This window comes from Hyperoodon ampullatus, assembly GCF_949752795.1.
Source record: "Hyperoodon ampullatus genome assembly, chromosome: 2".
NCBI lineage: Eukaryota > Metazoa > Chordata > Mammalia > Artiodactyla > Ziphiidae > Hyperoodon > Hyperoodon ampullatus.
Window position 1 is genome coordinate 133,174,758 of NC_136915.1, and position 72,089 is coordinate 133,246,846.

Sequence of the window (72,089 nt, forward strand, 5' to 3'; positions counted from 1 at the left end):
TTCCACTTGTATGAGGTACCTAGTGTAGGCAAACTCAGAGACGCCGGAAGTAGAAATTACCAAGGTCAGGAGGCAGGAGTCAGGTGGATTATGATTTAATGGGTACAGAGGTTACGTTGAAATGATGAAAAAGATTAAGATGTAGATTGTGTTGATGGGTACACAGCATTGTGAAAGTAAGAAATGCTAGTGAACTGTATACTTAAAAATTATGAAAAGCATAAATATGTATATTTCATCACAATAAAATAAGTCAAAAATCCAACAGAATGGACGATGAATGAAGGAGCAACATATTTGATTAGAAGGAAGCTGAAATAGTCTTGTAACATTTCAAGAAGAAGGGGGACTTGGAGGGACTTTGAAATGGGCAGAGGGGCCGTGGGACTCTATACTGAAACATAGTGCAATGTTAGTGTTTAAGCTTTTTCAGACTGACACTTTCAAATTGATTAGGTTCCCTACAGCTAGAAAGCTAAAGGTTGTCTTCCTCATTTCTGAAATGTTCCTCCCCTTTGCCTTCCTCCACCCACCTGGGAGGTTTGTCCAACAGAACCTCAGTCCACACACATTAACCACCTGCATCCATACACTCCCACCCTGTGTCCACATTAACGAGGCTCTCTGAGTAATTCCTGAGCATCATCACCAGTGTCTTGACACTTACTCTGTGTCCTCCTAGAGCCCCCTGAGGACCGGTTGGAGGAACTGCCCTATGTGAGGGCAGTTGAAGAGGCTCCTTCTACCTCCAGGGGAAGCTCCCCTTATTTATCAGAGATTGAAAGTTTGCTTCATTTCTTTCTTTTCCAATTGATTTCAGATATGAAGATCTACAATGTTCAAGACAGCTGATGTATACCATTTTGCTTGGTTGGATGAATGCTGATTGAAGGTCTTTCCCAACAGATAACTCATTCAAAAGGCCATTTAAAAAATGGCAACATCGGGCCTCCCTGGTGGCGCAGTGGTTGAGAGTCCGCCTGCCGATGCAGGGGATACGGGTTCGTGCCCCGGTCTGGGAGGATCCCATATGCCGCGGAGCGGCTGGGCCCGTGAGCCATGGCCGCTGAGCCTGCGCATCCGGAGCCTGTGCTCCGCAACGGGAGAGGCCACAACAGTGAGAGGCCCGCGTACCGCAAAAAAAAAAAAAAAAAAAAAAAAATGGCAACATCAGTTAGAAACTGTATAGTCAGACACACTTTCCTGAGCAGAAAATTTCCCTCCTTGAAATAGACTTTTGTATTTGCCCCTCAAAGTGGACCTGAGAGATCTTCCAGGCAAAGCTCCAGCCTTTCCCACAGCTGTCTTCTCTGGTTTCTTTTGGGGCCATTGACTCAACAACAGTTTCCCATTTGGTTTTCTGAGGACAAAAAAAAGAGATGAAATACCTGTGTCCACAGAGCACAGGATGCTGAGATCCTTACACTGTTTTCTCTAATCACAGGTGGATTGGACAGCAAACAAAAACGGTATGTATTCAGAGTTCACCCCTGTGCTGAGGAACAATCTAGATGATGAAGAAGGTGGGACTCTCTTGCTGGCTTTGCTTGGAGAGACACCCTGATTCAGGGTCCCTACAGGGATGAGGGCTGGAGCTGTAGAGCTAGAGAGTGATTTCCCAGTAAAGAGCCATGCCCAAGTTCCATTGTCCTGGAAGTAACTGCATCATTTAGATGATGTGGGTTTGTGTGTATCAGGGTTGGGGTGGGGTCCATGTGTGAGCCTATGTGGTGTGATTGTGAACCTGCATGCGTGAGCGTGTGTGTGTTTCCTGAGGAGATATTTCCCTCTTACACAACACAATTCACCTGTCAACAAAGCTCATCACCACTGCACACTGTACACTACCTTGTTCTTCCCTCAACACAGCTGTTGCCCAGATTTGGTTAATATTCCTTTTCCTCAGAAGGAGATGGTGCAGAGATAAATGTTCTAAGCTCTTGACCTCCGAAGTGGAAAAGCCAAACTGAGAACCCAGGGGTGGGTCCCAATGTGGGTGCTCTGGATCCCTGACCTGCACTTACCACTCAGCCAAGGGATCCTCAGTCATGGAGCAAGGGAGTCCCTGCATCCGTATCCTTGGCTGGAAGTCCTAGCATCTCCAAAGGTCCAGACCTTGCCCATCAGGTGGCCTTAGTGGTCACAGAATCCAGGGCAGCTATGGGTGGACTTATCAGTTGACTTTGGCACAGTCATTAATGTGAAATTCACCTCAGGACCTGCATTCTCCTGGTCAGCTCACAGATTCTGAGAGGTGTGAGACCCCATGTATACAGTACAGGTCATATCTGTCAGTGCTGGTGTCATTGCTTAAACAAGGCCAAAAGCAGATAAGAATCAGGGAGCTATTTTATTGTATTGGATAACATTACCATAAGCCTTAGCATTGGTCAAATCCTGTAGCCCACACCCAAGGACTCAAAGTGGAACCTGACTGTTAGACTGTACACTTCTCCTGCACAGCTGGGTTAGAGACAGGCTGTGCTCAGTCTTTGCTCCCTCTTCATAACGAAGTGTCCCACTTATGGAACAGCTCCCTAGAGTATGGACAGCCCCTGACTCAGTGGGCATACGTACATTGTATAGAAAACAAAGACTGGGAGAAAAATATGATACGATTGATAGTGGCTGTATCTAAATGGTAGGATTTCAGTTTTGTCAAATCTTGTGTATTTGATTTTCTTTAAGACAAGTGATTAGTGAATAAATATAGCATATTTTGTCTAGGATTGAATTCACTCCTTTCATAGAGGTTGCTGTTAATCAAGTATAAAATATTATATAATAGAGGACATGACAAATGCAGTAGCTGGCATTGAGGATGCTGGGGAAAGAGTGATCTGAGAAAAATCAAGAGACAGTGGCAATTTAGCAGAAGCTCAAAAGAGGCAGGATGGGTCATGGGTCTGTGTCATTGAAACAGAGCATGCATTTTAGTGTTTACCATTTTTTAGATCGACCCTTCCCTTCTGATTAGGCTCCCCTTAGCTAGAAAGCCAAAGCTCTGTTTTCATTTCCTTCCTCTTGTCCTTTGCCTTCCTTCATCCCCCAAAGAGGATGGCCCAACACCAGCTCAGCCCACACTTACTAACCTCCCACATCCATACACACCACCCCATGTCCTCATCGAGAAGAAAGCCCTTGAGTAATTCCTGAGCAGCATCACCAGTGTCCTGACAGTTACTGTGTTTCCCTCCAGCGCTCCCTGAGGATGTGGCGGATGATCTGCACGGTGATAGGACAGAAGAAAAGCTTCCGTGGATCCCCAAGGTAAGCTGGATTTTTTCTGTTCTGAGATAGAAATATTGCTTTATTTCTCTTTCAATAGAATTAAGTTATGAATATTTGAGGGTATTCCTTCTAGATACATACAATTCCCTTGGTTGGGAGAATGTGGAGTGAGGGTCTATTACCAACTCATGGTGCCTGATTCCACAGGACATTACAATTGACAGCATCCATTACAGCCTGTAGAGTATGGAGCTCTCTCTCCTGCAGCGATTTTTCCTCTAGGAAAAGAATTCTGTAATTTCCAACCTAAATGGACTTGGAAGTTCCATCCTCCCAGCAAAGTTCTTGCCTTTCAGCCTGAGTAGGTTTGCTCTGATAACCCTTGCTGGGTTCCCTGGACCACTGTTTCTTATGAGGTTTTCTACTGTCAGCAAATGAACAAAAGACCTGAGCATCACTGTGATCTTATCCTCATAGTGTTTTCTCTTCTGTAATTGCAGGTGGCCTTCCCAGAACGTGAAAACGGTATGTATTCTGGAATCAGTCACTTGGGGAGGAAGAACTTTGAAGATGAGAAAGTGGGATATTCTTGCTGGTTTTAGTGTAGAGGGCAAACTGATTCCAAATTTGTGCTGGGAATGAGAGTAGGGGTCCTTGTGATAGAAAGTGATTTACAAGTAATGTGACCAATTACTATAGTCCCAGGAAGAAGCTGTATTACGGTTAGGTGGTGTAGGTTTGTGTGCATGAGACTGGGTGTGTCTGTATGTGACATGAGTGGTATGATTCTGTGTGTGTATGTGAACTTTTTGTGTTGTGTTTCCCTTGATGTATGTTCCCCTAAACAACACTGTTACTGGTGCCAACTTTCTAGAAAATATTTTCATCACCACTGCATCATGAATGGGTATGGATATAAAAGTAAATAAACTGTACACTTTCAGTGTGTGCATTGATTTTATACCAAGTGAGCCTCATTTAACCTGGAAAACAAATCCTATCACCACCCAGGCAAATGTTTACTGGATTCTTTTTTTTTTTCTTTTGGCTGTGTTGTGTCTTCGTTGCACTGCGCGGGCTTCTCATTTCGGTCGCTTCTGTTGTTCCAGAGCACGGGCTCTAGGTGCATGGGGTTCAATAGTTGTGGCATGTGGGCTTAGTAGTTGTGACTAGCGGGCTCTAGAGCACAGGCTTAGTAGTTGTGGTGCACGGACGTAGTTGCTCCATGGCTGGATTCTTAGTGAACAAAACTGGGTTTCAGAATCCCTACTACTGGTTCAATTACAACTTCATTTAATAAGAAATCTCATCTCTTAGTAGGTCTCATAGCATTCTGAATGGTTATGATACATCTCTCTGCCACTTCCCTCATTCTAAGTGTTTCCTATTAGAGCCTCGGGATGAGTCCTCCCCCCTTACCTGAAGCACCTAGTGCTAGGCAGACCTCCTTCTTTTTGCAGGGAGCCCATGCTTGTACCCACATGCCACAGCCAGTTCTGGAGGAGCCCGAGAAAGAAAGGGCGTCCAGGAGTAGATGGAGGAAATTCACTCCACCTTTCTCCTTTGAGGCTAATATTCACTATCGGATTCTGTGCTAAGGAAACGAAATGTCCTTCTCCTGTGGAAAGTCTGTCTTCCATCACTTGTGCCGGCCCTGTTTCTATGAGCTGGGCAAGAAACATTGCATACAGTGAAGACAGAACCAAGAGATCTACCCCAGGGATTGTGCTCAGGGTGGGCACTCGCCCCCTTCCCAGGAGGTCGGAGAGGAGGTTGTGCTTTGCCAGGTGGGATAGAGAAACCAAGCAGTGTGACAAGAGCATCTCCACTCATGTTGCTGTGCAAACTGCCAGATGAAGTAGGTTCTTGGTATTTTCTGAAGGCTTTTGCAAGCAAACCAGTCTGGGAGTAAAGTCAATTAAAACATGGAAAGTTATATTTAAAAATTTTTTTCCATAGTGAGTCCTTTGAGAAATACATACTTTAATAGAATATGATTGCCTTATATGTGTCAATATTTTCCCCACCAAAGAAAAAACTGAAAATGCTTGATTGTAAAATGTCACTTGTTTACCCAAGAGACTGTGTATGAGTAAAGTTGTTCTAGAAATCCTGAATCCCTAGGTCGTAGTTTCCTGATGGTGCTGAGGGGAACCCTGGTGTGCGATTCAGTGCCTGCTACTCACAGGCAGGCTGTTAAGAACTCAGAGACCGGCGCAGTGGACCCCACGTGTGAGGACAGGATTGGAGCCTCGGGCTAGACTTGAAGAGGGAAATGCTTTAGAGAAGTGGAAGGAGATAGAGGAAGGGCACCTGTGCCAAGGGGAGTCAGGGGTGATTCGTTTAGGGATCAAGGAAATGTGTACACCTGAGCACAGCCTGGGCCACACTTAGGATGCTATTGGCACTTCTGGTTGAATGGGGAATAGAAAGGACATCCCCCTCTTGCTGGAGTGAACTCTGGAGAAATATCTTCTTTAAAGCCTGGGGAGAGGAGCTTCTCTCTCATTATCTCCTGATACGTGTGTACATTCAAGACCCTTCCTGCTTTCTTCTTTCCCTCTGTTGACTCCCTTTCCTTATTTTTCTTCTTTTTTCCCCTTTTTCCACTTTGTATTTATTTTACATATGTACATTTTATTGTTGTAAAAGTACACATACAATGAAATCCAACGTCTTAACAAGTTTTGAAATGTCCAGTCAGTCCTGTTGACTACATGCACCTTGTTGTACAGCATGTGTCTAGAACTGTTCCATTTTGCAAATAACACATGCTAACAATTGAACAGAGACTTCCCTTATCAACCTCCTGCCAGCTCTTGGAACCACCCTTCTACTCTCTGCGTCTCGGAGTTTTCTTTTAGTTTTTGACCTTCTGTGACTGTCTTATTTCACTCTTACAAATGTCCTCCAAGTTCTTTCATGTTGCTGCAAATGGCAGGATTTCCTTCTTTTTCAAAGACTGAATGACATTCCACTGTATGTATATACCACATTTTCTTTATTTAATTCATCTTCCCATGGACATTAGGCAGTTTTCCTATGTTGTGTATTGTGTATAATGCTGCATTGGACATGAGATTATAGATATCTCTTGGACATTCTTGTTTTATCTCCTTTGTATATAAACCTAAATGAGTGATTGCTGGATTTTATTATAGTTGTCTTAATAATTTTGAGGGGACCTCCATTCTATTTTCCATAATGGCTACACCATTTTACATTACTCCGGGTACAAAACAGGGTACAGAAGTTCCACTTCTTCACATCTTTGCCAGCATCCATTAATTTTCTTTCTTTCTTTTTCTTTTTTTTTTTTTTTTTTTGCGGTACACGGGCCTCTCATTGTTGTGGGCTCTCCCGTTGCGGAGCACAGGCTCCAAACGCACAGGCTCAGCGGCCATGGCTAATGGGCCCAGCCACTCAGTGGCATGTGGGATCCTCCCAGACCGGGGCACGAACACGTGTCCCCTGCATCGGCAGGCGGACTCTCAACCACTGTGCCACCAGGGAAGCCCTAATTGTCTTTTTATAATACACATCCTAACAGGTGTGAGTGATATCTCCTTGTGGCTTGATATCCATTTCCCTGATGCTTAGCGATGTTGAGCAAATTTTCATATGTAGATTGACCACTTGTATGTCTTTATGGAGAAATGTCTAGTGAAGCTTTTTACCCATTTTTAAACTCAGTTATTTGCCCGCCTTTTTTCTGAAATTGACTTGTAGTAGTTTCTTATATATTCTGGATATTGGTCCCTTATTCAGATACAAGGTTTACACATATTTCCTCCCATCCTATAGGTTGCCTTTTCATTCTGTTGATTATTGAAGAGATTATCATTTCTTCACTTGGTAATCTTAGAAGCTTGGCCAAGATCTGTTGGCCATATATATGTGTGTTTATTTGGGGTCTCTCTATTATATTTCATTGGTCTATCTCACTGTCTTGATGCCAGTAGCAGACTGTGTTGACTACTGTGGCATTGTTATGTGTTTTGAGTTCAGGAAGTGTTAATCTCCATCATTGCTCTTTGCTCTCAAGATTGTTTTATCTACTTGTGGGGGTTCCATATGTATTTTAGGATTCTGTCCACTTTTATAATAATGACATGGAATTTTGTGGGTTGTTGCGATATATGTGTACATCACTTTATATAGTATAGAAATGCCAACAGTATTTAATAATCCAGTCTATGAACATGGTATGTCATTCCCTTTACTTGTCTCTTCTTTAATTTCTTTCCGCAATATCCTGTAGTTTTCAGTATACAAATTTTTCACCTCCTACGGGGCCTTTTCCACTGCCTTCCTCAGGTCTTCTAGAGTCAGGGGTGAGAAGGATGGACTCATGGAGAGAGTGAAATCCCTCCCTCCCCTCTGCACCTACTCTCTGATTATGTCTAATACAGGTGTACTGGGCCATGCCCTTCACCTCTGTCTACAAGTGGGCCCCTTGCTGGGAATTCCTCTTGGATCTGAGTGTTGACTGTACTATTTCAGTGTCCACAAGGACTCTCCCAATGCCTGGCGTGGGTCCAAGAGCCCAAGATATACCTACATACTAATGATCAGATCAGGCCATCAAATTTTCTGCAGTAAAGAACAACCAGGGGAAGGGTGGCTGGTTGCCTCTTTCTCATCTTTGGATTTCTTAGAGCTGAGCTTTCCAGTGTGGTAGCCACTAACCAAATGTGTCTATTTATAATTAATTTAGTTCAAACAATAATTAACTCATTCTATTAAAAAGTGCAAAAAACACACAATTGCTTGGTCACACTAGCCATGTTTCAAATGTGTCTGTAACATCTGGAATTTCAGGTTGGTAAGGTTGACCGTGAAAGCTATAAATGGGTCTATAGAAGTGAGGGGTCGAAAGGTGATTTTCTCAGCATCTCTCCCTCATTTGAAATTTTCAACGGTGATCAATATGTTATTGAAGGACTCTGTCTGCACAGAGCACAGGGGAGGTCTGAGAACCTGGAGGGAAGACCAGGGGGATGCTGTGTGAGCCAGCAAGTCGAGTAGGAGAAATAGGTGGGTCAACTTGTATAATAACTTTATGCTCATGGTTGTGTTTGTACAGAATGCATCGTGGAGAGCATACATAACAGGGATGCTGATGACGATTCACGTAGGGAACAACTCTCAGGTAGGATCTAAAGCGAGACAATTCCTAGAACACTTGGGTTCCGCCCGGTTCTTTAGAAACTAAGGAAGGTGAATATGAAATCAGGAAGAAGAAGGAAATATGTGTAGAATTCTGATTTGTTCTTTCCAAATTAATGATATAATAGAGTTATTGTGTCCATGTCCTTTGACTGTACTGTGCTTATAGTCATCTTTTCTTGCTTTGCCATTCAGAAATTTTCTTTCTCACAAGACTACTCTTTCATTGCTTTTTCACTGCCAAACATGAAAGGTTCGTTTCTGTTTGGTATCTGGAGGGTATTTTGCACCAGGGATTTTGGTTTCCTTTTTACATTCACGTATGATTGCCATATCCTAGTGGGAACAAAAGTCTCATAGTCCATTGACACTGGAGAACAAGTCCTTATATTTAGTGTCAGGTGGTGGATGAGACTTGAACTCTCTCCCTCTATACTTTCAGGACTTGTAGCTTCATCTTACTTTTGTCCTCACTGTTGATTCCTCATGGAAAATGCGCTCCCTGAGGTGGATGAGTCACAGAACACATGCTTTGGGATCACTGCATGTGCTCAGTCTCCTCATTTCATCCTCAGCACCTCCCAATTCTGATGTGCTGAGATGCTTCCAACTGAGAGGGCTCCACGTCCAACTGCCCCTTAAGACCCTTCATGGCCGGAAGGAATTCTAGAGGGCTGTGTGAAGGGGCTGCTAGGCTTCTTCACACACTGGCTCTCACAGCCCTGCTAACCTGGTCTCCTGGAATTGACCAGGCCCAGGACAGAGACTCAGGGCAGCAGGACCCAGGGTCACTCCTCTTCTTACAGCCCACTGCTCCATCCGGCCAGCCCTGCCCCTGCTCCCCACTCTCCAGTCCTGCCTACCCTCTGACCTTTCCTCAAGCCTGCCTTGGTCTTATCCTTCCCAATTCTTCCAATGCTGGGGTAAACCCTGGCAGGTGCTGTGTGTTTATGAGGCTTCCTCTGCTGTAGAGTTTTGTTTCAGTATTCCAGACTAAGGGAATTGCGACAAGTTACTTTTAACTCTAATATTGCTTTCATCCACTCTAAGGGGCTAAGAGACTTACAGAGTTGTTTTGAAGTACCTAAGGTTAGCTCAGGCACAGGACACTTACTTGTTTTGTGAAGTTGGTTGTATATCTAGGCTACTTTGGAGAATGCTGCAATGAATCTAAGTTCATCTCATTGTGATACTGATTTAATTTCCTTTGGATATATACCCAGAACTGTGATTGCTGAATCATATGATATTTCTGTTTATAATTTTAAAAGGAACCCCCATACTGTTTTTCATAATAGCGGCACCATTTTACATTCCCACCAGCAGTGTACAATGTTTCCAATTCCCCACATCTTGGCCTTGACCTGCGGGCTCTAGAGCACAGGCTTAGTAGTTGTGGTGCACGGACTTAGTTGCTCCATGGCTGGATTCTTAGTGAACAAAACTGGGTTTCAGAATCCCTACTACTGGTTCAATTACAACTTCATTTAATAAGAAATCTCATCTCTTAGTAGGTCTCATAGCATTCTGAATGGTTATGATACATCTCTCTGCCACTTCCCTTATTCTAACTGTTTCCAATTAGAGCATCGGGATGAGACTTCCCCCCTTACCTGAAGCACCTAGTGCTGGCAGGCCTCCTTCTTTTTGCAGGGAGCCCATGCTTGTACCCACATGCCACACCCAGTTCTGAAGGAGTCCGAGAAAGAAGGATCCTCCAGGAGTAGATGGAGGAAATTCACTCCACCTTTCTCTTTTGAGGCTAGTATTCACTATCAGATTCTGTGCTAAGGAAACGAAATGTCCTTCTCCTGTGGAAAGTCTGTCTTCCATCACTTGTGCCGGCCCTGTTTCTGTGTGCTGGGCAAGAAACACTGCATACAGTGAAGACAGAACCAAGAGATCTACCCCAGGGATTTCGCTCAGGGTGGGCACGGGCTCCCTTCACAGGAGGGCAGAGAGGAGTTTGTGCTTTGCAAGGTGGGACAGAGAAACCAAGCAGTGTGACAAGAGTATCTCCACTCATGTTGCTGTGCAAACTGCCCGATGAAGTAGGTTCTTGGTATTTTCTGAAGGCTTTTGCAAGCAAACAAGTCTGGGAGTAAAGTCAATTAAAACATGGAAAGTTATACTTAAAAATTTTTTTTCGATAGTGAGTCCTTTGAGAAATACATACTTTAATAGAATATGATTGCCTTATATGTGTCAATATTTTCCCCACCAAAGAAAAAACTGAAAATGTTTTATTGACAAATGTCACTTGTTTACCCAAGAGACTGTGTATGAGTAAAGTTGTTCTAGAAATCCTGAATCCCTAGGTCGTAGTTTCCTGATGGTGCTGAGGGGAACCCTGGTGTGCGATTCAGTGCCTGCTACTCACAGGGAGGCTCTTAAGAACTCAGAGACCCGCCCAGTGGACCCCACGTGTGAGGACAGGATTGGAGCTTCGGGCTGGACTTGAAGAGGGAAATGCTTTAGAGAAGTGGAAGGAGATAGAGGAAGGGCACCAGAGCCATGGGGAGTCAGGGGTGGTTGGTTTAGAGATCAAGGAAAAGTGTCCACGTGAGCACAGCCTGGGCCACACCTAGGATGCTATTGGCACTTCTGGTTGAATGGGGAAGAGAAAGGACATCCCCCTCTTGCTGGAGTGAACTCTGGAGAGATGTCTTCTTTAAAGCCTGGGGAGAGGAGCTTCTCTCCCATTATCTCCTGATACCTGTGTACATTCGAGACCCTTCCTGCTTTCTTCTTTCCCTCTGTTGACTCCCTTTCCTTATTTTTCCTCTTTTTTCCCCTTTTTCCACTTTGTATTTATTTTACATATGTATATTTTATTGTTGTAAAAGTACACATACGATGAAATCCAACGTCTTAACAAGTTTTGCAATGTCCAGTCAGTCCTGTTGACTACATGCACCTTGTTGTACAGCATGTGTCTAGAACTGTTCCATTTTGAAATAACACATTCTAACCATTGAACAGAGACTTCCCATGTCAACCTCCTGCCAGCTCTTGGAACAACCCTTCTACTCTCTGCTTCTCGGAGTTTTCTTTCAGTTTTTGACCTTCGGTGACTGGCTTATTTCACTCTTACAAATGTCCTCCGAGTTCTTTCATGTTGCTGCAAATGGCAGGATTTCCTTCTTTTTCAAAGACTGAATGACATTCCACTGTATGTATACACCACATTTTCTTTATTAATTCATCTTCCCATGGACACTAGGCAGTTTTCCTATGTTGTGTATTGTGTATAATGTTGCCATGGACATGAGATTGTAGATATCTCTTGGACATTCTTGTTTTATCTCCTTTGTATATAAACCTAAATGAGTGACTGCTGGATTTTATGATAGTTCTCTTAATAAATTTTGGGGACATCCATTCTGTTTTCCATAATGGCTACAACATTTTACATTGCTACAGGGTACAAAACAGGGTACAGATGTTCCACTTCTTCACATCTTTGCCAGCATCCATTAATTTTCTTTCTTTCTTTTTCTTTTTTTTTTTTTTTTGCAGTACACGGGCCTCTCATTGTTGTGGGCTCTCCTGTTGTGAAGCACAGGCTCCAAACGCACAGGCTCGGCGGCCATGGCTCATGGGCCCAGCCGCTCAGCGGCATATGGGACCCTCCCAGACCGGGGCACGAACACGTGTCCCCTGCATCGGCAGGCGGACTCTCAACCACTGTGCCACCAGGGAAGCCCTAATTGTCTTTTTATAATACACATCCTAACAGGTGTGAGTGATATCTCCTTGTGGCTTGATTTCCATTTCCCTGATGCTTAGCGATGGTGAGCAAATTTTCATGTGTAGATTGACCACTTGTATGTCTTTATGGAGAAATGTCTAGTGAAGCTTTTTACCCATTTTGAAACTCAGTTATTTGCCCGCTGTTTTTCTGAAATTGACTTGTAGTAGTTTCTTATATATTCTGGATATTGGTCTCTTATTCAGATACAAGGTTTACACATATTTCCTCCCATCCTATAGGTTGCCTTTTCATTCTGTTGATTGTTGAAGAGACTATCCTTTCTTCACTTGGTAATCTTAGAACCTTGGCAAAGATCAGTTGGCCATATATATGTGCGTTTATTTGAGGTCTCTCTATTAATTTCATTGGTCTATCTCACTGTCTTGATTCCAGTAGCAGACTGTTTTGACTACTGTGGCATTGTTATGTGTTTTGAGTTCAGGAAGTGTTAATCTCCATCATTGCTCTTTGCTCTCAAGATTGTTTTATCTACTTGTGGGTGTTCCATATGTATTTTAGGTTTCTGTCCACTTCTATAATAATGACATGGAATTTTGTGGGTTGTTGCGATATATGTGTACATCCCTTTATGTAGTATAGAAATGCCAACAGTATTTAATAATGCAGTCTATGAACATGGTATGTCATTCCAATTACTTGTCTCTTCTGTAATTTCTTTCCGCAATGTCCTGTAGTTTTCAGTATACAAATTTTTCACCTCCTACGGGGCCTTATCCACTGCCTTCCCCAGGTCTTCTAGAGTCAGGGGTGAGAAGGATGGACTCATGGAGAGAGTGAAATCCCTCCCTCCCCTCTGCACCTACTCTCTGATTATGTCTAATACAGGTGTACTGGGCCATGCCCTTCACCTCTGTCTACAAGTGGGCCCCTTGCTGGTAATTCCTCTTGGATCTGAGTGTTGACTGTACTATTTCAGTGTCCACAAGGACTCTCCCAATGCCTGGCGTGGGTCCAAGAGCCCAAGATATACCTATATTCGAATGATCAGATCAGACCATCAAATTTTCTGCAGTAAAGAACAACCATGGGAAGGGTGGCTGGTTGCCTCCTTCTCATTTTCGATTTCTTGTAGTTGAGCTTTCCAGGGTCGTTGCCACTAACCAAATGTGTCTATTTATAACTAATTTATTTCAAACAATAATTAACTCATTCTATTAAAAAATGCAAAAAACACACAATTGCTTGGTCACACTAGCCATATTTCAAGTGTGTCTGTAACATCTGGAATTTCAGGTTGGTAAGGTTGACGGTGAAAGCTATAAATGGGTCTATAGAAATGAGGGGTCGAAAGGTGATTTTCTCAGCATCTCTCCCTCATTTGAAAATTTCAACTGTGATCAATATGTTATTGAAGGACTCTGTCTGCACAGAGCACAGGGGAGGTCTGAGAACCTGGAGGGAAGACCAGGGTGATGCTGTGTGAGCCAGCAAGTCGAGTAGGAGAAATGGGTGGGTCAACTTGTATAATAACTTTATGCTCATGGTTGTGTTTCTACAGAATGCATTTTGGAGAGCATATATAGCAGTGATGCTGATGACAATTCACGTAGGGAACAACTCTCAGGTAGGATCTAAAGCAAGGCAATTCCTAGAAAACTTGGGTTTCACCCACTTCTTTAAAAACTAAGGAAGGTGAATATGAAATCAGGAAGAAGAAGGAAATATGTCTAGAATTCTGATTTGCTCTTTCCAAATTTTAATGATATATTAGACTTATTGTGTCCATGTCCTTTGTCTGTACTGTGCTTATAGTCATCTTTTCTTGCTTTGCCATTCAGAAATTTTCTTTCTCACAAGACTACTCTTTCATTGCTTTTTCACTGCCAAACATGAAAGGTTCGTTTCTGTTTGGTATCTGGAGGGTATTTTGCACCAAGGATTTTGGTTTCCTTTTTACATTCACGTATGATGGCCATATCCTATTGGGAACAAAACTCTCATAGTCATTTGACACTGGAGAACAAGTTCTTATAGTGAGTGTCAGGTGGTGGATGAGACTTGAACTCTCTCCCTCTACACTTTCAGGACTTGTAGCTTCACCTTACTTTTGTCCTCACTGTTTATTCCTCAAGGAAACTGCACTCCCAGAGGTGGATGAGTCACAGAACACATGCTTTGGGATCACTGCATGTGCTCAGTCTCCTCATTTCAGCCTCAGCACCTCCCAAGGCTGATGTGCTGACATGCTTCCATTTGAGAGGGCTCCACGTCCTGCTGCCCCTAAAGACCCTTCATGGCCTGCAGGAATTCTAGAGGACTGTGTGAAGGGGCTGCTGGGGTCGCTTCACACACTGGCTCTCACAGCCCTGCTAACCTGGTCTCCTGGAATTGACCAGGCCCAGGACAGAGACTCAGTGCAGCAGGACCCAGGGTCACTGCTCTTCTTACAACCCTCTGCTCCTTCCAGAAAGCCCTGCCCCTGCTCCCCACACTCCAGTCCTGCCTACCCTCTGACCTTTCCTCAGGCCTGCCTTGGTCTTATCCTTCCCAGTTCTTCCAAGGCTGGGGTAAACCCATGGCAGGTGCTGTGTGTTTATGAGGATTCCTCTGCTGTAGAATTTTGTTTCAGTATTCCAGATAAGGGAATTGGGACAAATTACTTTTAACTCTAATATTTCTTTCATCCTCTCTAAGGGGCTAAGAGACTTATGGAGTTGTTTTGAAGTACCTAAGTTTAGCTCAGGCATAGGACACTTACTTGTTTTGTGAAGTTGGTTGCATATCTAGGCTATTGTGGAAAATGCTGCAATGAACCTAAGTTCATCTCATTGTGATACTGATTTAATTTCCTTTGGATATATACCCAGAACTGTGATTGTTGAATCATATGATAATTCTGTTTATAATTTTATAAGGAACCCCCATACTCTTTTTCCTAATAGGTGTACCATTTTACATTCCCACCAGCAGTGTACAAAGTTTCAAATTCCCCACATCTTTGACTTAAACTGTTAATGTTTTTCTTTATAATACACAGCCTAACAGGTATGAGGTGTTGATTTGCATTGCCCTGATGATTAGTGAGGTTGAGAACCTTTTCCTATATTTGTTAGCCATTTGTATGTCTTTTTCAGGAAATGTCTTATTTAAGTCTTTGCACATTTCTGAACCCAGTTATTTATCCTTTTTAATTTCTTACCTTATTTTGCATTTGAGTTGTAGTGTTTTTCTTAGATGTTTTGGACATTAGCTCCTTTTCTGATATATGTTTGTAATCTTTCTGTAATTATATTTTCATGCTATTGACTGTTGAAAAATCTATACTTTCCCTATTTGTTGTCTTAGAAGGTTGGTGAATTTCATTTGGCCATGTATCTATGAGTTCTCTTGGGGTTTATTTATTCTGGTGTTTAGGCCTATGTATCTGTTTTTATGTCAGTACCATACAGTTTTGAGTCCTGTGGCTTTGTAATGTGTTTTGAAGTCAGGAAGTGAGAAGCCTCCATCTATGTTCTTTGTTCTCAGGATTGTTTTGTCTGTTTGGAGTCCTTAGTGGTTCCATATGTATTTTAGGATCTTTTTTTTTTCTATTTATTTGAAAATGACATTGGGATTTTGATAGGTATTACAATGAATTTATACTTACCTTTGCGTAGTGTAGAAATGTCAACAATAATAATTCTCCAGTCTATGAATATGATATGTCATTTCAATTCTTTGTTCCTTGTTAAATTCTTTCAGCAGTGGTTTGTAGTTTACGGTGTACAGGCCATTTACCTTCTGAGGGCATATTGTCTCTTCCTTCCCTGGATTTTTCAGAGGCAGTGGTGAGAAGGATGGCCTCATGAAGTGAGTGAATGTCCCTCCCTCCCTTCTGCACCTGCTCACTGATTATGTCTAGCACAAGTGCACTGGGCCATGCTCATTACCTCTCCCCTCAAGTGGAACACCTGTCGGGAATTCCTCTAGGATCTGGGTGTTGACATTACTGTTTCAGTGTCCCCAAGGTCTCATGAGTGCCTGGCAAATGTGCATGAGTCTAGTAAACCCCTACAAATGAATCATCAAATCTGGCCAGCAAACTGCCCTGCAGATGGTGTTGGGCTGCACCTCTCACCCCTGCAAGCCCTGTACTTCCTCAGCCTCAGGGCTATAGAAAGAGCCCGGAGTCAGGGACAGAGACATTCATGGTTTAATAGATGGGAGATCTTTCACGTCAGAAGCAAAGTGGTCCTGGAGAGACATCCCACTCTAGATAGCCGATGGCAGGCAGAAGGCAGCAGCAGCAGTAGCAGCATTCTTCACTCTGGGCGGAATAGGGAGGCTACCAGTTAAAGGGGGAATTGACAGCAGATGGGCTCATCAGTTACCAGGGAAACCAGCAGAGGGACACATACCTCTTACCACCTTGGGCTAAGTACCTTCACGGGGCAGAGGTTTTCCTTTGGTAAACCATAACCAAACAGCCATCTTGAATGGGTAGACCATACAGAAGGGAATAACCAGGGGAGTGGTGGTAACATCCTCCATATACTTTATATATATATATATATATATATATATATATATATATATGGAGAGAGAGAGAGAGAGAGAGAGGGATGTGTATTACAGTGTGGTAGCCACTAGCTAGATGTGCCTGTTATAATTTATTTAATTCAATCAATGATTAACTCAATGTATTAAAATAAAACAAAAACAAAATAAAATATCCAATTACTCAGTCACATTAGTCACATTTTAAGTGTATCCATAAGTCTTGTAAATTCATTTTCGTCTTTCTACAGAATCGACTTTGGATAGCATTTTTGGCCATGATGAGGAAGAGGATACAGGTAGGAACAACACTTAGGTAGGATCTAATGGCAGAGGGTTCCTGGAACTTTAGGGTTATATCTCCTGCTTTGGAGACTGAGGAAGTTGGATATGAAATCAGAAAGAAGAATAAAATATGTGTAGAGTTCTGACTTGTTTTTTTCGTATTTTAATGATATAATAGAGAGAAACTGTGTCCTTAGACATGAGTGTGCTCTATAATCACCTTTTCTTGATTTGCTCATCAAAAATGATCTTTTCCCCATGAGCTGATCTTTCTTGTGCTTGTCACTGCCTAATATGGAAGTTTGTTTTCTGGTTAGCAAATCTAAGGTATTGTGCACAGGAGAGTTTGTTTTCTTTTGCATATTGACCTATGATGGACAGAACCTGTGGGTCAAAACTCTCATGGGCCCTTTAAACTTGAGACCAAGTTCTTCTAGAAAGGGTGAGGTGGTGGATGAGAAGTGAACTGTCTCCGTCTGCACTTTCAGGACTTGTGGCTTCACCTCATGTTTTGTCCTCACTGTTTGTTCCTCTTGTAAAGGACAGCCCCAGAGATGGATGAGTCACAGAACACGTCCTCTGGGATCACTGCATTTGCTCAGTCTCCTTGAGCTCATCTCAGCCTCTGCAGTTCCCCAAGGCTGATGTGCTGACATGCTTCCATTTGAGAGGGGTCCACGTTCAGCTGCCCCTAGAGACCCTCCATGGGCGGCAGAAATTCTAGAGGGCTGTGTGAAGGGGCTGCTGGGCTTCTTCACACACTTGCTTTCACAGCCCTGCTAACCTGGTCTCCTGGGGTTGACCAGGCCCAGGACAGAGACTCAGGGCAGCAGGACCCAGGGTCACTGCTCTTCTTACAACCCTCTGCTCCATCCGGACAGCCCTGCCCCTGCTCCCCACACCCCAGTCCTGCCTACCCTCTGACCTTTCCTCAGGCCTGCCTTGGTCTTATCCTTCCCAGTTCTTCCAAGGCTGGGATAAACCCTGGCAGGTACTGTGTGTTTATGAGGCTTCCTCTGCTGTAGAATTTTGTTTCAGTATTCCAGACTAAGGGAATTGGGACAAGTTACTTTTAACTCTAATATTGCTTTCATCCTCTCTAAGGGGCTAAGAGACTTATGGAGTTGTTTTGAAGTACCTAAGATAGCTCTGGCACGTGACCCTTACTTGTTTTGTGAAGTTGGTTGCATATCTAGGCTATTGTGGAAAATGCTAAAATGAACCTAAGTTCATCTCATTGTGATACTGATTTAATTTCCTTTGGATATATACCCAGAACTGTGATTGCTGAGTCATATGATATTTCTGTTTATAATTTTATAAGGAACCCCTATACTCTTTTTCATAATAGCTGCACCATTTTACATTCCCACCAGCAGTGTACAAAGTTTCCAATTCCCCACATCTTGGCCTTAAACTGTTATTTTTTTTTTCTTTAAAATACACAGCCTAACAGGTATGAGGTGTTGATTTGCATTGCCCTGATGATTAGTGAAGTTGAGAACCTTTTCCTATATTTGTTCGCCATTTGTATGTCTTTTTCAGGAAATGTCTTATTTAAGTCTGTGCACATTTCTGAACCCACTTCTTTACCCTTTTTACTTTTTTAACTTATTTCGCATTTTAGTTGTAGTGTTTTTCTTATATATTTTGGACATTAGCTGCTTTTCTGATATATGTTTGTAATCTTTCAGTAAGTTATATTTTCATACTATTGACTTTTGAAAAAACTATACTTTCTGGGCTTCCCTGTTGCGCAGTGGTTGAGAGTCCGCCTGCCGATGCAGGGGACGCAGGTTCGTGCCCCGGTCTGGGAAGATCCCAATGCCGCGGAGCGGCTGGAACTATGTGCCATGGCGGCTGAGCCTGCGCATCCAGAGCCTGTGCTCCGCCGCGGGAGAGCCCACAACAGTGAGAGGCCCGCATACCGCAGAAACAAACAAACAAACAAAAAAATAACTCTACTTTCCCTATTTGTTGTCTTAGAAACTTGGTGAATTTCATTTGGCTATGTGTGTATGAGTTTTCTTGGGTGTTATTTATTCTGGTCTTTAGGGCTATGTATCTGTTTCTATGTCAGTACCATACAGTTTTGATTCCTGTGGCTTTGTAATGTGTTTTGCTGTCAGGAAGTGAGAAGCCTCCATCCATGTTCTTTGTTCTCAGGATTGTTTTGTCTGTTTGGAGTCCTTAGTGGTTCCATATGTATTTTAGGATCTTTTTTTTTTTTCTATTTATTCGAAAATGACATTGGGATTTTGATAGGTATTACAATGAATTTATACTTACCTTTGGGTAGTGTAGAAATGTCAACAATAATAAGTCTCCATTCTAAGAATATGATATATGTCATTTCAATTATCTGTTCCTTGTTTAATTCTTTCAGCAGTGTTTTGTAGTTTTCAGTGTACAGGCCATTTACCTTCTAAGGGCATATTGTCCCTTCCTTCCCTGGATTTTTCAGAGGCAGTGGTGAGAAGGATGGCCTCATGAAGTGAGTGAATGTCCCTCCCTCCCTTCTGCACCTGCTCACTGATTATGTCTAGCACAGGTGCACTGGGCCATACTCATTACCTCTCCCCTCAAGTGGAACACCTTTTGGGAATTCCTCTAGGATCTGGGTGTTGACATTACTGTTTCAGTGTCCCCAAGGTCTCATGAGTGCCTGGCAAGTGTGAATGAGCCTAGGAAACCCCTACAAATGAATCATCAAATCTGGCCAGCAAACTGCCCTGCAGAAGGTGTTGGGCTACAGCTCTCACGCCAGCAAGCCCCGCCTTGCTCAGCCTCAGGGCTAAAGAAAGAGCCCGCAGTCTGTGACAGAGACATTAATGGTTTAATAGATGGGAGATCTTTCACGTCAGAAGCAAAGCAGTCCTGGAGAGACATCCCCCTGTAGATAGCCAATGGCAGGCAGAACACAGCAGCTGCAATAGCAGCATTCTTCACTCTGGGCGGAATAGGGAGGCTACCAGTTAAAGGGGAAATTGACAGCAGATGGGCTCATCAGTTACCAGGGAAACCAGCGGAGGGTCACATCCCTCTTATCCCCTTGGGCTAAGTACCTTCACGGGGCAGAGGTTTTCCTTTGGTAAACCATCACCAAACAGCCATCTTGAATGTGTAGACCATACAGAAGGGAATAACCAGGGGAGCCGTGGTAACATCCTCCATATATTTTATATATATATATATATACACATATATATGGAGAGAGAGAAAGAGAGAGAGAGAGTGATGTGTATTACAGTGTGGTAGCCACTAGGTAGATGTGCCTGTTATAATTTATTTAATTCAATCAATGATTAACTCAGTGTATTAAAATAAAACAAAATAAAATATCCAATTACTCAGTCACATTAGTCACATTTTAAGTGTATCCATAAGTCTTGTAATTTCATGTTCGTGTTTCTACATATTCGATTTTGGATATCATTTTTGGCTGTGTTTTGGAAGAGGGTACAGGTAGGAACAACACTTAGGTAGGATCTAATGGCAGAGGTTTCCTGGAACTTTAGGGTTATATCTCCTGCTTTGGATACTGAGGAAGGTGAATATGAAATCAGAAAGAAGAATAAAATATGTGTAGATTTCTGAATTGTTTTTTTCATATTTTAATGATACAATAGAGAGAAATTGTGTCCTTAGACGTGACTGTGCTCTATAATCACCTTTTCTTGATTTGCTCATCAAAAGTTATCTTTTCCACATGAGCTGCTCTTTCTTGCACTTGTCACTGCCTAATGTGGAAGTTTATTTTATTGTTAGCACATCTAGGGTATTGTGCACAGGGGAGTAGGAAAGTTGAGGGCGGCAACCTTATGTTGGAGGTCAGAGACCCACTTCTTCATTGCAGAGGTGGTGCAATTGAGGCCCTGGGAGGTCGTGGAGATGAGAACACAGGCGTCTCAAGGTCACATCCCAACTCTGAATCTTCCCTTTCCTTTCCCACGTCCACCCCAACATGGCTGCTGCCCTTGGACACCACAATTCTACATGACAGATGACGACGTTTCTGACAAAGAGAGCAACATGCAGATGGTAATTTATTTCCTCTTGCAAGTCTTTTTCTAAATATTCTTTTTCAGATCCATAGACTCTTCCTTGTAACCCTACCCCGTCTCCTCTTTCCCTCTTTTTATCATTGTCATTCTGGAGGACCTGCTCTCATCCAGGCTCCGGGAGTCCTGGGATCTTATATTAGATCTGGGAACTCTCTCTGCAGGCCTCCTCCCACACTTTCTTAGCATGTCCCTGGCTCCTGACCAGAGGTCTGCACCACTGAATCTCTCTTTGTCACCATGAGTGGCCTGAGCAGGAGATGGGGCTCGAGTCAGCAGGTCTGGGCCCACCCAGCCTTAGGGGCCCACGGTGAAATCCGGCTCTGCCGTGAGCTACCCCATATGGTTGTTTTCCTGCCCTGGGTGGCCGCGGACCTGGCTGACTGTTCTCTTCCTTCCAGATGTCAAGATATTCTCTGTCCCCCTTCTTGAGAGAAGTTTTTGAGGAATTCCTTTCTGATGAAGAGGAAGACCAGGAAGAGGAAGCATGAACGTGGAGGGCTGGGGGTGAAAAGGTGGGGCAGACAAGTGCACGTGTTCTCCATCCGTAAGTCCCCAGCTTACATTTTGGCGCTTCAGAAACACCAGCCAAAACAGTGGGGACTGTTGTTGAGTGTGACCACAAAGGTGGTGACAAGAGGATGGTAATAAACCCTGCAGACAAGTGGAGGATGCCAGGAGCACATCTCCCCAGGGCACATGTACGCATCCACACAAGCCCCCATGTTTGCTGGGCTGCGTCCTCCGGCAGCTGTTACATCTACAGGGGAGGCTGTAGGGCACTGCTGGGCCACCATGTGCATGACTCTAGGAGGTGCTGTTCCAGCGTGTTCCCTTTGAAGAGCCCCACTGGAAAGTTCATCACCTCTCTCTGCGGGACCGAGCCCTGCCCTCCCAACCGCCCTAAAGGCAGCAGGGAGCATCCCCAGTTAATCGCTAGCTGTGGTGAGAGTTTGGGCGGTCCTCGACCTCCCCAGTCCCAGCACTCCTGGGAAAAGTGTGAAGAAGACACAGGCGCCCAGTGCTCTTGCAAGCAGAGAGCTCACCTGGCCCAGCTCTGCATCCCTGTGGGTGCTTCACAGTCCTGGCATCAGGTAGGGCCACTGCAGGATTCCAGCCTGCCTGGAGGTGCCCAAGCCCTGGGGGTCCCTCACCCTCTGTGGGGCCCCTGGGGGGCCTGGGTCACTTCACGGCACCATTTCTCAACCTGAGGTTGGAGGTTCTGTAGATTCTTTTGTGTATGTGTTCAATTCAAGTTAAGGAAAACCAGAAAGCAGTTCAGTGCAATGCTTATTTGGGATGAGTTAAAGGGGCAGGATTCAAGTTACTCATGTTCTTTTTATTTGTTTTTCCAACTCTGTCATTAAATAACATAAATATAACTTGTCTTATTACAGTTTGAAAAGCAGTGTCTTCTGTCCACTTTTAAAGTTGCAATATGCTAAACAGATAAAACGTGTGTTTTCATTACAGCAGCATAATAACATTTTAAAATTATAAACCTCAGGAGAGTTTGGCTGGGGGTTAGAAAGAATTATAAGGGAAAATAGAAACTCCAGGTGTCTCCATTTCCAGTGTGCAGGTCTTATGAGCAGTTACACTGAGTGTAGGGTGGAGGGGCATGTTCACCCACCCCCTGTGTCATCAGACCTCCGGCTCCTCACAGGGCCCAGGGTGGTTGGGAATCAGCCTTTTCGTCCCGGATCCCTGAGCCCCCCTGCTTTCCTCTGCCTCAGTCTCACTGTCCAGGGACCCGTCAGTTGAAGGCTGCCCGGCCAAAAGCCCAGGTATAATCGGTCCTGTAGGACATTTCTAGACACTCCCTGCTAGCAGACCACACGTTCAGCAAAGAGCAGCAAACAGACCCCAGTGCCCTGTGGATCTGACCCCTGGGGACATGAGGGCCCAAGGCCAAGTCCAGGGCCCGAGGAGCCTTCCAGATCCTGCTCACCCTCCCCAGGGAGCCCTCTTCCATCTGACTGTACACCTCCTCAGTGACTCCATTGCCTATGTTTGTGCTGCAGGTTCTGGTCTCACTCCTGTAAAGGCCTGGACCTGGAGCCCAGGAGCGTCATCTGAACCAAGATCGGGAGCGACGTCACTTCTAGTCTCCTGAGGCCTCTTCATTTAATACAAGCTCGGTTGTTTCATTGTGCAGATTTAGTATTAGTTTTAGCTACAGTTTTATCTATTATTTATATATCTATGTTCTATATGTTCAATATGTATCTATATATTTGATATTTATATGTTTTTTAATTAAATTATATTATCTATCTAGTTGCTTTTAAAATAATTTTCTATACAATAAAACACGTGTATAGAAAAGCACCCTCAACAGAGGTAGAACTTAATGAATTGTTGTAAGGTAGTCACCCTGGTATCTACCACCAAGATTGCGCTCTCTCTCTCACACAATCCTTATTCAGTCTAAGTTGAGTAAGGAACTGCAAATTTTCTATTTACCATCTGTCCTTATGTCACTTTCTAAGGATTCTGTTTTCTGAAGTCTGTTCATTCCATTGTTCATGGGAACAATATTACCCTAGATCTTTCATGATTTGATGTCAGGACTTTCGATATTCAGTCTGCTTGGCTGGTAAAAATTTCATGATTCATCATTTCTCTCCTTGCCTATCTTAAATATGTTTCTCTATTATCTTCTGACACAGAGAATTCCTCTCCGAAAAGGCTCTTAAAATTCTAATTTTTATTCCCTTCTCTTTTTCCTGTGCTTTTATTCTAGCTGCCCAAAGTATTTTTATTTTTAAAGCCTAGTAATTTTTCCATAGTATTATTTGCTATTGGTCATTGCAATTGAATGCTCATTGTTCATTTTAATAAACAATTTCAAAGCCTTTTTTGTTTCAGAAAACTTTGTATCAGAATGTTTAATATTTGCTTTGTATCTTTGCTTTGATTTTACTCTTTCAGGGACCTCAACATTCATATATCAGATCTCTTATGATGATCTTCCACTTTTAACACATTGATCAAATATTTTACAATTTCTTGCTTAATTCATTTTTGCCAGGAGTGTTTTTTTTAATCTAATTGAAGTATATTTTTAATTTAGTTGAACTACAACACAGAGTTCCAGGTGCACAATAGAGTGATTTGATATTTCTATACATTACAAAATGATCACCACGATAACTCTAAATACCATCTGTAACCAAATTATTATAATATCATTGACTATATTCTCCATGGTGCCCATTTTGTCCCCAGGATGCATTTATTTTGTAACTGGAAGTTTGTAAGTCTTGCTCCGCAGCATGTGGGATCTTCCCGGACCGGGGCACAAACCCATGTCCCCTGCATCGGCAGGCGGACTCTCAACCACTGCGCCACCAGGGAAGCCCAGTTTGTAAGTCTTAATCTCTCTCAGCTATTTCTCTCAACACCGCACCCTTCTCCCCTCTGGCAACCACTTCATTGTTCTCTGTATCTATGACTGCCTTACTATTTTGTTACGTTGGTTAACTTTTTTGTTGCCATGAATAAGTGACATCATACTGTAATTGTCTTTGTCTGACTTATTTCACTTAGCATTAATACCCTCTAGGTCCATCCTTGTTGTCACAAATGATAAGATTTCATTCTTCTTTATGCCTGAGTAATATCTTATATATATATGGAATATTATCCATATGTATATGCATATATATATACATACACACACACACACACACACACACCCCACATCTTCTTATCCATTCATCACTTGATAAGATGCTTTGAAAAACCCATAAGTGGAATTGCTGGATCATATGGTATTTCTATATTTTTAGGGAAAACTCCATACTTAATGTGTACTGCTTAAGATATTACCTAGTAATGCATCTTACTACATTTTACCTAATGCTGCAGAATTAAAAATTTATAATAAAAATAGTCCTGGGCTTCCCTGGTGGAACAGTGGTTGAGAGTCCGCCTGCCAATGCAGGGGACATGGGTTCGTGCCCCAGTCCGGGAAGATCCCACATGCCGGGGAGCGGCTTGGCCCGTGAGCCATGGCTGCTGAGCCTGCGCGTCCGGAGCCTGTGCTCCGCAACAGGAGAGGCCACAACAGTGAGAGGCCCGCATACCACAAAAAAAAAAAAAAAAATATTCCTTTTACATCAGAATTGAAAAACTTAGAATTTAAGTTTCATAGCAATCTATTTTAGGAGTCTGAAAACTAACCTGTGGGTCAAATCTGGTCTGTCACCTGCTTATTGTTTAATAAAGTTTTATTGTAACACAGACTTGCACATTTGTTTCCATATGTCTACATATCATCTGTGGCTGCTTTTGTGCTACAAATGCTGAGTTTAGTAGTTGTCACAAAGACTGTACCATCTACAAAGCCAAAACTATTTACTATTTGACCCTATAAACAAAGTTTGTTGACTTCTGCATTTATTTAAAAAGTACATATCATTCTATCTTCAGTTTGAATACAGTATCTTCTAAGATTTTTTCACGCAATTTCTCCTGCCTACACTGTTCTTCCCTTCTGTAGATTGTTGTTAAAATTATAGATATATCCATACGATTCACTGCTTGCTTTTTCTGTTTTTCTTACAAGTATCTTCCTAGCACTATAAAGTTGAAACTATACTTATTTGATATTCTTTATTACAGAGCCCATTTTAAATACCATTTCACTGAAATATATTTTTCTCTATACATTAGTATCCACTTATACAAGCAAGCATATGACAAATCAGACAACATCATCAATTCATAAAAAGTGTCATTAGATGAAAGCATCATTTTTAATTTTTCCATATATTCTCCAATAATAGTGTTTGTCATTTGTTTCCATTAACTGACATCAAAAGACATAATGGCTATAAACATAAACTCTGCATTATTACTGATACATTAACCAACTAATGTCTTGACAACTTCTCCATTAGAGATACTAAAACTCCCATTCTTGAAAAACTGAATTAATGCACAACAGTCTGCAAGCAAAGAGTTAACATCTTGATTTTATTGATAAACTTGAAGAAAAACAATGTTATAAACTATGAAAAGGATAATATATAGTTTTTGAGAAGGTAATGCATGCTCAATAGTAAAATTCAAACAATAAATAAAGTACAAGCAGAAAGAAATTCCACAAACTTGGTAATTAAGTAACCATTGTCAATATTTGATGAGACTCATTCAATCAGAAAACTACATAATCCAAAATATTACAGCATGTTGAAGTTTCACAAAATCAACCCATCTTTGCATCAACACCACTCAGATGCAGAAACGAACATCACCACACCTCAAAAGACCCTTAATGTCTCCTACCAGTCAATATGTCCCAAGCACAACCACAATCCTGAATTCTCCCAACATAGACTTGTTTTGTCTATATCGGAACTTTGTGTAATGGGATCATAAAGAATATAGTTTTTTGTCTTTGGCTTCTTTCACTCAACACTGTGTTTTTGAGATTTATCCATATGGTTGCTAATATACTAAGTGTATAAAATCTCCTTGCTGTATAGTGTTCCATTATTCAAATAAACTATAACTAGTTTATTTTTCTACTCATGAGAAGCATTTAGATAGTTTCCAGTCACTAACTGTTACAGATAATGCTCCTATAGGCATATACACATATTTATTCTAGATAATTATATTACAGATGTGCATATGTTTAATATGGTAGATAATACCAAACTTTTCCAAAGGTGTTCTACCAGTTTACACTCCAAACAGTAATATATATGAACTCCAGTTGTTAAACACATTCATCACATTTTGGTATTTTTTCTTTTACATTTTAGCCATCCTGTTGAGTATGTAATGAATCCTAACTTTGCTTTAATATACATTTTTCCTGATGACTAATAATGGTATGCATATAAGTTTTGGGTCATCCCTTTCTTTTGCCAACTCTTGTGGGGTTATTTGCCTTTTATTATTAATACATTGGAATTCCTTATATTTGGGGATATGAGTCTTTTCTTAGAAAAATATATATTTTAAATAACTTTATCCATACTTTGGCCTGTGTATTTACTCTTATAAAATGCCTTTTATGAGCAGAAGTTCTTATTCTTAATATAGTCCAATCTCTTATCTTTTCCTGTATGGTTATTGCTTTTCAAGGCCGGGTTAAGAAATAATTCCTACTCCAAGATTTTGAAGATATTTCCCTATGTTTTATCTTGTAAGAGAGAACTATTTTTACTCACATTTAAATCTATAACCTACCTGGAATATATTTTGGTGTTTAGTGTGAGGTAGGGGTCACATTTTTGTTTTCCTGTGTACCTATTTAAATGAAACCGCAGTATTTCTAAAAAATACTACATTTCACTGCAGTGGAAGATTTGTCACACATGAGCTAACCATGTAAAGTATATGTCTGTCTGGCTTCTCTTTTATTCTATTTTACTGGCCTTTTTTTTCTTTTTTCTATTATTACACTAATGCTTCACTGTCTTATTTACCAATGCTTTATAAGAGCTTTGCTACCTGGTGGTAAATGATGATGATACCAGCAATTGTGATACAAAACATCTTTGCTTTATGCAATTTTTCTTATGTTGTTCAGTGGAAGAAATACTTTATCTTCCCACTGAACATTTTGTCATTAAATCGGGGCTCTCTACCTCACTAGTAAACTTTTTGCTGTAAAGCTAATTTTACCTTTGCTGATTCTGTTTCCCAGTCTGATACCAATAACTAATAGATCTCAACTTGAGGGTAAGAGAGTTATTTGAGTGCAGACTTTACTGAAAATACAGTGCCATGGGCCACAATACGAAAACAGTTCATATGCAGGCGTGGTGACCGAGCATCCCAGATCTGTCCACTTACATTTGCCATCTTGTGATGCTATCTTCAGAACATTACCTATGGGATTTCTGTAATATCTAGATCTATAAGAGAAAAACTCAATGCTACTGTTGTACTGCTTGGTAACAAAGGCATCAATATGTCTTTTGTTTCCCATCTTTGAGAAATTTTTCCCATACTTGGGGAGTAAGGTAAAAGAAAGCTCTGGGTTGTTTCTTTACTTATAGTTGTAAAGGATACTAGATATCTTGATTACATCAGGAATTCTTTAAATGTATGCTGAAAACTTGTTCAATATGTCATAATTAGTGTACATGCATATTTTATTGGGTTAAAATATCAACATTACTATAGACAAGGAGACATTACATTAAGATTAAATGAGAGACTGTGTCTATATCACTTTTAGAGTTAAACATTGACAATAAGAGTATATAACAATAATTTCAAGGTTCTCACCTTTTTCATATTAGTCACCAAGTTCTGTCAATTTTGCATGTAATTACACATTTTCCATTCATATAACTTAGCTCACTCTAACATTTCATCCTCACTTTCACCACATTTTTTTACATATTGTAAACACAAGTTACTTGTACTGCATAGCAAATAATGACTAAGTCATCATTATCCAAGACCTGTGTATGAGTTGATTTTTGGTTTGCAATGTCTATCACACCACCTTCACATGAAATTCTTTGTTACACTTCAAGAATCAGCTTGTGCTTCACTCTTATTATCCTTACATTTACCTTCCACCTCGTCCTCCATGGCACTAAAAGTAATTTCAACATAAACCAAGTGTCCCTTTCCATGGAATTTTGGATTCTGTTGTCAGATTGTGGGATAGGTCTTAGTCTTTATGTTCTACTACTACTAATGGGAAAATAATTTAACTTCTCAATTTTCAACTGTGTAACAGGGATGGTAAATGCATTGTGATGATTAAATTAGGTAATGATTAAGCTTAGGAACATTAGAAGGTCTGATGACTACTGTTAATAGTGTTATACATCTATTTAGTTTATTGTAATATGATTATTGATTTTTCCTGTCTTCCACTTCTGAGACATTGTGAGCTCATTAAGGAAGATTCTGAGTTGTTCATGACTTGTTAGGGTCAGGCCAGTTTTCACGTAGTCTAAACCTAAGGCAATGCCTAGTGCTAAAATTGTGTTTACTAATCTTTATAATAAATAGACTCTACCTAATCAGATGGTTATACTGATGGCTCAGATAGTGTTAATATTTTAGCAGAATACAAAATGTTATACAAATGTGTATATATACATATAATACCAAAATTTACTTTGCAGTTTTCCTCTCCAATCTCTAAAAAGAAGGAAAAAAAATGATATTTTTCTTTCTTCATGAAAATTGGATGAGTAATGCTGGCAAATTTAAGACAGATTCTGAAAAACTTTAGAAATGAGCTCTCTGGAGAAAATGTGCAAAAACCACCGTATGTTCTGCTGTTTTTACCTTTCATGCTTCATGAGTCCAGAGGTAGTCGTTACAGACATAAACTCTGTATGACACTAGACAGATTATTTATTTTCAATAAGAAAAATGGTTAGTGCCTCACGTTAGCAGCTTTTAGGGCATTGAGGAAATGTTTCCTGAACTCTATTCTCCCCAGTACGTATACTCACCTGTGATATTATAAGAAAAACATTTTAGGGCTTCTCTGGTGGCGCAGTGGTTGAGAGTCCGCCTGCCGATGCAGGGGACACGGGTTTGTGACCCGGTCTGGGAAGATCCCACATGCCGCGGAGCGGCTGGGCCAGTGAGCCATGGCCGCCGAGCCTGCGCGTCCGGAGCCTGTGCTCCGCAACGGGAGAGGCCACAGCAGTGAGAGGCCCACGTACTGAAAAAAAAAAAAAATTAATAATACCATACTAAATACTCACAAATATTTGATAATTATAAAAGTCACATACATATTTAAGTATCCTAATAATATAGTCACAATTTTCAAACAGATTGAAGGTACTTACATATAACTGCTTATAAGCATTAAATATACTTTTATGTACCAAGAAAATTATATGAGTAAAAAATGTAATGACTATATTTGACTAATATATTTGAAGATACCCAGGGTGGCGCAGCTGCCTAGAATATATAAAGTAGAGTTTTGTGCCAAAATCTTAATATTCTAAGGAACTACTGCTCAAAAAAGAGAAAGAAATTGTGAGCAGGTGGTATTTTTACTGTTTATTATATTATTCTCTGGTTTCTTCCCTTTGGCTACCATTTCCTACCAGATGTGCTTTTGATCTTTACTTTTAATTTAAAATAGACTTTAATGTGATCTATATCTTTACTTGGCTTCATACCCCAGAAGAAAATGTAAGCTTATATACTATTTAATAACCATGATAAGAAAATATTGTAGAGTTAAAGGAAATAATAATAAGTTAGTGAAACATGTAGAAAATAATTCTTCAATAAAGATTGGATACATTGGATATTGTTTTAAAAAGAAAAAAATTGGAACCACAAAACCACTTTTAAATTTCAGGTTACAACATATTTAATAGTCAACATATTTCTAATAGTCAATAAAATACAATTATGTCACAGTATATCAGCCTTCCGATGGTAGATGGAATACATTTTCAACATTAAAATGGTCTCAGTATCTGTACATGATATGCCTCTAAAATATGTAGACTTAGTAATTTTATTCTCTTTTGGAATTAGTTTCATGACAGAATCATAAATTAATTATTTCTCTTAAATAGTGGAAGATTGAGGAAAAATCTTCTTAAAGAAGCCACAGCCCTTAACAGGGTTTATTTTCTATTTAGATTAAATGTAGATAAGTTAGCCATTATTTTAATCATACTTTTTAATGCAAATATTCATAAATTAGAAAGCCAAATATAAAAGCATATAGTGAATGTAACAGTGGCCAACTGTGTTAGATCCCATAACTATCCAGAAATAAACAACCATTCCTTGGCCACAGGGGACATGGAGCAGAGGTAAATAGAAGGAAGGATTCCATATCTAAAGCTTGAATAGAATGATGACAAATGTAGTGTCTGAGTGTTACTGAGCCCTAAATAAAAATGTGACCCAAACTAAAGGAATAAAGGAAAATATCCCATAGAAAATAAGAATGGTTTTTATCTTGAAACTTGAGAAATATTTTTTCAATATAAATTAATGGAAGGGAGTGATTTATGAGGGAGTTCTGGGACGGGGCATTCCTAGAAGTTGAAGGATCTCTTATTGTTTAAAGGTGTGGCAAGAATAGGAAACACAGAAGCTGCTAAAATTACAATATGTTTTCTAACTCCTACACACACACAGAGACACACATACACACATATACACATACACACACACACTCCCCTTTTTAATACTGTGACCAAAATAAATGAACAATTGAATAGAGATAAGGAAGAAAATCTTTTTGTCATTTAGACATGGGGGTATATAACGAGATGAACACCATGATTAGATGCTTATCTATTTCCGTGTAACAGATGCGATTTTAGACTAAACACACACGCACATGTCCTTCAAAACAATAAAAAGCATAGTTCTCCTTGCACTGGAGATGCAATATTGGTTCCTAAAATGCTCAAAGAGCATGAAAATCAGAGTGAAAAACCACTTCTATCATAGCACAATACTTTTGCAGAGCCTGCAATCCTGTCTTGTTGCACAGTCTCAACTTCTCCTTCTATATCCACCCACTCCTTTAAATTTAGAAACACCGACTGTCTAGAGCTGTCCTGACATTGCAGTGAGGGTGCATGGACCCATGCATCCCATATAGTGCATTTATGAGGGAGTTCTGGGACAGGGCATTCCTAGAAGTTGAAGGATCTCAGTATGGAGGTTCCTGAAAAAACTAAAAATAGAACTACCATATGACCCAGCAATCCCACTACTGGGCATATACCCAGAGAAAAACATAATTCAAAAAGAAACGTGCACCTCAGTGTTCACTGCAGCACTATTTACAATAGCCAAGACATGGAAACAACCTAAATGCCCATCAATAGAGGAATGCATAAAGAAGATGTGGTACATATATGCAATGGAATATTACTCAGACATAAAAATGAACAAAATTGGGTCATTTGTAGAGACGTGGGTGGATCCAGAGACTGTCATACAGAGTGAAGTAAGTCAGAAAGAGAAAAACAAATATCATATATTAACGCATGTATGTGGAACCTAGAAAAATGGTACAGATGAACCGGTTTGCAGGGCAGAAGTTGAGACACAGATGTAGAGAACAAACGTATGGACACCAAGGGGGGAAAGCCGTGGAGGGGTGGTGGTGGGATGAATTGGGAGATTGGGATTGACGCATATACACTATTGATACTATGCATAAAATAGATAACTAATGAAAACCTGTATAGCACAGGGAACTCTACTCAGTGCTCTGTGATGATCTAAATGGGAAGGAAATCCAAAACAGAGGGGATATATGAATACGTATAGCTGATTCACTTTGCTGTACAGTAGAAACTAATGCAACATTGTAAAGCAACTATACTCCAATAAAAATTAATTTTAAAAAAACAGGCATTCTTGGCAAAGACCCTACTTAAGTTTTCAGCTATCATTAGTGTTCACCTGATAATTGTATTCAAGTATCCATGAATTCTGATCTGTTTGTTTAACAGTAAGTACTACCTAGTCAAATACCTTATCTTAGAACTAAGAAAAACAAGGAGCAGACTTGTGACATTTGTTTATAAAGTCTCACAGCAAATTGGAATGCATTATTGAGACAGTAAAAATTTATAAGTAAATTGATACAATTTTTTAACATTAAGCATTGTAGATAAACTGAAAAACTCCTACATTAACAGTTAAAACTTATATTCAAATTTAAGTAACTGTGTTATAATTTTTTAACCTGATTATTTCTTACCTAGTACTGTACCCTGTGATTGGATTACTCCCATCAGATAAGTCAGTTTTAAGAAAACATAATTTGATAACAAACTGGAGTATGTAATGGCTGCTTCTATGTATTGATACTATTTTACTAAGACCTTTAAATATCTCTGGGAGGAAAATCTACTTTATCAAAATAGTAGCTCGATGGTGCATAAATTTCGTTTACTCTTTGTCTGCAACGTCAGTTATGCTGACTTTGCTATTAACATAAATCTCCATTACTTACAACAGTGCTCAGTCTATGCAAAACAAATGACATATTCTGCTACCTCATTATCCTAAACGAATGTCAGCCTTGAATACTCCTGAATAACAACCTTTAACTGTGTTAGGCAAATTAGGTAAGATAGCAGTGTATAGCTGACTTACCAAGCAATAAATAATAGCCTGTTTTATTTTGGTTGGGCTATGTGATTTAAAAAAGAAAAGGTTTAGAAACACCCCATAAAGCAGTTATTTTCTGCATTATACTGATGTTCTGAAATAAAGGTTTAGTCAGTACGTTTTCAGAAGAGGGAATGTAAGCAAGACTTCCACTTAAAGGTGACAGATTAAATACATTAATTTGGCTCCACTTACCCCCCAAATTCAAATGTAATGAACATAATGTAATTTTTTAATGCATAAACCTATAAGAACAAAAAGCACGGAAGGGATAAAAATAACAAAAGGAGCAACAGCAAAAATGATCCCAGGTGGAAAGCAGGACTAGTGACAGTTACTAGCTCATTATGTGTTTTCTAAGTGGGAATGAGCATTCTCCAATTCTTATGTTTCTTTCTATGAAAATGAGATATCTTGTTTTAAAATCTGCTCTTTGATACATGCCTTACTCCTTTTCAGAGATCTAAAGTGCTTTGCATCATTTCTCAATCAGGGCCCTTGGTGTCTCTTTCTCTCACCTGGACAAGTGTGAGTCCTGACCTTTTACAAGGTCTATATAGACACAGGAACCTTACAGAAAAATATACTCTAGCTTTGTAGAGAGGCACAAGTGATACTCTGTTCTTCTACTTGGTCACACTTTTGTCTTATTTCAGAACTTGGTTCAGATCCTGAGTGATCAACGGAAGTGCTATTTTATTTTGCCTTTTCAGTTACTTTATCTTTCATCATAAAAATGAATTTAATTATACTTGTAAAGTTAATTCTGTATTATTTCTTCTTTATATTTTCTCTTGTGTACAGGAATAATAATAACTACTTTTACAGCTGTTAGATGTACCAGCGGTTTTAAGCACACACACATAATTTACTCTTCACAACTCTGTGAAATAGATGTTATTATTTCCCAGATTAGGAAGATAACATCTAAAAAGTATAACTAACCATTCCTAGGTTACAGACCAAATAAATGATAAAATAGGGATTCACACTCAAGCAGCCTAATTTCAGAGTTCATGTTTTTAAATTTACTTTATATATCACATAAAGTTTTTACTAAAGTCTTCATTAAAATTGTATACAATATAAAATAAAACAAAATAATTTTTTTCAAACTACTGATGTTGTACTTACTTTTTATTAAAAGCCAAGAGTCAAAGTTAAGTGATTTTTCACAATATAAAGCAAGTTCAGAAAAGGACATTAAGTATGTAATAATATATAGGAAGTATTTTGTTTTGTATTTTATTAACTGTATTTTATGTGCACATAATAACTACCTTTATACAAATATATTAAAAAAGTAAAATAAATATATTAAAAACCTGTCAACAAATCACATGATTAACAATAAAGTTCCCTGAAGTACTGAACTACTTATTAATTATAACTGCAAGAGAGAAAGAGTGGGGGAATTGATTTCTGAATTAATATACTAATTAAATTTATGAACTAGACTTCTGCTTCTGGCAATATCAAATAAAATAGCCAGACTTAACCTCCACCACAAACAAATGGAGAATAGGGAAAAAAACACAAACAAAAACAAACAAACAAAAATAGACCTTGGACAATTGACAGCACAGGCCTGGGATTCCCCAAAGTGAGAAAAGAAGTAGTGTGAGAAATAAAATTGTCTAGAGACACATTATGAACCACAAGGCAGAGAAAGAGATCCCAAGTAGAGCACAGTAATATCACTGAGCTAAGCATGAAGAGATTGAAGTTCAGGAGCACTGAGGTAGTTGTAAGTTGTAAGGCATAGTTCGACATAGGAGGAACCTATATAGAAAAAGAGCACCAAAACCCTGAAGAGCAATTGCACTGAGTCTTTGCAGAATACTAAACTGCATATGTGGACAATGCAATGAAAGTTTATGAGATTAGGAAAAATGACAGGATGATGGTAAACACTAGAAAATTCTCAGAGATTACATGGGGTGCAGAGATATGAAAGATCCAACCAACATTACTGGAGAATCAATTGTCATAACCTAGGACATTCCGTAAAGTTCCCAGAAGGTTAATATTTTAGTAGTAAAATAATTACAGTAGTAAGCCTAATATTTCTAGCCTAGAAATAAGACTACTAGTAGTAATAAGCCTAAATTTGCTCCAGCGTAAAACCTATTTTACCCTCAAATTAGCAATGCTTCAAAATAAGTCTTGAGAAAAACCAACCTGATATGTGAATAATTTAATTGCCTTCTAGAAAAAAAGTCAGCACTCTTTAAAGGAGGAAAATTAATTTTAGACATTCAGCAATGTAGTAGTTATACTGTCCTGCATCCAATTAAGAAAATTCCTAGACATGCCAAGAATCAGGAAAACGTGACTTATAAGCAGGAGAATAATAGTCAATAGAAGAACTAGAATTGGAAGAAATGATGAAAGTACCAAAGAAGGACTTTGTGTATTTGTGTGTTGTAGGACTCAAGAAACTAAAGGCAAATTAGAATGATGACAAGTAGCTATAAGGGAGATATTATCGAAAAGAAGTTATAAGATGATATGAAAAGATTAACACACTTGAAGAATATCAGTAGGGTTTATCCAAAATAGAGTATAGAGACAAAAAATAGATTAGTGGTTACCAGTAGGGAGGAGAGGGAATAGTGGGAAGAGACTACTAAAGGGTACTAAGTTGCTTTTGGTGTTGAAGAAAATGTTTTGAAATTAAGTAGTGGTAATATTTGCACAACTTTGTAGATACAGTTGACCCTTGAATAACACAGGTTGGAAATGTACAGGTTCATTTATATATGGATCTTTTTTCAATAGTAAATACTACAGTACCACACGGTCCATGGTTGGTTGGATTCGTGGATGCAGAGGAACCCTGGATACAGAGGACTGACTATAAATTATACGCAGATCAACCCTCGTTGTTCAAGGGTCAACTGTATGCTAAAAACCGCTGGATTGTACATTTAAAAAGGGTGAATTTTATGGTATGTCAAATTATCTCAATATAAAAGTAACCAAAAAAGACATTAAAAAATACTACCTAACAAAACTCTTCTTGAACTTAGCCACAAAAATCCTTAATGACATATTAGAAAATTAAATCCAGCAATACATAAATGTATTAATTCTCCATGAAAAGATAAGTTTATTTCCAAGAATGCAAGGTTGGTTTCACTTTTGAAAATCAATCAATGCGATTTTCATAGTAATCAGACTAAAAGCGCTAATCATACTGTCATCTCTGTGGAAACAGATAAGGCATCTGACAAGATGTAACACAAATTTGTCATAAAAATCTTCAGCAAATTAGGAATAGATGATGGAGTTGCATATTGTCCCTCCAAAATCATGTCTACCCTAAGCCTCAGAATGTGACCATATCTGGAAATAGGGTCTATATTGATATAATTAGTTGAGATATGGTCATACTAGATTAGGGAGGGCCCTAAATCCAAGTACTCGTGTCTTTATAAGAAGAGAAGGGGATGCACAGTGACAACACACACGCAGGGGACAGCATTGTGTGAAGACGGAGAAAGAGATGCATGAACCAGCCAAGGAAGAGCAAGAATTGTCTACAAGGGGCTTCCCTGGTGGTGCAGTGGTTAAGAATCTGCCTGCCAATGCAAGGGACATGGGTTCGAGCTCTGGTCTGGAAGATCACACATGCCACGGAGCAACTAAGCCCTTGCGCCACAATTACTGAGTCTGTGCTCTAGGGACCGCGGGCCACAACGAATGAAGCCCAAGTGCCTAGAGCCTGTGCTCTGCAACAAGAGAAGCCACCGCAATGAGAAGCCTGCGCAGCGCCATGAAGAGTAGCTCCCGCTCGCTGCAACTAGAGAAAAGCCCGCACGCAGCAACGAAGACCCAATGCAGCCAAAAATAAATATATTAAATAAATAAATTTTTTAAAAAATAAAAACAAAGAATTGTCTCCAACCACCAGAAGGCAGGAAAGAGTCAGCCATGAGATGATTTCTCCCTCAGCACCACACAGGGAGCCAACCTTATATTCATCTTGATTTTTGACTTAGCCTCCAGAACTGTGAGGGAATACATTTCTGTTGTTTTAAGATACCCAGTTTGTGCTACTTTGCAAGAGCGCCTCTAATAAACTAATACAGAAGGAACTTCCTCAGCTTAATAAAGCACATCTTCATCAAGACATCCAAGTATATCATTTTGGAATTCCAACAAGGATAGAGACAAAATCCTAAAAGTTTTCTGAGAAATTAAATAAAATCGATCACACACTAAATCAGAAATTATAAATACAGCATTATCAACCGAATCCATGGAACTAGAATACAGTGTAACAATGCTTTCAATTTTCTGGAAAAAAATATTGAATTACAGAGTAGAATTCTGTATAAGATAAAATATCTTTCAAGTGTTAAAGTAGAAAAAAAAAATTTAATTATATAAAGTCTCAAATATTGTACTTCCTTGCAGTTTTTCCTCAGGGCAACTACTTTAGAATATGCTCTCACAAAACAGGTGAGTAAAGTATGGAAAAAGAAGACATAGGATGTTGTTAACAGTGTACCGGCCTCAGGAGAAAATGCTGAAAAGAATTGAAAGTGCTATCTTTTGAGCAGAAAGATGTGCGAATGCTGCTTGTCATTAAAATTCTGTAGTAAAATTTGACTCTTATAAGGGTCTGGACACATTGTGTTTTACAAAAATTTATATAAAGTTAGAAATAAAATCAAGGATCGCAGATTTGAAGATAAAATTGTGTTTTATTATAGATTCCAATGTTATTTATTTTAATGTCTAGTAAATAGCTTCCACATTTAAAGCATTGTTTTAGTATGTATGGAAGAAATAAAATTTAAAAGAGATAATATATACAAGCTCATGATATATTACTGGATTCAAAGGTATATTACTAGGTTTTATTTGGGATAAGTAGTAGATGGATTTGGATACCAAAGTGAGAAGGGAGAATTTAGAAACTATAGGTACAGTGGAATTGAAGCAAAGAACTCCATATATAGTTCTCAGGTTAAGAGTCAATAGAGATAAAGAGAGAATTGATGTGAAACTGACACACTATGACAAAACTGTCTAAATATTATGTCATTGGTCAATAGGCAAAACTTGTTGTGGTTTAACGAAACAAAGTTGTACAAGATATCGGAGATGAAGTTGTAAAAGAAAAGAAAACCATATTTCAGTAATGCTAACAAACATGGTTGAAGAGAGTATTGGAAAGTAGAAAATGCACTCTAAATCTCTGTGCTTGATGAAAAGTTTGAGTAGTGTATGATTATCTATCTATCTGGAAAATAATGTGTGATGGGCAAAATTAAGTCTTGGGTGATAATAATGTCTATGAGAAGGGCAAGTTACCAAGGTACTAATGAAAATTCTACCAAACATGCCACTGGACTACTAATGATTACTTCTATATTGAAGAGACATTATTATGGCATCAAATTAAAATATGTTTCTGATAAAAAAAAACAGTGTATGATTATAACTGATCAATACTTTCTGCAGTTAAATGCATAACTCACACAATTTATATAAGTTGCTATGAGAATGTATTTTTAGAATAGGTACACATTTAGTTAGGTTTCAAGTAACAGGAGTGAATAAAAATCTCTGTTACTCACAACAAGGTGAATGAGCTCTGATCATACACTAGCTTTTGCATTATAATTAGCTTACACTTTAATAGTTTTCATTTACTGCCTGAGCTGAGTGTATGCATCAGTGGATTTATCACAGTAAATGACCTTAATGTCAAGGAGACTTCCGTATATAATATAGCTACATTTTAAAAGATTTAATTAAATGTAAATACAGCATAGGTAGCTTTACTCTGTGGAATAGAAACAGTACCAGAGATTATACACATATATTACTATTAATTATCATTTTATTATTTTGATTTCATTACACAGACATGCAAATAACTTTAAAAACAGTCTTTATTTATTATGGTACCTATACATAGAAGGAGGTAAAAATGAAGATTTGGAGGAAGTCAACATTATTTGTCAAAAACAAAGGAAGTTTTGTCATAAATTCTCCAGGGAATCACCAGATGACAGAGAACTAAAATTATTGTTTAATTGCATGCATTTTTATACAGTATTTCTAGATTTCCCAGAATTACTCACTTATATCATAGAGACAGTCTTACAGAAGGCTTCTAATAGCATTAGCCTATGTGCAAATAAATGGAAAATTTTGATAATTTTCATAAGCACCACAAAATATATATTGTGTATATTAAAACCAAAAGAATCAAATACTCAGGAGAGATAAAAACCCATTAAAATAATGCAATTATTGAAATTGATAGGCTAAGCTTCAGCCCTTTTCCCAGGTACTTTGCCAAAAGCTTGGGTATTAATCAAACCAAGGATAAAAGGTGTGTGGAGATCAGCCAGATAATTTATTAGCTCTTCAATTGAGACATCAGTCTGTTCAAAGGCTAATTAGACCAATCTGTGAATGTATCAATCCCATAACTACTCAAGACTAATTATATTAATCACCTAAAATATGTTCATGAGAAACTGCTAATGTCTAACCTTGTGGTTTTGCAATGACCTTAGTTCAACAAGGAAATGGAATCCATGTATGTTGCAGGGAGAATAGGTTATGATAAGTAGACAGAATAGGATTTTTTAAAGCAGATGTATAGATAAGCAGACATGATATTGGTGAGATAAAGTGATTTTTTAAATATTTAATTATCAGGGATTGGCCCAAAGAAAGAGTATTAGACACAGCTTCATATGGAGGTAATGAATGAAGAGGTTATTACTTGGTGATTTCTTTCTTCAGGGCTCTGTGTACATGAATGTTCTCATGTGTGCACGTGTGTGTGTATATGTGTGTGTGCACGTGTGCATATGGGAAGTCTGCATATGTACATGGATAATTACTATTACCAGAAATATATATTAAATTCAGATGAATTCAATACATTTATTTAAAATGCCTGTTGTACACCAGGCATTAACGTTAGATGATGGTAAACTACGGGGAAAAATGTAGCATCCTTTTCACTAAAGGAGTGTCTGCTTGAGAACAGGAACAGGACAATAGGTAATAATAATAGTAAAATGCAAAATAATTTAAATATCATATTTCTACTCACATATAAAAGCAATATTCATTGAGATCCAGAGAATGTTCATCACCAGGCTGAAACTTAATGTCTACAGGCAATGGTCAGAATGGGAAGACCATAGCAGACTGGAAGCCAAGGGGCACCAGCTGAAACTGCTCTGCTGCTTAAGCCATATGAGCCAACAGATCTAATGGTGCTTGAAACATCATTGGCATATAGAGATGTTGTTGAGTGCCATTGGCAGGTCCCTATAGGTGAATCACATCTCCCACCCTTAGGGTTTTGGAACAAAGCCCAGACATCATCTGTGGATAACTAGTGTCTTTCTAAACAACAGCTTTTGTCTTGCTACTGGGTCTCAGCAAAGACTAAAGCTTAATCGTAGACCATTGAGTTACCATGCACCCTGAGCTGTTCATCATGAAGCAGGATTTTCTGACCTACCAAGGCACAAAGGTAGGCATGTATGACTGTGCTCCATTATCAAATGGAAGTGCTATGGATGAGACGGGGCTTGAGCAGGTACTGAGGGAAAAAGTGGATTGCATGAAAAAGTAGCTCCAATGCCCATAGCTCATACTCTTCATATATTTCAGTCTTAAGCCCAGTAAAGACAGTACTGCATGATATAAAGAGACCACCCAAAAGTTGACAGCTGTGGCAACATAGTTTCTTTGTGGGGGCATCTCTAAAGGACAGGGTGAAGGGTGATTCTCCCAGTAGGCAGAACTTCAACCAGTGAAACTGTTTATTTTTGCCTTGAAGGAGAGATGCCAAATGACCAAATCTATGTCAATTAATGAAATGTGGCCAATGGTTTGGTTGAATATCAGGGACACCATTGTAAAATTCATGAAAATAGAGTCTTGAGGAAGGTATGTGGATAGACCTCTTTGGAAACAGGTATGAAGACATTTGTGTCCCATGTGAATTATTAAAAAAAAAGGGGTGGGGATTTTAATAATCAAGTAACTAAGATGACCTATTTAATGAATGTCTGTCAGCATCTTCCCCAACCATCTCTGTCATTGCCCAGTGACTCATGAACAAAGCAGCCATGGTGACAAGGATGGGAGTTCAGCATGAACTTAGCAACATTGAATTCTGTTCACAAAGGCTGGCCTGGCTACAGCCACTGTTGAATGTCCAGTAAGCCAACAATAGAGACTGACTCTGATGTGAGAATCAGGGTTCAGTTCTGATGTGGTACCATTCTCTGAGGTGATCAGCCAGCTACTCGGTGGCAGGTTGACTACCTTAAAGCACTTTCTTTATGGAATTGGATGACATCTTGTTTATACTGGAATATAACACTTACTCAGGAAATGGTTTTGCCTTCCTTGCCCACAATGCTTCCACCCAGACTACCATGACTGCCATATCCACTGTCATAGTATCCCACACAGCATTACTTCTGAACTAAATATTCCAGAATTCCCTTTCTAGTATGCTTCTACACAGGGTAGGCTACAAGAGCTACACTCCTGTGAAAATTCAAGGAGGCCATAAAAGAGTTATTTTACAGTGCACACACACCTCCCAAAGACTCAGTTACACGTTCATCTATGTATTTCAGTGTAGGAATTTTGCAGCTGTAATTAAAGTTCCTAATCAGTTGACTTTATTAAGAGATATATCATCCTGGGTGGGCCTGATTTAATTAATCAAAAGGCCTTTAAAAGAGGGTAGGCCCTATCTATGTCCAGAGAGTCCAAGCTTCAGTTCATGATAGTGAGTTTCCAGTCATGATTCTTTCTTCCTGACTATATGCCTTGCCAGCTTCCTCTTGTTTAACCAGCTACCACAAATGTGTGAACAAATCCCTTGTAATAAATATTGAATTTCTTCTATCGAAATTTTGTGCACAAAAGTAACACATGATATTAGAGATTATCTCTGACACCACAGAAAGCATTTTTTATTAATTACATTTTTATTTTTTATTAATTACAATTTTTACAATCGATGAACCAATGTTGTCACATGATTATTAAGTAAGCACCATAATTTATGTTAGGGTTCACTCTTTGTGTTGTACAGTTCTATGGGTTTTGACAAATGCATAATGCCATGTGTCCACCAGTATAATATTGTGTGGATAGTTGCATCACCCTAAAGACTCCCTGTGTCCCACTTATTTATCCCTGCTTCCCCTCCCCTTCCAACAAACTTCTGGCAATCCCTGATCATTTTAACATCTGTAGAGCTTTGTCTTTTCCAGAAAGTCATATAGGTGAAAGCATATATTTATCCAGGCTTTTGAGAACGACTTCTTTCACTTTGCAATATCTATTTAAAGCTTCTCCATGTCTTTTCAAGGCTCAATAACTCGTTTCTTTTTATTGCTGAATAATAGCCTACGGTATGGATGTATCACAGTTTACTCACCTATTGAAGGACATCTTGATTACTTCAAATTTTTGGCAATTATGAATAAAGCTGCTCTAAAAATCTGTGTATAGGCTTTCATGTTTTGCATTTGGATAATTAACTAGGAGTGTGACTGCTGGATTGTATGATAGGTAAGCCTATATTTAGCTTCATAAGAAATTTACAAAGTGCTTGTACCATTTTGCATTCCAACAGCAATTAACGAGCCTTCCTGTTGCTCTATATCTTCACCAATATTTGGTGATTTCCATGTTTTGGAGTTTAGCCATTCTGATAAGTGCTTAGTGGTTTCTCGTGAAATGAAGTTTTCTTTTTTTAAATAAATTTATTTTATTTTTGGCTGCGATGGGTCTTTGTTGCTGCGCACGGGCTTTAGTTGCGGTGAGCTCGGGCTACTCTTCATTGCGGTGCGCGGGCTTCTCATTGCGGTGGCTTCTCTTGTTGCGGAGCTCGGGCTCTAGGCGCGCGGGCTTCAGTAGCTGTGGCACGTGGGCTCAGTAGGTGGGGCTCACAGGCCCTAGAGCGCAGGCTCAGTAGTTTTGGCGCACGAGCTTAGTTGCTCTGTGGCATGTGAGATCTTCCCAGACCAGGGCTCGAACCCATGTCCCCTGCATTGGCAGGTGGATTCTTAACCACTGCGCCACCAGGGATGCCCAGAAATGGAATTGTATTAATTCTTTTTTACTTTAATTTGGATGCAGACCCTATTTATTTATTTTTTTATTTATTTAGTAATGTAGCTATAGTCTAGTACCTGAAAACGTTTATCCTAGAACCAGATTGTCTAGATTCAAATTCTAACACTACATTTTGCTCCTTGTGAGACATAGGCTAACTACTTAGCATGTGCTTCAGTAGCCTTATAGATAAGATGGAGATAATAATACCATCTACCTCACAGAATTGTTAAAATTCAGTTAGATTATCATGGAACATATAAATAACAATAAGAGTATCTGGCCTATAGTAAACTCTTTTACCTTTAATTGTATATAATAATTTCATTCTTTTATTTTATCAAGGGGAAGGAATTTAGAATGTAATTCCAAATATTGATAGAACTAGGGTAATTATTTTAATTTTAAATTAATTTAAAAAACTCAGTTACATAAAGATAGAATTCCTCTATTTCTGCATCATTACCATATTTAGCTTTCAGCACAGTATTTAAATTTCAGTTCAGTAACTTCACAGTTGTACATCTTTTTACAAACTTTCAATATTGAGAACAGTGGCCTGAAGAATTTTTAAGCTGTTTTTTGTTGTGTTTTTTTTTGATGGGAGGGAGAAGAAGGATAAGTTTGAACCCCACTATTTTGTAATTTAGTTTGGTCATGACTCTGATTTGATGAAACTGAGATCAGTATGATAAATGAAATTGCAAAGTTCAAGACTTTGCTCCACTGTTTATTGTTAACTATTCAAATCAACTGAATTCTTAAAATTTCAGTTGTTTCCAGAACATGCCGCTTCTGAAGCATCTTAATCTCAATGTGTAAGCAGATTGTTATTGTTCATCTAATCCATCAACCATAACTGCATTGCCAGTGGTCTGGCCCTAGGAGGGCACAAAGTTCATAGACTTAATTATTACAAACACTATGTCTTCTATTTTAATTTTCTAGTGGAGGGTAACTCTGGGTCAGTCATGCAAGGAACTGACTTAAGTTCCATGTCTTTGAAAAATGTTGCCACCTCAGTTTAAATTAATGGTCTAACAGCTTTGACCATTTGGGGAGCACTCTCAGTAGTCATATGTCCTAAATTTGACTAGTTTCATATTAGCATTGTTAAGACATTATGGGAATTCCCTGGCAGTCCAGTGGTTAGGACTCCACGCTTTCACTACTGAGGACCTGCGTTCAATCCCTGGTTGGGGAACTAAGATCCCACAAGCCATGCAGTGTGCAAAAAAAAAAAAAAAAAAAAAAGACTTAATTAAACCCCAGAACACAGTTGTGCTTGTCATGGGCATCATGCTTAAGAGTTCTTCTGTCACATCAAGATTTTCTTTGACACCACCAAATGATAGATCTAATTGGATGGTAATATATATACATATATGTAGCTGAGCTCTCTTCCACTGCAATAGAAACGCCATAAATGATTTAACTTTTTCATAGAATTTGTCCTGTGAATTCTCAGCCTTATCTTCATTACACTGAATAATGGTGTTTGCCTTTGATAATGCTATTTTTGGTTATGGAGTGTGGGGCATGATTTTTCTCCTGCATTCAAGAGATAATCCTTTATAAACTCTCCATTCCTAAAAAAAGTTTTAATGGAGAAAGGGTATTTTTCAATTCCTATGTGATTGGATTTTGCAGCATAATCATTTATTATACATTTAATATTAATGTTTTATAAATCTGGGGAATTTCCAACTCTGCTGAGAAATTCCACTGGAAAAAAGAAAAGAAAAAGAATAATAAAATAAAATGTCCCTGTACTACTCAGTGCTCCTTTCTTGGTAGTGGAAAACACATTTCTAAGAAAAGTGGAAACTTTAACAACTCAAATATCTTCAAGATAAATATTGCCCTAAAACTTGCCTTATCATAAAACCATACAAAAATTAGACAGATTCTAAAAAAGGGAGTCAGAATTTTTTATCTAATTGATCAGAGCCAAAGGGCCAGTGATTCTTTTTTAATATTGAACTAATATAAAAAATAAGGTGAAACATACCTTGTGGTCCATAAGTCAAAGGGATTCCTTAAAAGATATTATATTTATCATAACTAAATTTAAAAACTCTAGTTTGCAAACAATATTGAAAGCAGAGAGATTAAGAAAAATTACCAATTTTTGAAACATTTTGGACATTTTTTAAAAAATGATAACAAATGGTATTTTATTAAATTTTAATAAACTGTGTACAACATAGAAATACTTGCCATATACACCATTCTTGGACATTTTCTTACAATTGTAAATATTCAGAGCGCTTTACTATATTCCACAATGGCATTTTTTAAGGTTTATATTTCATAAAGGAACAACTGTGTAAAAGATCAAGCAGCATCAATTTTCTGTTTCATTGCCCTCCAAGGCAATCTGTGGAATTAAATAATTGCAATTTTGACCTCTACTGCAAATGATCAATCAGCTGAGGCTTCTACTAAAAGTCCTTAATATGACAAAGACAAAAGAAGAAGATACAATTGTCAGATGAAGTGGCCAGAGATTTACTGATCTTATTTTTTAAAGTCTTTATTTGCACAGTAACAAATATACATATTTGATTATTTCATTAAGTTTATCCAGTGAGTATTTATTTATCAGCTAAGAGGCCCTAGGCACTAATCTAGTCATTTGGGATCTAGAAGTAAATAAAACATAAAGAGACCCCTTTACCTTATGATACAAGAATTCTTTTGAGAAGACAGATATTTATGGGGGAAAAAAAGTAAACATGTTGTGTGTTAGATTGTGATGAAAGTTAGGGGGACAAACATAAGTTAGGGTAACAGTCCCTGTGGTGAGATGTGGTGAGCTATTTTAATAGAATAATGTAGGGTGACTTCTCTAATAAAGCTACCTTTGAAAAGGCATTGGAAGAAATTAAATGAACAAACCAAGGCTCCAGGATAAACTTGGCAGGCAGAGCGGATACCTAAAGGAAAGGTCCTGAACCTTCCTGCTGGTCCTGTGGTAAAGAATCTGCCTTCCAATGCAGGGGACACACGTTCGATCCCTGGTCGAGGAGCTAAGATCCCACACGCTGCGGGGCAACTAAGCCCGCGCACCTCAAATACTGAGCTTGCGTGCTTCAACTACAGAGCCTGAGGGCCGCAAACTACAGACCCCATGCACCCTGGTGCCCGTGAGCCACAACTAGAGAGAAGCCCACACTCCACAACGAAAAGATCACGCGTGCTGCAACTAGGACCTGACGCAGCCAAAAAAAAAATACGGGAACTAAATAAATAAATAAGTAAATAGACAAATAAATAAAGAGAAGACCTAAGATAGATAAATAAATAAATGAATAGAAGGCCTAAGATAGATAAATAAAGAGAAGGCCTAAGATAGATAGATAAATAAATAAGTAAATAAGTAAAGAGAAGGCGTAAGATAGATAGATAGGTAAATAAAGAGAAGGCCTAAGATAGATAGATAAATAAACAAATAAATAAATAGATTAAATCAATCAATCAATCAATAAAGTAAAGGCCCCAAGGGGCATTGTGTGGGCCTGGAAGTGTGAGGAAGTCAATGTAGTGGATGAAGACAAAGTAAGGTGGTAGGCAGTGAAGTTGGAGGGGTCACCAAAAGGACAACTGGCAGTGACTTAATTTGCTGTGTGTATATGTATTTACCTTGAACCAGGAACTCTGCGTTCAGGCCACACACCTCAACTCTCCATCCCTAAGTGATATTTTAGAATTTTTTTTTAATGAGAGAGAGGGAAGAGAAATAACAAGTGTGTATCTATTTGCGTGTGTGTGTTTATTCTTTCCTAAAAACAGTACTAAATTCTTTGATTTTATTATTTAAAAGAACTGTTAGGAATTTTTATTTCTATTTTACAGTTGAAGAAATGGTCCACAAATTCTGTTTTTTTCTGCTTCCTAAACATATCCTCTTGCTACCTGCCCAAACAGTCATTCTGGGATCCCAGGGTGGCCAACAAAAAGTGCTAATGTATGCCTTCAAAGAAACACAAGGTAGAAATGACTTGGAAGTTGGCCCCAGATTTATCTGGGTTTGAATTCTAGTACTGCTACTCCTTGGCTAGGTTAACACTTGTTAACATAGTCATGCAAATATCCCAGGCACTTATTAGTTTCATTTGCCTGTAAAATGAGTATAATAATATCATGTATGTAAAGATTAACATATATAAGGAAGCTAGCCTAGAATCCCCAGATGAAAATAATAAATATTAGTTCCCGTCTTCTCCCTTCCTTCAATTAGGAGATGGCGATCAAGTGGGGATTCAACCTGGTTTGGGGAAATTGATGGACAGAAAGAAAGCATGCGCAGGACCTGCCTTGTGAGGCAAAGCTCACTTCCCAGTGGAGAGTGGAGGTGTGTGGTCTGATCCCTTGAAGAGTTCCTGGTTCAAGGCCTGAAAAGAACTGAGGTAAGGAAAGGGTGAGAAAGAGGGAAAGGGAAGTAGCAGCTGTGTATCTATTAAAATAATTAACAGCTAACGCTATTAAAATAATTCAGGGGAGGGCTTCCCTGGTGGCACAGTGGTTGAGAGTCCGCCTGCCGATGCAGGGGACACGGGTTCGTGCCCCGGTCCGGGATCCCACATGCTGCGGTGCGGCTGGGCCCATGAGCTATGGCCGCTGAGCCTGCGCGTCCGGAGCCTGTGCTCCGCAACGGGAGAGGCCACAACACTGAGAGGCCCGCGTACCGCAAAATAAATAAATAAATAAAAATAATTCAGGGGAGATTTGAATTTAGAATTGGTAGAGGTGGAGGTGGGCATGGTGGTGATATTCTGATGGTTGAACTAGCAGATGTGAAATAGGAAGTGAAAGAAAGTGAGGGGTTAATCATGATTATCAGCTTTTTGCCAAAAAAAACCCCCAAAAACTGTAAGGCGTCTGTGGGACTATGGAGTGAAGCAAATTGGGGCAGAGAAAGATCCCTTCTGTTGAGTAGACAACACAATTGAATATGACTCAAAAGTTTGAAGGAGAAGAGTCAGGAACACAAACAAATTGGTATGTAAATCTGTGAGACCAAAAAAAAAAAAAAAAAGAAACAAACAAACAAAAAAACGCATTAATTGCTTATACAATAAGATGAAATCATTTTTCATTTTATATTTACTCACTCAAATATTGTCCGAATTTAAGAAATGCTAAGGGTTTATCCATTTTGAAATTTTCCATTTAAAGAAAAAAATAATATTCTCACAGACATATTCATCAAGAACAAGATGACCAGAACTTGAGGAAAGTAAAAATAATAATACTGTTTTGTGAATTTTATGCAAGTGAACTTTCTCGAGATGCTTTTGACTATTAATTTCTCTTCCTATTTTCTCTGCCCTTAGATTTGTTTCATGAACCACTGCTGAGAATGAGCTTAATGAGTAGTTTATTGGAGTTGGAAGTCACAAGAAAAACATACCAGGAGAAAATAAGATTTATGAATATGTACATCATTGCACTCTAGATTATTTCACTTATTAGTCAATACAATCTATTATAATTATAAACTATAATAATAACTAAGGAAATTTAGATTCAAAGAGGTCATGTAAAATGTTTTAAGGTCTTGTCTTAGTTTGCTAGGGCTGCCATCACAAAATACCACAGACTAAGCTGTTCAAAAGACAGAACTCTTATTTTCTCTGGAGGCTGAAGTACAAGATTGAGTTGGTTTCTCCTGAGCCCTCTGTCCTTGGCTTGGAGAGGGCTGCCTTCTCACTGGGTTCTCTAATGGCTTTTTCTCTGTGCAGGTACATCCCTAGTGACTCTTCTTCTTCTTATAAGGACACCAGTCACATTGCATTAGGGCCCACCCATATAACCTCATTGAATCTTAATTTTCTCTTTAAAGGCCCTATCGAGAAATACAGTCACATTGTAAGCTATTAGGAATTAAGACTTCAACAAAAAAATTTAGGAGGACAATATTAAGTTCATAACACTCACATGGCTATTAAAAAAATAAAACTGAGATTTTCATACTCTCAGACTCCAAAATCCACCCTCTTTCCAATATACTGTGCACTGTTTGACATTAGACCTAGGCCTGAGACTAAAGATAGAGATAGGAACACAGAGCTGATAGGGAGCAGAGATCATTCGAAGAGGCTTATGTAGTGGAGTTATATAAATTTTGATACTTCAGTTATTGCTCACTCTACCTGGAGTCAAATTACCTGTATGCCATTTAGAGCTTTTTGGTTTATTTTTTAATTAATTAATTAATTTTTATTGAAGTATAGTTGATTTACAATGTTGTGTTAGTTTTAGGTATACAGCAAAGTGATTCAGTTATACATACATATATACCTATTTTTTTTCAGATTCTTTTCCCTTATAAGTTATTAAAAATTATTGAGTATAGTTCTCTGTGGTATATAGTAGGGCCTTGTTAGTTGTATAATTTATATATGGTGGTGTGTATATTTTAATCCCCAACTCCTAATTTATTCCCTCCCTCTTTCCCCTTTGGTAACCATAAGTTTGTTTTCCATGTCTGTGGGTCTGTTTCTGTTTCATATATAAGTTCATTTGTATCTTCTTTTTTTTGATTCCACATATAAGCAATATCTTATACTTGTCTTTCTCTGTCTGGCTTCACTTAGTATGACAACCTCTAGGTCCATCCATGTTGCTCCAAAATACAGCTGGATTAAAATCTCAGCAAGGCTATTTGTTAATCGCTTACCAAAGGTAGTCTCCTTGACTTTTAATTTACAGTTCTTCATCTCTAACTGGGAAAATCCTGTTTACTTTTCAGAGCTATTGTGATGTGTAAATGAAGTGGTAGGCTGCAGCAGGGTAGCTTCTCAGTAAATGCTATCTCATCCTGTCACTAGAGATTCTGGAAATGTTTAACCCTTGGGTCAAGCGTCTCAGTGTCTTTCATGACTACAAATATACTTTGAGTGGCCCCAACACAAACTATCAAATAATAAGGTATCTTAAACATGTTACAACTTTGTTTAATATAGTGTTTGAGATTGGAACAAAAGAACAGTTTCAATATGGAACCATCTGTAGAAGTGAAAGGAAGTTTGTGCCAAAAATATTTCCTCTGGCTCAGTGATGAATGCTTTGATCTAGAAGTTGACTTAATATAAAATTGCCTAATTTGTTTGCTGAGAGAGAGAGAGGAGGTACAGAGCACTGTTAGAGAAGTGTTAGATTTTCCTGAGTTTAGTGTTTTATCAATTGATGCAATTAATTGTTTCTAGTCTATGTGTGTATATATATGTATTTTATGTATATATATATATGTTTCTAGTCTATGTATATATACACATATACATCATAGGACTATATATAAATACATATTTTGTAGTATATATAAAATATATAAAAATATATATAAGGAAATATAACATTTTCTTATTGAAAAGGGGGAAATTAGTAAAGAACAATTATTGTAGAGTTAAACTTATGTAATATATGAGTATACCCTAGAAAAAAGATAAATTCATATTTGTCTGATATATACATATGTATAAGACAGTTATTACTTGTCCTATATAGAAAGAAAACTTACTACATTTGAGATAGTATTTAACATGTTTGGAATGACTCCAAAAATGATTTGAAATAACGTGGATATTATATGAAAATTGCCCTTTGAACATATTACCTACTGTGTGTAATTGTTACTACTGTAAGAAACTTATCACTAGTATTATAAGCATCCTTAATTGTAAATTATTGTTTTAAACCCAATTTTACATAAGATAACGCATTGCAGTGCATGTTGGTGTCAGTCCTTCTGATTTCAGACAGATCTTGAGTGCAGATGGGGACTGAGGAATGAGTTGAGGAGACAGAGCTGAGAATTCAGAGAAACCAAGACTAGAATTCATAGGTCAGAGGAACAGTGACAGGGCTGCACAGAGAGAGAATTCCAGATGGCAGCAGAGTGCTCCCCTCCAGCATTTGGCTAAGTGCTGATCAGGGTATGTGTCTGAGGTTAGGAAAAACCACCTCAAGGATTGGGTGTAACAAGGCATGGCATTCACACAAAGACAGTCATAGTGCATGTTCTCACCCCACCTTCCCGACTGGAAAACCTCAAAGTTTACAGGGTGCTGTACACAGAAGGGTTTTGCCTCAGTAGTGGGAAAAAATTAGCCTAAAACAAAACTGCAAAAGTTCCAAATAACAAATCTTATAAACCAGATCCAGAGGATCAAAACATTCCTAAGGAATTTTAATAAATCTCAAAGTTAAGCATAAGAATGTTTATAGAAATAAATATATCTAACACTCACTATGTAAAATTCACAGTGTTAGAAAACCAATGAAAAGTTACCAAGGAAGTGTTAGAAGTAGTAAGCACTGATATTAAAACAATTATTATACCTGTACTGCCTATGTCCAAAAGGAAGTAGAAACAAAGAAGATAAAAAGTAATGCAAAACAGACTTTCAAATTTCTAGAGATGAAAATCACAATGTCCAAGATGAAAATAAATTGGATGTAATTAAAGACAAACTAAATATGGTCAAAAAAAGTTTAATGAACAATAAGTAAAGGGGTAAATAAACTGTACTATATTCATAAAAAGTAATAAAATGACAAAAAGGAATGAATTATTGACATACACACCATGAATAAATCTCACATATGCTGACAGAAAGAAGACAGACAAAAAGGGTATATATGGTGGAATTGAACATATACGAAATGCTAGAAAAATGCAAATTATTGCATGGTGACAACAGATTAGTTGTTGCCCGGGATTAGAGGGGTAGGTAGAGTTGGAAAGAATACATTAAAAAGACCACGAGGAAACTTTTTTGTCAACAGATCTGTTTATTATTTTGATTGTGGTGATAGTTTCATGGTTTTATACATACATCAAAACTCATCAAATTGCATACTATAATATGTGCATTTTATTATATACACAACTTAATAAAGCGGTTTTAATATTAATTTACATGAAAGTATGAAAGAGCATGTAATGGATTTTCCTATCTCTTCAAACTTGTGTTTTAAAGACTTGAAATTACCACTGTAATGTTCAAAGGAGCAGTTTTACAGGGTTCACCACTGTAAAAATTTATATAACCTCATTTTTCTTCAAATTAAAAAAATAACATTGATTTAATGGCAAGAATGAGATTTCATTTTTTATTATCTATAAAATTGCAACCACGTGTGGTAAAAAAAATCTCTCTGGGTCTCTTACGTATTTTCTGACCTTGAGAGTAGAGGCAGTGACTTCTAATTTTCCAGATTATCTTTTCAAAGACTCACCATTCAGTCTAAGAACTGAACATGACTCTTACCTTGATATCACTTGCATGACTCTGGTGACCTTTCCTCTTTTCTGATCCCCTCAGAGGTAACCACTATCTTCAGTTTTGCATTTAAAATTTGTTTGCTATGAATTTAAGCTTTACCAAATAAATTGAGAGAATTTATGGGTTATTTTTCTGTTTTTTTGACATATCTCCTAGTGTTAAATATGCAAGAACAGTTAGGCAAACAACTAATAACAATGTCTGCATCATAGTGTGATATTTTCAGTTTTTAAAAATTCGATTGTGCCAAATTATTTTCTTGGGGCTTCCCTGGTGGCGCAGTGGTTGAGAGTCCGCCTGCCGATGCAGGGGACACGGGTTCGTGCCCTGGTCCGGGAAGATCCCGCGTGCCGCGGAGCGGCTGGGCCCGTGAGCCATGGCCGCTGAGCCTGCACGTCCGGAGCCTGTGCTCCGCAACGGGAGAGGCCACAACAGTGAGAGGCCCGCGTGCCGCAATAAATAAATAAATAAATAAATAAATAAATAAATAAATAAATAAATAAATAAATAAAATTAAAAAGGCTCTGCTTTCCCCCATTTAAAAAAAAAAATTATTTTCTTAATCTCTTGGATCACCATATTCACCCAACAGAACACTAATGTAACAGTTGCGCTACTTCCCTGCCATCTCTTAGTGATATCTCTCTGTGCTTTCAATTTGTACGTTCCTTATCATTAGTGACACTAATCACTTTTTCATATGGTAATGATTCTTTAAATTTTTCCCCCTAAATCCCTGATTTTTTCCCCATATTTTTCTATTTTTAATTAAAAAAAATTTAATGGAATATAGTTGCTTTACACTCTTGTGTTAGTTTCAGGTGTACAGCAAAGTGAATCAGCTATACCTATACATATATCCCCTCTATTTTGGATTTCCTTCCCATTTAGGTCACCACAGAGAACTGAGTAGAGTTCCCTGTGCTATACAGTAGGTCCTCATTAGTTATCTATTTTATACATAGTATCAATAGTGTATGTATGTCAATCCCAATCTCCCAATTCGTCTCACTCCCTGCTTCTCCCTTGGTATCCATATATTTTTTCTCTATGTCTGTGTTTCTATTTCTCCTTTGCAAATAAGATCATCTATATCATTTTTTTAGATTCCACATACATGTGTTAGTATACAATATTTGTTTTTCTCTTTCTCACTTACTTCACTCTGTATGACACACTCTAGGTCCATCCACGTCTCTACAAATGACCCATTTTCGTTCCATTTTATGGCTGAGTAATATTCTATTGTATATATGTACCACTTCTTCTTTATCCATTCCTCTGTTGATGGACACTTAGTTTGCTTCCGTGTCCTGGCTATTGTAAGTAGTGCTGCAGTGAACATTGGGGTGCATGCATCTTTTTGAATTATGGTTTTCTCTGGGTATATGCCCAATAGTGGGATTGTTGGGTAATATAGTAGTTCTATTTTTAGTTTTTTAGGAACCTCCATACTGTTCTCCATAGTGGCTGTATCAATTTACATTCCCACCAACAGTGCAAGAGGGATCCCTTTTCTCCACACCCTCTCCAGTATTTATTGTTTGTACATTTTGTGATGATGACCATTCTGACTAATGTGAGGTGATATCTCATTGTAGTTTTGATTTGCATTTCTCTAATGGGAAAATGAAATGTTTTATCTGGGCTTTTTTTTTTTTTTTTTTTTTTTTTTTGCGGTACGCGGGCCTCTCACTGTTGCGGCCTCTCCTGTTGCAGAGCACAGGCTCCGGACGTGCAGGCTCAGTGGCCATGGCTCACGGGACCAGCCGCTCCGCGGCATGTGGGATCTTCCCACACCAGGGCATGAACCCGTGTCCCCTGCATCGGCAGGCGGACTCTCAACCACTGCGCCACCAGGGAAGCCAGCGGAAAAGCTTTGATGCCTAAAAATGTCTTCTCATCTACTAACTGATGGTTGGCACTCAACTCTCATCCTTTTATCTCGCAATCTCATCCCTTTAGCTTAAATCTTTTTTTCCCATTAAAATTCAAATACTGGTTGTGCTTTAAGATCGTAGTCATTTTTACCTCAGCCTGAATGATCCAAAAGCAAGTTTTGATGATGTGCAAGAGGGAAGAGAACTTGAGGGCATAAGTGTTCTGCAGAGGGTATTAGGGAATAGAGAAGACAGAGCAATAAATAGACTCACAGGGGAAACTCAGAAAGTGGAGCTTGATGAAACAAGCAAACATCACGGTTTTGCTAAGGTCTATTCTAATTAGTTGTTATTCGTGTGTAAAAGTTTGCCTAAAAAGCATAACCTATGAGTGATTTGTGCCCTGCATATTACGGATGTATAATAAAATTCAAACAGTGCAAGGAACACACAGATGACCACATGGCCTGAGCCATGCTCCATTTTGTAGTCTGCCCACTTTGAGCATCAGAAAATGGATTGTAGAAATCTGGTTCATCTTATTTTAAACTTCTCATTCCCCAAATTTGAAATAGTATTTATTTAAAAACCAGGCTCTTTATAAAGATCGCAAAAACACTATAAAGTATTCATTGAAAAGAACCTAACATTTACTACTGTAGTACATTATGTACAATTTATTGACTATTTCTACTGAATATACATTTATGTATTACATAATCTAACATTTATATTAAGTATAACTATAATATGATTTTTTTTTAATTTATTTTATTTATTTTTGGCTGTGTTGGGTCTTCGTTGTTGCGTGCGGGCTTCCTCTAGTTGTAGCGAGCAAGGGCTACTCTTCGTTGCGGTGCGCGGGCCTCTCACTGCGGTGGCTTCTCCTGTTGCGGAGCACGGGCTCTAGGCACACGGGCTTCAGCAGTTGTGGCACGTGGGCTCAGTAGTTGTGGCTCGCGGGCTCTAGGGCGCAGGCTCAGCAGTTGTGGCGCACGGGCTTAGTTGCTCCGCGGCATGTGGGATCTTCCCGGACCAGGGCTCGAACCCGTGTCCCCTGCATCGGCAGGCGGACTCTCAACCACTGCGCCACCAGGGAAGCCCCTATAATATGATTCTTGTGTCAACCCTGACAAAGCTGGTGAAATCCTTTGCTACAAAAATATGCCTCTGCCTTATAGTTTTGTTTCAGTATTAGTTTCCACATTTGCCAGCAAGATACTTTTCATCCTACTAAACTAATAGGCCACTTAGTTGAATACTGGATAAAATACAAATGGCAGAGAATTCTCCATTTCTGTTTATAATTTTAAAAATTTCAACTAAAAGGGCAAAGCTTTTATCAATTTCTGTAGCTTGCTCTCTTCCTAAACCTACTTGCTTCCTCCATCAATATTTAAGTTTCTGGTTTTAAATAACTGTGACTCTCCTTTAATGTGTTCTCTGTTAAAGGCTTTCTCTCCCTTTAGAATTGTTAGTAGGAGAAGTGGTATTTTTGTGGGAAGAAAACTGCATCTTCTCTACTACCCAGCTGTCAGGACTATAGAGCTACATCCTCAGTTGTATAATCAGAAACCTGGCCTGGCATCAACTAGTGGGATTAATAACCACTTTTTCAATTCCTTGCAATTAAAATATTTACATCAACTTCTCTTTGTTTTAACAATAGCATATAGAACCCAGTGTGGGTGTGGCTCATGATTCTGCTTCTCTGACTCATGATCTTAGACTTCTTGCTTCCAACTTCCTAATGAATGTGCCCTTTAGCAATTGCTGGGGGCCAGGTTTGTTTACTGCTACTCCTTTCCAACAGTTCAAGGCCACGAGGCATCTCTTGAATGTATTTCTTTGCTACAAAGTATTTCTCTCCCCTGCCCTCACCCCACTCTCAGGTTCTGTTGCTTATTTAAGATTTGCATCTGTAAAGAGTCCTTTGGGTTTGTTTCCTTGGTGGACTGGCTGTCTTCCAAGATTTTGTTGTTAATCTTGTCTGACATTTTAAAGATGACCTTTTGGTGTTTTTATAAAACTTCTCAAGAAAAGGAAAACAGAAGTGCTCATCTAACCCTCTTCTAAAGACTATGCAAAAAAGCCAGTTGTTTTAAAACATTATGGCTGGTGATATAAATGGCTGCAGCATATTATATCTACACCTGCATGTTTTTAACTTCCAGAAACTAAAAATCAGCTCTGCAACATGCAATCAGCCATGAAGAAAGAAACAAACAAAAACCCAGTATTGAAAATTTTCTGCCTGATACCTGAATGTATTGGTGAACAAGCCTGCTACTTCTAGTATTTACATAAAGACAGTAGTCAAATAACCAATGCACTAAAACAAACAATTCTTCCCTGAGAAAAAAGAATGATGCTACTTAGAGTTGACGGACATGAACTTTAGGAATTTTAGAGCTGAAAATAATCTTGGAGGCCTCCTTTTATAGATGAGGAATATGAGGTCTATGGTGGTTAAGTGAATTGTCCAAGCCAGAGATGGGACTAGGGTCAAAGTTGAGGTCTTCTGCCAGGATGTTGAGCTTACTCTTTGAACTTGCTGGGTGTTTACATATTGCATCAACAGAGCCCATATGTACTGGATTTTCTTCCATTTACTAATAGAAGCAAGTTAGTGCCTTTACAGGTATTGTAGTATAAAATCAGCCCATTCAGTCAAACTAGTCAAAAATTAGTCCATCTAGGAGTCCCAAAGAGACAATGCTTTGCAGGCTTTTTCTTTTCTTTTCTTTTTTTCCACTGGAAATGGGAATTAGATAGATAATGCATGTTTGTGTCTATGTATGTATACATATATATATATATATACTTATATCTTGTTCAAATTTAAAAGAATACAATTTTTTATAGTCTATGTATGACATAAAAATAGAACGTCGTTAATCAAATACATTTGCAGTATTTATTTTTGTAAGTAACTTCCTTTCTTTACGTATCTATACAGTTTTAAAGATAATGGGACAACACAGAAATATTATTCATTTTCAAGCTAACACTGATAAATAATGTTTTGTAAGTGCCCTAAATTATGTAAAGACTAAAAGTTCCATTGTTCTATCTATTCTATGGAAAGTGGTTGATGTTTAGCTATGAAATAATGTATCAATCTCAGGAAACAATTCTTAGGTTAAAAAACTCATTTTCCCCGTGATGTCTTTTCACAAAGATTTAATTCAAAGAATTTGCCTTTGTAAGATCTCCATCACTTTTCACCATTGTTCCCATGCATGTTCCTGTTAAGAGTGCCTGATTCTGTTGCTAAGCAACCTTGCAGTCTTGTTGGGTCATGATGATGAACTAATAATTATTTAAAATGTGTCTGTTTGGATAGGGTCTTTTAAAGAATAGCGTGATACTTTTGTGTAAGAGGCTGGGTAAGAGGGTTCTTCATTTCAACTTACAGTTCGACAGGAATATAAGTGATAGAATGATGTTTTCCAGAAGAGTTGGAAGAATGCCAAGAGTACACTAAAAAGCACTAGGTCTTACTTCCTCCTGGTATGCTTTTTTTCTAGAAAAGGGTAAAAGTCAGTCAGATGACAAGTCAAGAAATTTACCAAAGGACTTCAAAGAAATATGAGGAACATCAATATTCCTTTTATTGACTAGATTAAATTATTATGTTTTTCCTTCTCATCCCAAATTCTTAAGAAAAATTGTCAAGCCATATTATGTTGAAAAATAAGTCCCATGTAAGCGAGACATGGGTATTTGAATTTTATCAGGCTTCCAGAGAAAACTAAATTGTTGATTAAATCCTCATCCTGCTTGCTCTTGTCCCAGACATCCCTCTCCAGTTCAGGAATATCCTCCTTTAAATAGCTTATTTAATCATATGGGACTGATGCCAGTAGCCTTAATATTTTCTGTACGGTATACTGCGATATATAAGGGGACTACCATCATATCTCTAGCATGTAGTGAGAGTTAGTAAATAGCATTCCCAGTGTGTATCTGGAAAAACAAAAAGGTTGTTCCTTTAAACCATCTTTTTTGGTGATAAAGCAAAGAATCAAAGGTATTTCATTACTAAAGAATCCGAGAATGTCCTAACTCTAAGAGAAGAGCACTTCTAATGTCATCTCAAAATCCATCCAATCCAGAAGCAGAGCTGATGGTGCTACCAAGAGACAGAGTCTCCTTGTGGTGACACCACCTTCAAAAGTTTTGGAAGGTACCCCCAAACATCATCAGTTTTCTTTACAACCTTGCTTGTCTCTAGTATTTAAAGACACATCTGATACTTATTGATTCTATTTATATTTTGAGGGTGATCCCTTCTTAGGGATATCATCTCATATGCAAAGTTGAAAGTATTGATCATTTTTCTCTCCTAAACTTAAACTATTATAATTTATGTTTAAGGCAGCCAAATTTAACAGCTTTGGGGCCATAAAGGTGAGTGTTTAAATCTTGGTTCACTGTTCTGTAGGTGGTATATGGCCACTCCAGGTATCAGTTTTCTTACTTATAAAATAGGGTTTGCAGTGCTTTCTTCGCAGATAAAGGATTAAATTTGATATGCTAACATAGTGTCTACCATATAGTGTACATTAAATGTGAGCCTTCTTTCCTATCTCCACTGGGTGTGGCCAACTTCTAGTTTTCTAGGATTTACTAGAAAATTTCATACCTTCTAGGATATGGCTTCTGATCATATTCCCCTACCATCTTCATTTTACTAAACTAAAGGCTCTTAATTTTTTTGTAATTCCCACATTCTTATTTCCTATCTCAGCTACTTTTCTGTTAATTTTTTAGAATTCAGTTTATTTTAGCAGGCATTAATTGAGGTAAGGGGAATTACAGTAGGTCCTGTGGTTACAAATGTAAACAGGATCCCTGTTCTCAGGTACCTTACAGTCCAGTGTCAAGAGTAGTAAACAGACAAAAAATTGCAATTTGACCTGATAAATTCTGTGATATTGGTAAGCCTGTGACAACACAAGGGAAATATCTAAATCAGATTAGGGAGGATGGGAGATTAAAGGTAAAGGAGCTTGCCGTACTTGTAGGCTTTTCTCTAGAGTTGGCAAACATCTTTACCTGTGTTCAAGGTTTAGATTGACCAAGACAGCCTTAACATTCCTTTCAGCTTAATAAAACTTTAGACAGGTTTCTTCCTGACTTATAGGTCCTTGACCTCCCCTTATTTAGAACATTTACTCTAAAAAACATGCAAATTCTTTTTTCACCCCTTTGACACGTAAATCTTCTTCTAGTAATCTTGCCAGATTTACAACCCAGGAATGTCTTTCTCACGGACATGGGAGCCATTTTTCGAAATGTAATCATCAAGAAAGATAGCACCGCATTCTCTGTGGGAGGGCAAGAGTCTAACTTCAATAAGTGCTGATTAGCAAACACAGATGGCCTAATCACATTAACCAGTCTCCTCCTAATGTCCTCCAGTACCAGTCCACTAGCTCACTCCAGAATTGATAAACTGTCCCACCTTTTGTTTCAGCAGAGTTTAGTCCAATCTCTCTCTCCAATTGCAATCGTTTTCAATAAACTTTCCCTTGCCTGTTTAAGTCTGTCCTTGGACAGGATGCATCCAGGTTTTGTACAAGGGGGAAAAACTGATTTTTGCCCAATAATCTACTCACTGATGCCTGGCACTTGGTCAACTTTTGTAATTGCTGATTAAAATAAGCCCATCATGTCAATGTCTAGGGGGAAATGTTTTCAATGGCTCTAAACACTTTGAGCAGTGATAAATGAAATCTCTGAGTTCACCATCTTCTAACTGGAACTAGAATTATTTTTCCAAAAATATATTTCTTTACACTTATGCACAAAATGAGCCTCTGCCTCAAAGAGACTGTGAGTAGGCTCAAGTAGCCACTCGTCCTAATAGCTTTATACTCGTTCTTTTGGTATTTCAATTATCTCAAGTGTTCAGAATCATGAATAAAGTTGGGAGCAATTCATGATGATGTTAATCAACTATAAATTGCTCAACAAGGGCTCCCCTTATTATACTCTCCATGAAGCTCCCTAGAGGATCAGCTCAGGTACTGGCCTCATGCACAGTCTACATTGAGAGGATTTCCAATAATTGATGGTTTTAGCCAAAATTTTGAATTCTAAAAATGGATGGAAATTTGGAAATTCTAAATCAATCATAGCAAATTACAAATTATCATCAAGAAAGACTGCATAATAAAAATTTCTAAAGGTTACTGTAGAAATTAAGCTTAAATTCAAATTTAATTCTAAGGTAAATAAAAATATGTACTCCATTTTCTTTTTTTCATTATAAGATTTATAAAACCAGAATTTTCCTTCTAATGTGCGCATTTGGTGTACTTGCTTTCTCTTTCCAAAAAAAGTTTCACTAACTTAAGGACATATACAACATATGGCACCTTAGAATTAAGGAAATATGGGAGAATGATTTTGATTACCTCCTCATGCTACATGAAAATTCATTACTTCAAACTTTCTTGAACAGTTTTTTAAAAGATGCCAGTTATCTAACTCATACAAACACCCATATACATATGTACATCTTTCTTGTTGGGGAACAGACTTATATTAGTGTAAATAAGTGGTCATTAAAGTTAATGTGTTCATTTTATATAGTTATAATTTAAGATATAGTAGAAATTGGTTTGAACATGATATATACCTTTTTAAAATATATTAGAGACTTATAGAACCACCTCACAGTGACTGTATTTGTCCAGTATGAGGTTTAGAATATACTTTACTACTTAAATGAGTTGAGTATGATATTTTATCATTATACCTTTGCTTTTATCATATATTGTGGATGTAGAGTCTTTGGTCAGAAACACCCTCTATATTATAAAAACATCATTATAGAAAAATGCAGTATTCTTTTAATATATAATTTAACATGAAACTAGGACAGATTTTCAGCAAAAGAAGGGAGCTGCATATATTTGGCTTTTACTGGCAGGCCTGTTTCTGCCCAGTAATTACCCAGTCTTTACATACATGTTACAGTTCAGTGCTTTTAAGGAAATCCAGCTTTCTTTGCTCTCTGATCTTTTCTTCTCACAAAATACTTAGCAAACACATAGCTATTAGCTCCATAGGAAGTGGTTGTATATATCAGGTATTTTTCACAAGCCCACTTAACCAAGGTACCAAGTAATTTGACTAGAATCCAAACCAAATCAGTTGAAGAGCTAAGTGTGCAAAAAATCCTGTAACACACTAGATTCCAATGAGCCACAGTTTTATTAACACTGCATCACTTAGCAAACTCAGATGGGGTCTTTGGGTCTTTATGTTGAGTTTCTTTAATTGGCAAATGCTTAAGAGCACACTTTATTTATTGATTGATTGATTTATTAAAGAATCATCTTTTTTTTTAATTTATTTATTTTTGGCTGTGTTGGGTCTTCGTTGCTGCACGTGGACTTTCTCTAGTTGCGGGGAGTGGGGGCTACTGTTCGTTGTGGTGCGCGGGCTTCTCATTGCGGTGCCTTCTCTTGTTGCAGAGCACGGGCTCTAGGCACGTGGGCTTCAAGTTGTGGCACACGGGCTCAGCAGTTGTGGTGCATGGGCTTAGTTGCTCCGCGGCATGTGGGATCCTCCCGGACCAGGGCTCGAACCTGTGTGCCCCGCATTGACAGGTGGATTCTTTTTTTTTTTTTTTTTTTTTGCTGTACGCGGGCCTCTCACTGCTGTGGCCTCTCCCGTTGTGGAGCACAGGCTCCGGATGCGCAGGCTCAGCAGCCATGGCTCACGGGCCCAGCCGCTCCCCGGCATGTGGGATCTTCCCGGACCGGGGCACGAACCCGTGTCCCCTGCATCGGCAGGCGGACTCTCAACCACTGTGCCACCAGGGAAGCCCCGACAGGTGGATTCTTAACCACTGCGCAACCAGGGAAGTCCCTAAGAGCCCACTTTAAATGCAGTTACACAATGACATCATGATAAGAAATGCTATAAGAATATAGGCATAGAAAAAAAAATTATCATCACTCACATATGCCCTGAGCATTTTCTGCTGAAGAGAGAATCTGAACTCTATAATGAGGGTACTAATATATTACATGCTTCTGATAGTAAGTTCTTATCACTTGAGAAATATCATTAAACATTATATCTCTGCAGCTTAATCCTTCTTAACCTGAAATATACCTTTAGAAATAATATTTTAACAGTTTGAGAAAATTCAGCTATTACATAGCTATTTATCTAAATATTTACGTGAGATAATTATGAAGGCATTCTATTAATAATTTTGTGAAGACATTGTAATAACAATTTAGTCTTAGAATTTTAGAAAAAAAAATAAACCAATAAAAAGGTACTTCTTCTGGTTCAAACTGTACAAATGAAAATTCTGAAGCTAAGTAAATTGGGCAAAGTATGTTGCTGTTTCATAAGTTAATGAAAGTAAATTTATTTATTAAATTTTTATTTATTTATAGTTTCATGGGTTTATAACACATAAGGTTCCTGTGTATAATATTATATTTTGACATTTATATAAACTACAGTGTGCTCACCACCAAAAGGTTAGTTGTCAACTGTCATCATATTGTTGACCCCCTTTACCCATCTTGCCCTCCCTCCACCCCCTTCTCCTCTGCTCATCACTACTCTGTTCTCTGTATCTATTTGTTTCAGTTTGGTGTCTTCATTCATTTTGTTTTGCTTGTTTTTATATGCCACATATGAGTTAAATCATATGGTATTGGTCTTTCTCCATCTGGTTTATTTCACTTAACATAATACCCACAAGGTCCATCCATGTTGTCCCAAATGCCAAGATTTCATCTTTTTATGGCTATTATTCCATTGTAAGTGTGTGTGTATCTTCTTTATCCATTCATCCATCAGTGAACACTTAGGTTGTCTCCACATCTTGTCTATTCTAAATAATGCTGTGATGAACACAGGGGTGCATATATCTTTTCTGATTAGTGTTTTTGTATTCCTTGGATAAACACCCACAAGTGGAATAGCTACATCATATGATAGTTCTAGTCTTAATTTTTTGAGGAATCTCCATGTGATTTACCATAGTGGCTGCACTAATTCACATTCCCACCAAAAGTGCACAAGGGTTCCCTTTTCTTCACTTCCTCTCCAGCACTTATTTCTTGTCTTTTTGATAATAGCCATTCTAATGGGTGTGAAGTGATATCTCCCTGTGGTTTTGATTTACATTTCCCTGATAATTAGTGATGTTGAACATTTTTCACATGCTTGTTGGCCATCTATATACCTTCTTTGGAAAAATATCTATTCAGTTTCTCTGCTCGTTTTTTAATTGGATTGTTAGCTTTTTTGTTGTTGAGTTGCTTGAATTCTTTATCTATTTTGGATATTAGATACATGATTTGCAAATATCTTCTCCCATTTGGTAGGTTTTCATTTTGTTGATGTTTCCTTTGTTGTACAGAAGCTTTTTAGTTTGATAATAGTCCCATTTGTTTAGTTACGCTTTTGTCTCCTTGCCTGAGGAGGCATATGCAGAAAGATATTGCTAAAACCAAAGTCAAAGCGAATACTGCCTATGTTTTCTTCTAGGAGTTTTATTGTTTCAGATCTTACATTGGAGTCTCTAATCCATTTTGAGTTGATATCTATGTATGGTATAAGATAGCGGTCTAGTCTCATTCTTTTGCATGTGGCTATCCAGAAAAACTAAATTTAGATGCTCTCCATCCTTTCATCAAATTTTCAACCCATTCAGATTAATCTGCAAAACTTCATCAAGAGGTTTGAAGGTAGAGAACTCTTTACTGTCTAGCTGATTTCTAAGAGTGATTAGGGCAGAGTTATAAATCAAATTACTGCAAAAAACGTTCTGGCTAGTCCATGTCAGTCACTTTCCTAAATTTCAAGGTTATTGACTGCTCAACTTATCTTATGACTTTAAATTTGAAAGCCTCAAATTAGCAACAAGTTCTCATAGGATTCAAAGCAGTAGGGGTTTTACAGAATGATTCTGTTAAATTAATCTTTTCCTCATTTGAAACATAGATGATTAAGATACATATTAATTTATTCAGAAAAGTCATACATTTTTTTAATGGAAAAAGTCTTCCCTTCTGTGCTCCCTAGGGCTATTTGTGTGCAAAATTTAACAAATATTGGTTCAACTCTTTTTTTTTTTTCTGATTCAAAACTTCAGCATGAGTGATGATTAGTTGGATGGATAACGAGACAGTAATCTCCTCAAACATCTTTTAACCCACTTGTACATTCTACATGAAGCAGCAGCTCAGTAAATGTTGAATGAACGAGTGGACAGATCCCACTTACCCAGAAGACTGAATTCTTCTTTAAGAATCTGAGGTTTAATTTTGTGGTCAAATGTTTAGAAATGGAAACAGAACTCAAAGTTCCACTTGACTTATAACGTGACTTCTGTCCTCAGCAGATGGTTAAAAAGGTTAGTTCTACCAGTGGCTTCAGAAAACATACAAAAGGTGTTAGCAGAACCATGATATTCACGGTATATATTTGATTGTTTCAAGAACTGAGTGAACAGGTATTACTTGTAAGGGCAATCAGGTGCCAGTTTCAATGATAAGGCCTGAACTGCAGGGGTCTCACACTCAGCCCTGCTACTTGTTAATTCTGGCTTAACTCATTATGCTTCCTGATGCTGCCACACAGCTCCTTATTTTGAGGTAATAGGTGATTTGACTATGCTTTTTTGTTTGTTTGTTTTTCTTTTTTTTTTTTTTTTTTTTTTTTTTACCCTTCCCCCTCCCCATATCCTCAAGTCCATTCTCTAGTAGGTCTGTGTCTTTATTCCTGTCTTACCCCTATGTTCTTCATGACCTTTTTTTTTTTCTTAAATTCCATATATATGTGTCAGCATACAGTATTTGTCTTTCTCTTTCTGACTTACTTCACTCTGTATGACAGACTCTAGGTCCATCCACCTCATTACAAATAGTTCAATTTCATTTCTTTTTATGGCTGAGTAATATTCCATTGTATGTATGTGCCACATCTTCTTTACCCATTCATCCGATGATGGACACTTAGGTTGTTTCCATCTCCGGGCTATTGTAAATAGGGCTGCTATGAACATTTTGGTACATGTCTCTTTTTGAATTATGGTTTTCTCAGGGTATATGCCCAGTAGTGGGATTGCAGGGTCATATGGTAGTTCTATTTGTAGTTTTTTAAGGAACCTCCATACCGTTCTCCATAGTGGCTGTACCAATTCACATTCCCACCAGCAGTGCAAGAGTGTTCCCTTTTTTCCACACCCTCTCCAGCATTTATTGTTTCTAGATTTTTTGATGATGGCCATTCTGACTGGCGTGAGATGATATCTCATTGTAGTTTTGATTTGCATTTCTCTAATTAGTAAAGATGTTGAGCATCCTTTCATGTGTTTGTTGGCAGTCTGTATATCTTCTGTGGAGAAATGTCTATTTAGGTCTTCTGCCCATTTTTGGATTGGGTTGTTTGTTTTTTTGTTATTGAGCTGCATGAGCTGCTTATAAATTTTGGAGATTAATCCTTTGTCAGTTGCTTCATTTGCAAATATTTTCTCCCATTCTGAGGGTTGTCTTTTGGTCTTGTTTATGGTTTCCTTTGCTGTGCAAAAGCTTTTAAGTTTCATTAGGTCCCATGTGTTTATTTTTGTCTTTATTTCCATTTCTCTAGGAGGTGGGTCAAAAAGGATCTTGCTGTGATTTATGTCATAGAGTGTTCTGCCTATGTTTTCCTCTAAGAGTTTGATAGTGTCTGGCCTTACATTTAGGTCTTTAATCCATTTTGAGCTTATTTTTGTGTATGGTGTTAGGGAGTGATCGAATCTCATACTTTTACATGTCCCTGTCCAGTTTTCCCAACACCACTTATTGAAGAGACTGTCCTTTCTCCACTGTACATTCCTGCCTCCTTTATCAAAGATAAGGTGACCATATGTCCGTGGGTTTATCTCTGGGCTTTCTATCCTGTTCCATTGATCTATCTTTCTGTTTCTGTGCCAGTACCATACTGTCTTGATTACTGCAGCTTTGTAGTATAGTCTGAAGTCAGGGAGCCTGATTCCTCCAGCTCCATTTTTCGTTCTCAAGATTGCTTTGGCTATTCGGGGTCTTTTGTGTTTCCATACAAATTGTGAAATTTTTTGTTCTAGTTCTGTGAAAAATGCCAGTGGTATTTTGATAGGGATTGCATTGAATCTGTAGATTGCTTTGGGTAGTAGAGTCATTTTCACAATGTTGATTCTTCCAATCCAAGAACATGGTACATCTCTCCATCTATTTGTATCATCTTTAATTTCTTTCATCAGTGTCTTATAATTTTCTGCATACAGGTCTTTTGTCTCCTTAGGTAGGTTTATTCCCAGATATTTTATTCTTTTTGTTGCAATGGTAAATGGGAGTGTTTCCTTGATTTCACTTTCAGATTTTTCATCATTAGTATATAGGAATGCCAGAGATTTCTGTGCATTAATTTTGTATCCTGCAACTTTACCAAATTCATTGATTAGCTCTAGTAGTTTTCTGGTAGCATCTTTAGGATTCTCTATGTATAGTATCATGTCATCTGCAAACAGTGACAGCTTTACTTCTTCTTTTCCAATTTGGATTCCTTTTATTTGCTTTTCTTCTCTGATTGCTGTGGCTAAAACTTCCAAAACTATGTTGAATAAGAGTGGTGAGAGTGGGCAACCTTGTCTTGTTCCTGATCTTAGTGGAAATGGTTTCAGTTTTTCACCATTGAGGACGATGCTGGCTGTGGGTTTGTCATATATGGCCTTTATTATGTTGAGGAAAGTTCCCTCTATGCCTACTTTCTGCAGGGTTTTTATCATGAATGGGTGTTGAATTTTGTCGAAAGCTTTCTCTGCATCTATTGAGATGATCATATGGTTTTTCTCCTTCAATTTGTTAATATGGTGTATCACGTTGATTGATTTGCGTATATTGAAGAATCCTTGCATTCCTGGGATAAACCCCACTTGATCATGGTGTATGATCCTTTTAATGTGCTGTTGGATTCTGTTTGCTAGTATTTTGTTGAGGATTTTTGCATCTATGTTCATCAGTGATATTGGCCTGTAGTTTTCTTTCTTTGTGACATCCTTGTCTGGTTTTGGTATCAAGGTGATGGTGGCCTCGTAGAATGAGTTTGGGAGTGTTCCTCCCTCTGCTATATTTTGGAAGAGTTTGAGAAGGATAGGCGTTAGCTCTTCTCTAAATGCTTGATAGAATTCGCCTGTGAAGCCATCTGGTCCTGGGCTTTTGTTTGTTGGAAGATTTTTTATCACAGTTTCAATTTCAGTGCTTGTGATTGGTCTGTTCATATGTTCTATTTCTTCCTGATTCAGTCTTGGCAGGTTGTGCATTTCTAAGAATTTGTCCATTTCTTCCAGGTTGTCCATTTTATTGGCATAGAGTTGCTTATAGTAATCTCTCACGATCTTTTGTATTTCTGCAGTGTCAGTTGTTACTTCTCCTTTTTCATTTCTAATTCTATTGATTTGAGTCTTCTCCCTTTTTTTCTTGATGAGTCTGGCTAATGGTTTATCAATTTTGTTTATCTTCTCAAAGAACCAGCTTTTAGTTTTATTGATCTTTGCTATTGTTTCCTTCATTTCTTTTTCATTTATTTCTGATCTGATTTTTATGATTTCTTTCCTTCTGCTAACTTTGGGATGTTTTTGTTCTTCTTTCTCTAATTGCTTTAGGTGCAAGGTTAGGTTGTTTAGTCGAGATATTTCCTGTTTCTTAAGGTGGGATTGTATTGCTATAAACTTCCCTCTTAGAACTGCTTTTGCTGCATCCCATAGGTTTTGGGTCGTCGTGTCTCCATTGTCATTTGTTTCTAGGTATTTTTTTATTTCCTCTTTGATTTCTTCAGTGATCACTTCGTTATTAAGTAATGTATTGTTTAGCCTCCATGTGTTTGTATTTTTTATAGCTCTTTTCCTGTAATTGATATCTAGTCTCATAGCATTGTGGTCAGAAAAGATACTTGATACAATTTCAATTTTCTTAAATTTACCAAGGCTTGATTTGTGACCCAAGATATGATCTATCCTGGAGAATGTTCCATGAGCACTTGAGAAAAATGTGTATTCTGTTGTTTTTGGATGGAATGTCCTATAAATATCAATTAAGTCCATCTTGTTTAATGTATCATTTAAAGCTTGTGTTTCCTTATTTATTTTCATTTTGGATGATCTGTCCATTGGTGAAAGTGGGGTGTTAAAGTCCCCTACTATGATTGTGTTACTGTCGATTTCTCCTTTTATGGCTGTTAGTGTTTGCCTTATGTATTGAGGTGCTCCTATGTTGGGTGCATAAATATTTACAATTGTTATATCTTCTTCTTGGATCGATCCCTTGATCATTATGTAGTGTCCTTCTTTGTCTCTTCTAGTAGTCTTTATTTTAAAGTCTATTTTGTCTGATATGAGAATTGCTACTCCAGCTTTCTTTTGGTTTCCATTTGCATGGAATATCTTTTTCCATCCCCTTACTTTCAGTCTGTATGTGTCTCTAGGTCTGAAGTGGGTCTCTTGTAGACAGCATATATATGGGTCTTGTTTTTGTATCCATTCAGCCAATCTGTGTCTTTTGGTGGGAGCGTTTAGTCCATTTACATTTAAGGTAATTATCGATATGTATGTTCCTATTCCCATTTTCTTAATTGTTTTGGGTTCGTTATTGTAGGTCTTTTCCTTCTGTTGTGTTTCTTGCCTAGAGAAGTTCCTTTAGCATTTGTTGTAAAGCTGGTTTGGTGGTGCTGAACTCTCTCAGCTTTTGCTTGTCTGTAAACGTTTTAATTTCTCCATCAAATCTGAATGAGATCCTTGCTGGGTAGAGTAATCTTGGTTGCAGGTTTCTCTCCTTCATCACTTTAATTATGTCCTGCCACTCCCTTCTGGCTTGTAGAGTTTCTGCTGAGAGATCAGCTGTTATCCTGATGGGGATTCCCTTGTGTGTTATTTGTTGTTTTTGCCTTGCTGCTTTTAATATGATTTCTTTGTGTTTAATTTTTGACAGTTTGATTAATATGTGTCTTGGCGTATTTCTCCTTGGATTTATTCTGTATGGGACTCTCTGTGCTTCTTGGACTTGATTAACTATTTCCTTTCCCATATTAGGGAAGTTTTCAACTATAATCTCTTCAAATATTTTCTCAGTCCCTTTCTTTTTCTCTTCTTCTTCTGGAACCCCTATAATTCGAATGTTGGTGCGTTTAATGTTGTCCCAGAGGTCTCTGAGACTGTCCTCTGTTCTTTTCATTCTTTTCTCTTTATTTTGCTCTGCATTAGTTATTTCCACTATTTTATCTTCCACCTCACTTATCCGTTCTTCTGCCTCAGTTATTCTGCTATTGATCCCATCTAGAGTATTTTTCATTTCATTTATTGTGTTTTTAATCGATGCTTGATTCATCTTTAGTTCTACTAGGTCCTTGTTAACTGTTTCTTGCATTTTGTCTATTCTATTTCCAAGATTTTGGATCATCTTTACTATCATTATTCTGAATTCTTTTTCAGATAGACTGCCTATTACCTCTTCATTTGTTAGGTCTGGTGGGTTTTTATCTTGCTCCTTCTCCTGCTGTGTGTTTTTCTGTCTTCTCATTTTGCTTATGTTACTGTGTTTGGGGTCTCCTTTTTGCCGGCTGCAGGTTCGTAGTTCCTGTTGTTTTTGGTGTCTGTCCCCAGTGGCTAAGGTTGGTTTAGTGGGTTGTGTAGGTTTCCTGGTCGAGGGGACTAGTGCCTGTGTTCTGGTGGATGAGGCTGGATCTTGTCTTTCTGGTGGGCAGGTCCACGTCTGGTGGTGTGTTTTGGGGTGTCTGCAGACTTTTTATGATTTTAGGCCACCTCTCTGCTAATGGGTGGCGTTGTGTTCCTGTCTTGCTAGTTGTTTGGCATAGGGTGTCCAGCACTGTAGCTTGCTGGTCGTTGAGTGAAGCTGGGTGCTGGTGTTGAGATGGAGATCTCTGGAAGATTTTCGCCGTTTGATATTATGTGGAGCTGGGAGGTCTCTTGTGGACCAGTGTCCTGAAGTTGGCTCTCCCACCTCAGAGGCACAGTACTGACTCCTGGCTCCTCAATTTGGGATGATTTGTTGTCTATTCATGTATTCCACAGATGCAGGGTACATCAAGTTGATTGTGGAGCTTTAATCCGCTGCTTCTGAGGCTGCTGGGAGAGGTTTCCCTTTCTCTTCTTTGTTCTCACAGCTCCCGGGTCTCAGCTTTGGATTTGGCCCCGCCTCTGCGTGTAGGTCGCCGGAGGGCGTCTGTTCTTCGCTCAGACAGGAAAGGGTTCTGTTTGTTTGTTTTTCTAACGTTACACAGAAAGCTAGAGTCAAAAATTTGTGTGTAGTCTGAGAATGATACTTTGGGTATATTGCTGTTTATGATAAGCCCAGATTTACATGTTTACCTCGAACTGGAAAAAAATTGCTAACTAGAATTTCCCCCGTAAAAGTAATTACTGACAATGTCTCCTCCTTAACCACATGGACCTATATCAAGGCTGCTTATCTGTGCAAGATACCAAAGTTGTTACCACAGGACTATGCTATCACAAGCAGATTTTCTGCCAGTGGGCTGGGCCAGCTTTTGCAAACTACAGGAAACCTGGGTTCCTAAAATAACCTAAGGGACACTCCTGATCTAAACTCAAACAGAATGGGGTTAATACATAAATCCTTGCAGGAAGTTTGGACACGGAAAAGATCTGTCACTGAGGATGGCGATTCAGCTTAACAAATGAGGCAATGAGACTGATGGAATACGCCCTTTCCAAAGAAGTTACAATGATTTCCATTGATACTATCAGTATTTCCACAGTCCTGTTTCCAGGAGGTTATATATAGTATCACAGAAGAACCCTGAGAACAGATAATCAAGCCTTTATAAAGAATCAGAGAAATATATTAAATGTCTCTTAACAAGGAGAATTGAACTTTTTTACTAACAATAACCATTATTATCATTATAGAATTATTATATTGTTCTTAATATTTTATTATTAAATAAATATTATCTGCAGGGAAGGCAGATTGGCATCACATAAGTGTTACGTCACTGAAAACTAATCAATACACACACAAAATAATGTGCTAAGGCTACACTAGGGAGTCTCACTTCTGATCTCAAGGTTATGCCAGTTTATCCCAATTTCTCAACAAAACTCTTTATCAAACTTATTGTATCTTATCCCGCACTACATCGGAACTGTTTTAAAAGGGATCTTGTTAGTCATTTTCCTTAAAAAAAAAAAAGAGAAATCCAAGTCATGCCTTTTCTATGAAATCTTTGGAGGTTGCTATGACAATGTTATTTGTAGCTCAGCCCACAATTCACATTCTTCAGCTTTTACCCAGAGTAACCTGGTTCTGCTTGCTAGGTATCATCTTCTAAGACTCCAAGAGATATTGCCAAAGCTTTCTCCAGAGACTAGGATTGGAAAAATGATGGCATTATTAAATGCTGAACTTTACAAAAATCATTTCTATTTTGAGCACCCTAACATAGTTATCTTCATTTTGCATAATCCTTTTTTTTTTAAACAAGGATGTACATTTTTACATGGTTGCAATTACAGCAAACACAGGGTTTTGTGTTATTCCTTCACCATTTCCAATAACGAAAGCATTTTTCATATATTACAACTGGGGGATTATTTTAAGGTTAAAGAATACATGATATTTAATGGATACAA